Source organism: Myodes glareolus, chromosome 14, assembly GCF_982192425.1.
Source record: "Myodes glareolus chromosome 14, mMyoGla1.1, whole genome shotgun sequence".
NCBI classification, from domain to species: Eukaryota; Metazoa; Chordata; class Mammalia; order Rodentia; family Cricetidae; genus Myodes; species Myodes glareolus.
This window is the reverse complement of record NC_142039.1, coordinates 1,606,693-1,678,781: the sequence shown is the minus strand read 5'-3', so window position 1 is coordinate 1,678,781 and position 72,089 is coordinate 1,606,693. Positions and strand designations below refer to the sequence as shown.

Here is a 72,089-nt window from a genome sequence, read left to right as displayed (position 1 = left end):
CCTTCTAGTCATATAAGAGAAGCTATAGAAAGGAGTCCTCTGCCTCTATTGATTTCAAATGCTTTCAGATCAAACTAATGCTCATGGCAAAGTGCCACATCTTAGCATAGAATACTGTAATTGCCTACGAAAACGCCAAAGAAAAGACCAGATGAACGGTAGATCTACGGAACACAAAATTTGGCATTGTAAACGAACAAAGAGTTAAATCTTTCAACTTATTTAAGCCCCGAAACTTAACCTTGGCTAAAAAATTGCAGAGATTTGACAACATGATGAAATTTAAACTTAAGATACATAAGTAGCAAACAAAACATAACATAGTATATGGATATAACAAACACTGAAAATAATAGCAATTGTATCTGGGTGACAGGCAGGGAGTCAGGGATGATCACCAAGTGTCTCCAAACTGTATTTAGTGTTAAACGTCTTACAGTAAAGCACCTAACATAAGAATGCTTAATCCATTCATAAAACTTGGTTCTTCACATGTTCCTCAGATGTGTATTTTTAAATACTTCACAAATTACTTTCAGAAGGTAATAATATACGGACTCTCTCCTAGAAGCCTCTGTTAGTATCTGACTGAGTCTGGCTTTATCTCGCCGGCTGTTAGGTGCTGGCAGGGGCTTGCTCTCCTCATCTCTTATCTCCCCTCTCTTTTCTCTGGAGTCTTTAGTGACTCAGGTCCTATCTAGTGATAACATAAAGATCTCTTACACCTCCAGGCCTGTCTTAACTTGCTGGCATGCCTTGTAAAAGGAACTTACTGTTTATATATATATATATATATATATATATATATATATATATATATATATACAGCTTCAGTAAGATCTTGAGAATTTCATTCTAGGGAATTGAGTTGAATGCCATTTCTTAGATTAAACCAGTATTTATTAGGGGACTGAATTATCAGCTAGGACTTGGTGATATGTCAATATGTCATTCCCAGATTGGTGAAATAGTAGATAAGCTCACCTCAGATGACATTAAAGGAGAGGTTTTGTAAGAAAAATAGGGTGTTCTAGTTGCAGGAGAGAAGACATACTTTGGATAATAAGAAACAACTGATATCTATAACAAAAAGAAGAAAAATGATTTATTATTGTTATCACCGTTATCTACCATATTGTTACCAAATGCTGTATCATGCTAAAGGAGAGAGCAGATAAATATAAATATGAAACATGAGGCCATTGTTCTACCAAAAAAAAAAAAAAAACCCCACACAACCAGATTTAGTTCAGTTTATGGACAAGGAGAACCTGATCTAAGAAGTACAAGGACAGAGGTTTCTTAGGAACAGGGAAGTGTGAACAGTAAGCACATAGACAAGGCCTTCTAAGAATTATCTCAGAATAAGGAAGAACAAGATACAGCCCCAAGGCAACACGGCTGGCAAGAATAGACCTGGAAGTGGGTTCCAGGCAGCTGGCCTTATCTGTGGAGACTAATACTGCAGTACACTGATGGAAGAAGTTCGGGCATCTGAGTGGAAGAGGTGTTGATAATGGTCCAGTTCCAGAGCCTCCTGGAACACTGAGGTTACATGTGCTCGCCATAACAGTCCATAGAGAGCACCAAGGCAAGAGATGTGATATGGTATCGGGCTGGCGGGCCATTGGTTTGTGGAAAGTCAAGTAGCCTATGTGTGAACAGCTAATTATTCAACAATGTAACTGGGTTGAGACTAGCATGGGCCAGTCCCGACACGGTCATCCACAGGTATCAAAGAATACAAATAGAGGCTGGAGAGATTGCTCAGGTGCTCAGTTCTACCTACCAAAAGGCCATGTAAAACACAGCCACATGAAACAAACCACTTATAAGAGATTTTGATAACTATGGTTCATATAGACACGAGAGCAGAAAAAACACCAAGAATAAAGAGAAATACTGCAGAATGCCAAAAGGGGCAGTAAATCAAGAATACAAAAGATTTTGTACTTCAAATATCTTAAGGAAAACTGATAGAATTTGAAGGAGAATTAGATACTCACAACTGGATATTTTAATCCTCCTCCTTTTATAGCAGGCACAGCATTAGCAAAGCTAGGAAAGAATTGAATAGCACCCACCAACCAGATCAGATGGATGTTTATAGAACTTCAGAACCAGGGTGAGCAGGGTGGTGGTGGCGCATGCCTTTAATCCCAGCACTCGGGAGGCAGAGGCAGGCGGATCTCTGTGAGTTCGAGGCCAGCATGGTCTACAAGAGCAAGTTCCAGGACAGGTTCTAAAATTACAGTGAAACCTTGTCTTGAAATCCCCCCCCCCAAAAAAAGTCTCTCCTCCAGTAGGCAAGATGCCCAAGGGAAAGAAGGCCAAGGGGAAGAAAGTGGCCCAGGCCCCGGCCGTCGTGAAGAAGCAGGAGACTAAGAAGGTGGTGAATCCTTTGTTTGGGAAGAGGCCTAAGAACTTCGGCATTGAGCAGGACATCCAGCCCAAGAGCGATCTCACATGCTTCGTCAAATGGCCTCGTTACATTAGGCTTCAGCGGCAGAGGACCATCCTATAAGTGGTTCAAAGTACCTCCTGCCATTAACCAGTTCACCCAGGCCCTGGACCGGCAAACGGCTACTCAGTTGCTTAAACTTGCACACAAGTACAGGCCAGAGACAAAGCAGGAGAAGAAGCAAAGGCTGCTGGCCCGTGCTGAGAAGAAAGCTGCTGGCAAAGGGGATGTCCCAACTAAGAGACCACCTGTCCTTCAGCGGGCGTCAATACAGTCGCCACTTTGGTAGAGAACAAGAAGGCTCAGCTGGTGATGATTGCCCACGATGTAGACCCCATTGAGCTGGTGGTCTTCCTGCCTGCCCTGTCGGAAGATGGGGGTTCCCTACTACATCATCAAGGGAAAGGCCAGGCTGCGGCGGCTGGTCCATAGGAAAACGTGCACCACTGTTGCCTTCACACAGATTGGAAGACAAGGGTGCTCTGGCCAAGCTGGTGGAAGCTATTAGTACCAATTACAACGACAGGTATGATGAGATCCACCGCCACTGGGGAGGCAACGTCCTGGGTCCTAAATCTATGGCTCGAATTGCCAAGCTGGAAAAGGCAAAGGCCAAAGAACTCACCACTAAACTGGGTTAAATGTACTGCTTAGTTTTCTGTACATAAATATAATTACAAACCTTAAAAAAAAAGGAAAAGAAAGAAAAACCAAAAAAAAAAAAACAAAAAAAAAACTTCAGACCAGTGTATCCTCTGCCTCCAAGTGTTCACAAAGCACTTGCTAACACTGGTGATACACTAACCCACAAGAAAGATTACAGTATGTTTAAAGTAGTTACAATCATAGAAGAGGAATCAAAGCAGAAATCAGCAACAAAAGAGGAAAAACCTCGGAATGTTTGGCGATTAAAGTGTTTTTATGTAATGCAATTCACAGGTCAAAACTGAAATCCTAGGAGAAATAAGAAAAGGTTTTGAAATAAAGCAAATGAAAATATACCTCTTTGAATTCCTGGAGTATAGCTTCATCAGTGGGTAGGGTGAATTTTTCTGGCCTTTAGTGCTTATATTAGAAGAAAGTTGCCAAACCAGCACCAATAATTTCCTTATATAAAACTATAAAAACAAGCATAAAATAATCTCAAAGCAAACAGAAGGCAGGAAATAGTAAAGATAAGAGGTATCAGTGTAAGGGACAATCACAAAACCAAAGAAAACCAATAATGCAAAAGATAATTTATTGAAAAGTTCAATAAATTTGATGAGCCTGTAGCAAATAAAAAGAGAAGGAGGGAGAGAGGGATGAAGAGAGGGATGGATGGATGGAAGGAGGGAGAAAGAAAGGGGGAAGGAGCATGAGGGAATGGGGAGGAAGAGGAAGGGAGATCTGTAATCCCAGTACGCAAGAAACCGAGGTAGGAAGACTACAAGCTCTAGATCAAAGGGATAAAAATTAAATTCATAATTTACTAATATCAGAAAAGATATGGAGAAAGCACTATACATGTTTCAAACAATGGGAGGATAATTTTTACACAATGTGACAACTTGCATGAACTGGGTAATTCTGTAGAAAGCAGCAACTACCAAACTGACTCCAGTTGAAATACACATCAACCCAAACAGTCACATCACAATATTAAATAATTCACTAGTAACTGGTACAAAATGTTGGCAACTTGGAGTACATCTTTCCAGGAGTGCTCAGCTCTAAATAAGATATCTATATCACACCTTTTCCCGCAAAGCTCAAAGGTCATCATAGGAAGGGCAGAAAGATTGTAGGAGCCAGAGGTAATGGATGGCTTCAGCAAAACCTTTACTGGGCACGAGGGCGCCATTTGCACATATGAACTGACATTGTTTGGGACCACATGCACAAGATGAAGTCAGCACAGGGGAGGGACTCATAAGATTCACTCTAGCAAGAATATATTGGCAACTGACAGTTGCTGGGCTGGGGGCAGGGGATACATTTTCTTCAGGGGTGCATGCTCCCATGGGAAGCCCTTCACTCATGCACATATAAGCACTAAGTTCTTTTTTTGGTTTTGTTTTGTTTTTAGGAGAGAACATGTCAAATTGGTAGGTAAAGGGAGATGGGGAAAAGTTGGGGAAGAAAGAAGGGTTCATTTTATCAAAACACAGTGGATATATGTATGGAATTCTCAATAAGAAATTTTTAGAAATTTCTAGGTTGAAATAGTTTTACTGATAAATTCTATGAGCCCACCAGGAAGTAATAACTCCAGTTCTACTAAATTTCTAAAGAGCAACATGTGTAACAACTTTACCCAAATTTATAGATACACTGGTAGATTTTATGAACGTTTAATAAAGAATTAAGAATAATGGGTGTAGGCCATTTTTCTAGAGAACTTTTCAGAAAATAGAAGAAAGACACTCTATAATTTGGTTTATTCTGTCATGCAATAACCTGATACTAAAACTAAAAAAAATACAAAGAAGGTTAGAATCAATATTCTTTAAAAATGTATATGATATCATCAAGAAAACATTAGTAAATTGAATTTACTAAGAATAAACAAACAAATGACTAAATAAAAGAATAGGAACTCATCGCTAACTGTGCCTATCTAGGAATGTAAGAATGGACCACTGGGGAAAATCAGCCCATGTAATCCACTGTATTAGCAAGGACGTCATACCTACTGAAAAAGAAGCATTTGACAAATACAACAGTCATTCAAAGTAAAAAGTTAGTTGTAAATATAGAAACATCCTAAATTTTATCAAAACCATCTAAAACATATTCCCTTCAATCATGTATTGTGAAATACTGTATGTCATATCCTGTATGACAATGTACTGTGTGTGCTGTTTACTTATGTATTTGTCTATGCCTTTAACCTCTATAGCTATCCTACAAATTAAAAGTAGAAGTTTACCAAACAGTGTCAATGCACAATTTATAGACATGATCAGTTTTGGAGTATCTTCAGATTTCAGTGTATAAATAAAACATAAAATCAGATTTTTACTATGGAAACAGTGAAGTCTTTGTAGAGACAGAATTTGATAAGTAGCCATCAAGGCTAAGGACTGATTTTCATCACTAGAATCTACATGGTTGTTGGAGAGAACCTATTCTTTAAAGTTTTCATTTGACCTCCACATGCTTGCATAGGTGTACACACACACACACACACACACACACACACACACACACACACTAAATACATTTAAAAGATAGAAGCATTGACATAATGGAAGGCAGGGAATGAAAGCATTCGTCATATTAGACTGTAGTATAAAATGTAAATCCTGCTCTCTGGATTTATTCTGAGTGTTATAAAAATATCCAAATAGTTCAAGAATTTAGGAGAAGTAAAAATCTTCCTTAAAAGTTGAGATGTGCACTTTTCCTGTTCTGTTGTCTACAAAGTACTTGTTATTAATGCTTCAGAAACTAAAATAGGGAAGAATTACAATAGACAGGAAAATGTTGGTAAGTATTTATCTCTATAAATTATCTGGGACTGAAGCTTTCATTCCACTTTGTTTTCACTGAGAGTGCCATTGTTTGTCCATATAGAAGGGTTGGTGATATGCTTGGTTTCTTGTAATATTTCTAAATATAACCTAAAAAATATAAATTGATATCCAATTATCTTCATGTTCTTTAGGTCCTGTATAAATGAGCAGAATCTGTATCCTTTCCCAAGTATTTTTCAGTTATTTATTATCCTTCCTTAATAGAGTGTCTTGTTCACCATTAAAAAATGATGCTATTTCTTGGGACACAGAAAAATTGAAAGGTACAGAGATTTTTCCATAACTCCCCACAATACACACACACACACACACACACACACACACACACACACACACACTCAGAGAGAGAGAGAGATAATTTATTATCACTGTCTCTTGCCCAAATGATACATTTGTTATAACGGATGATCCTACATAAGCACATCATTATCACTCAAAGGCCATAGTTTATTTAGGGTTCATTCATGTACAATCTATGGGTTTGGAGAGATTAAGAGATACATGCCACTGTTTTAGTAACATGTAAAAATATTTTCACTGCCCCCAAATACTCTGTACTATGCTCATTTGATTCCCTTCCTCCTCTGGACTCCTAATCTTTGAAATCAATTTTATTTATTTTTACATGTGTGTATGTGTGTTTATCTGAGAGAGAGAGAAAGAGAGAGAGAGAGAGAGAGAGAGAGAGAGAGAGAAAGAGAAAGAGAGAGAGAGAGAGATTGTGCATGTCCAGAGTCCAGAAGAGGGCATTAGATTACTTGGAGCTCCAGTTACAGAAAGTTCTGAGCCATTGGTTATGGTCTGGGATCCAAACTCTGGCCCTCATGATTGAGCAGCAGGCATTCTTAATTGCTGAGCCAGCTTTCCGATCTCTCACAATCTTTTTTGATGTCTTAATAGTGTGTCTTCTGTAGAATGTCATATATTACACTTGGAATCACATGGCATGAAGAATAATTCCTATTGTTACAGTGCTTCACTAGTGTCCATAAGGTTCTGGGTTTGAGTCTCATCCCAATGGGAGGAGGAAGAAGGGAAGAAAGAAGAAAAGAGCAGAACAGAAAGAGCAAGGGATCGGGAAAAAAGAAGAGGGAAGGAATACTGGTGCAGCTATCACATTGTCAGCAGACAACAGCTTCAGAATGTAGTGGGAAACATTAGTGCTAGGGTTCATAACCATCAGTCATGCCCGAAGGATGCATATGAACCTGACTCTTCTCCAGTCGTTCAAAGACAATGGAGTGTCACAGAGACACAGAAAAGCAAACCATCAAGGAAATATACCTTGATTTTTTTTTTGTCTGTGTGTGTGTCTTCCTTCCAGCCATGAAAGAACAAAAATCACAACTTTGTCTAAACTTTTAACTGGGCTTATTTTCAGTGTTAGAATAGATAACTTTTGCTTCCATGGAGTAATACTGTATGTGGATAGACTAAGAAATCTGGGTTGCAAAGAACAGAACTAAGAAGAAGAGGCAACTACTGACTTCAGAGTTATCTGACCCGTGAAGTGGAGACAGAGACACAAGATAATGGAAAGATAACAGACTCTGGGCCGCTTTGGGCTAAGTTTTTATGTAAGGATGAAGGCAAAGCAATGTCCTGATCATGCTGAATCAAGTTGGCCTGCTGGGAAAGCTGGTTGTCTTCTGGACTCCCCACACTGTCGAATACTTACTTGTTTCTGGTTAAGGCATGCAATTTCAGCAGAAATGACTCCATCTTGATTTCTATTGGATCCATTGGGACCTAAAGCATACCCTGTCATTTAAGGAGGAGCTATTGGCCTTATGACTGCTGGGTGAGAAATGATCACTTTTTTTCAGGGATGTCACTGACACATTGCCCATGTCCTAGGGGAAGGCCCCACCTCTGCACACAAATGAGCAACAGTAACTGGACTCAGTGGGTTATAAAAACACATTTTATCAGGTGTAAAAATTTCAAAGAAAACATATGATATTATTCAAACAAAAACAAAAAATTCAAAAACAAAAAACAAAGCAAAAAATGCTACCCTGAATTTTAGAACCACGGCTCTAAAGAAAGTCCTAAAATCTTTTTCTCCAAAGCTATATTTCACATAAACTTTAATAATGTAAACCTAACACATTTGCCATTGACTTCTTTATTTGATTCTCTTTTTTATCTGGGACACTGAGGTAGGAATATTGGGAAAACATTTGCTATCTCAGTCTTCCTTTTCCTTCTCTCTCCTTCACTGGCCATGGAGTAATACTGTAATATTCTCATTTTTTTTGGTAAGCATCCTTTTATTGCCAGCAGCCCCACTCCACTCTCCCTACAATTGGTTTTTTTTTAAAGGTAATTTCCTATTAGGTCTGTACGCTTTTATTCCTCTATCTCACTGTTCAGTGTGTGCATGCCCTTTTTCCATCAAAAAGATTATATTTTACTTGTCCCTCTGATGTCTAAAACTTTTGATACTTAACACTATCCAAAACATAAAACACCAGCCCCTTAGATTAGGAGTCAATGTTGTACTCAGCCAGCCTCTCCTTATCGTTTTCATTTCTTGATTAGATACTATCCACTGGTGGGTCTTTCCTATCAGTAGTAGGACAAGATCCTGTCCATCATGCTTATGTAAACTGGACTTTTTTCCTCCTTTCATGAATCTTTTTCTGGTCACTGTAAGCTTCAGTGACCAAGTGTCATGTCAGTTCTCTGTTTTCTTCAGGTTTTAGGTTCTCAAATTCAAATACAGATAGAAAATTGTGTGTGTGTGTGTGTCCACATGTTTTTGCATGCAGAGACCAGAGATCACCACAGATGTTTTTTGTGATGTGCTTCATTTTACTTGTTTATTTTGCAGTTTTCTGTGTCAGTCTTTCTACTGACTCTGGAGCTCATCGAATGGCTACAGGGCTCTAGCTCTTATGTCTCCCTAGTCATGCTGATGCTCCTGACTCCGTCCTGACTCCGGCTCATGTCTGGCTTTTACACGACGGCGGCTGCACCAAGTGTGGGTCTTTATGCTCACACAGGGCTCTTTAGCAACTGAGCCATGTTCTGATTTCCTGAAAGAATATTTTTAAGTTCCACCTATGTTGGGCATATGTATTTCTCTTACATTATTTCCTCAAAGACTCAATTGACTTATAAGTGCACAACAGCGTATTTCTATTCAGCAGTATCTGGTAATGAGTGTGTGCCAGATGTTATTGAGGGGCCTTTTCCCAACTGAAATGTTCAGGATAGCAGTTTTTTGTTTGAAGACAGGGTTTCTCTGTGTGTTTCTGATTGTCCTGGAATTCACTCTGTAGACCAGGCTGGCCTCAAACTCAGAGATTCACCTGCATCTGCTCCCAAGGTTAAAGGATTAAAGGATTAAAGGCTTTGCAACCACCATTGTCTAGCTCAGGATAGTGTTTTAGGAGATATTCCAATCTATTCTAATAACAGGTAAGCAAATTATATTGTCCCAAATTCCTGAGGGTGCTTTGAGATTTTTTTTAAAATCAACAAATAGTTTTAAACACAAAAGAGGCCCTAGGTCTCATCCCAAGAACTGCAAAATGAAGGAAGGGAGGGAGCGAGGGAAGGAGGGAGGAAGGAAGAAAATTTTTAAAAGCAAGTTCTCCAGAGCAATGATTGCATTGAGAGCTGGAGACAAAAATAATGAGTGGATATTATGTAACTCTGTTTTTAAGAAGCAAATACTGTGTGGCTGGAGAGATGACGTATAGACTAAAGGACCTTGCTGTTCCTCCAGAGCATCCAAGTTCAGTTCCCAGTACCCATGCTGGTTGGCTCTAAACTGTCTGTAACTCCAGCTTCAGGAGAGCTGAAGAGCTGAACCTTCTTTTGCCTTCTTTGACCAGCTGCACTTATGTTCTCTCTCTCTCTCTCTCTCTCTCTCTCTCTCTCTCTCTCTCTCTCTCTCTCTCTCCTGCCTCACGTACACATTCTCTTTCTCACACATACAGATAAGAAGCACAGATAATCAAAACACAATTGCAATACAGTGGGATACATATTGCCATAGGAACACAGGGCACTGGTAGAATTTCTGAGAGAAGTGGGTAACACAGGCCTAGGAAAGGAGGAGGCAACCCAGAGAAAGAGATTGAAGAGCTGGAATATGAAGGACTGCCTTGGCAAAGATGTATGACTACGTGGAGGGGAAGGAGGCCAGGACAAGCACTCCTCCAGGCAGAAGAACTTTGTTCAAGGTTCCTGATCACTGAAAATATGTTTACTTTGACTGGACTAGAAAACGCAAGGCATAAAGTATCAAGAAATGAAGCTGGAGCCATAACAACAGAATGTCTTAAGTCAGCACTTAAAAGATTTCATTTTGGCTGTGGTATTATAATGAGGTGAGAAGAGACCAGAGGCAGGATTCCTGTGTGCTGCTGACATGGTGTCGCACTCACAGATGATGATGTCGTGGTAACACTGAGAAACATGGAATCCGTGATTTTAGGCTTGAATTGTGAGAGCTAAGAGCATGTGGAGTGAGGGAAGAAAATTAGATGGCTGTTAATGTTACGCACTAGGAAGGAATCGAGATAAAAACACACATTGAGGAGAAGATAATGAGTTCAGTGTCAACCTTGGTCCAAGGCAGTTTTTCTTGGCACACATCTAGGACATACATGGAGTTGTGTATGTGAGCCTGAACTTGAGGAGAAATATCTAAGTCAGAAATATAACTGTAAGACTCATCAAAGTAAATTGAAGAGGCAGTGTTGATCCAAGAGATATCAAGGGGCAGTACACACACACACACACACACACACACACACACACACACACACACACATTTAGAAGATGAAACTAGATTAGCAGACAAGCAGCAAAAAGTCTCCAAATGATAAATAGCTTTGCACAAAAAAATCTAGAAATGGCCACAAGGTAGGAACAAATAGAAAACAGCTCAATTCTTAACCCTTTTCTATTAGATATTAAGAAACTTAATGATAATGATAGCAAGACATCTCTGTGGAAGACTAGTGAATAAATGAAGTAACTATACATGTAGTATTTCAGAAGGTGTTATATAGAAAAAATAATAAAAGGATGTATAGCGAATGCTGGCGATATCTGCAAATTTTATAAGTATAGACAAGGACTTGACCTCACTAAAAGTACATTTGGGAAAAGACCTAAAGGGACTGTTTAGTTGTCCTAAGAACTTTACAAGGCATTTAACAAATTTTTTGTTTTGTTTTTGAGATATGGTCTATGTCTGGAATTCGATATGTAAAGTAGGCTGGTTTAAAACTCACAGAAACCCACCAGCCTCTGCCTCCTGAGTGCTGGGACTAAGGACATGCGCCACCCTGCATGGCTAAAAATTAATTTCTTAACTGATTCAGAATTTTACCTATGTTTTTTTTTAACCAAATGTTTGCCACACATGATGTTAGCTACAACCACAAGGAAGCAAGACAGAATTAATGTTGAGCATCCACCAGACACTTTGCTAGGTAATTTAGAGGGTTCTGGTAATTTCATCAAGATTTGCAGTTTAGTGGATAGATGGGCATACACATGTAATTCTTGGAGTAGTTTAATCAGCAGAAACAGCTAAAGTTGAACCAAAGATCTACATGCACTGGATCTACCTTTAGTTCCTTACAAGATAAATGAACATTCTTAAACCTGACAGAGGGAAACCACGAAGTTACCGCCTATTCACAACTCCCCTTGAACACTTTACTGGACTCAGTCTACCCAACAATTCTAAGAGCTGTTACTTAAAAAATGTTGGCCCCAATGTGGGGAGAGAGTGGAGGAGGCTCAGCAATGCGGCAAGGCTGTGCCTCCATCTAAGACAGTTCATCTCAAAGCACCAAGTTATGCCCACCGCAAAACAGCTGTCCTGAGGACGCTGATGTAATATCCAGTCATCCGTGTACAAAACCGGAAGCGGGAGGAGTTAGGGCTGGGCGGAGCCAGTTCCCGGAAGAAGGTAGGCGGACCTACACGCAGCCCTGCCCATCTGCTCCTGCACAACGCAGGAGCTGCCCGGAAAAACGCCTGCGCTCCACGGAGCGCGCAGACGCAGAGCTGCCTCTGGGCGGAACCGGGCGATCTGTGGCACCGCCGCCCAAACATCCTGTGGGAGAGGGAGGCCGTGGGCACGGCGGTGCGCATGCGCAGGCCGTCTTCGCCGACGCTGGGGAACGCTGACGGGGACGGAGGCTGTGTCCGAGCAGAGTGGGCGCAGGATGGACGAGGACGTGCTGACCACTCTGAAGATCCTCATCATCGGCGAGAGTGGGGTGGGCAAGTCCAGGTGAGGCGGTGCGCGGCGGGCCTTCGGCCTCTGGACTGCGGGCTGCTCTCCGGAACGGTCGCTGCGGCCCTATTGGCGTCGCCCCGGCCCGGCCCAGCCCGGCGCCCGGTTCAGGCCTCACAGGCCGGGTTCCTCACAGCTCGGCGGCCGGGCTTGGGCCTGATCCCGCCGAGACGATCCGTACCCCGCCGGCCTATTAACCCTCTCGAGTCCAGCCTGCATGTCAGCCCTACAGTCTGGTCAGCCTGTCAGCCCTAGAGTCCAGCTGACCTTTAACGGTAGCGTTCAGTCAGTCGTAGTCGTCACCCCCGGAGCTGAGATCAATAGTAACTTTATCACTTTGCAATTTCATTAGCACTGTTCTTCAAATACTTAATGTTCTACCCAGAAACTTTGGTGACTTAGGTCACATTCGTGGCTCATTTTAGCGCAATCTTTGTTACATCATTTATTTGTTTGATTGTTTGCAGTGAAAGAACTCTTTCGGTAACTGCTTGAGCCTCTTAAGGCACAGGGTTCTTAAGCAGTGAGCCACCTTTAAGAGAGATTATTCTTGTTTTGCCACATCATATAAGACATGAAAGGAAAAATACTGTATTGTCTTTTTTGCTTTGAGTCTTTGGGAAGGGTTATATTAACAGTAGAGTTGTGTATTAGGTCAGAGGTGGGTGTTGCCATAAGGTTATGATTTCATCCAGGTCTGAACAAAGTTCTCCAGGTGAAGTCATCCTTGCCCTCTGATTATGAATAAATGTTTTTTGAGCTTCTCTTGATCTTTAAGCAGTATTTAAATCCCAGAGAGCTAGTAGCAATTTCATATTTGACTTTAGCTTGAGATCTTTCAAACAACTTTAAAGCATTTCACAAAGACTTAGATTTTTTTAGGTACTTAAGTATTAGCAAGCTTACTAAATAAATTCAAATCAATTACTAAATAAATCATTCTGTATTTTTAAAAGTTTGTTCCCCTTTAATGTGCACTTTTAGTGTCCCATAGTGACATGCTTCTGAATACCAAGGAGCAAATTAAAGGAGCATCCTATAGCAATAGAACGGTGTGTGCTAAAGTAACGAATAAGTCTTTATCATTACTCTTCTGCACATGGATGTTAAACAGTTTATATATAAAATATAGTTTTACTAGGAATCATACACCTTCATGATCTTTCTTTTCTCCATTTTAATTTGAGAAAGAACCTACATCATGTTTGTTTTGTTTTGTTTTCTGTCTTTTGTCATAGAGTCTCTCTATGTGATCAAGGCTGACCTGGAAATTTTTGTCACATAGTTGGCCTCAAACTGGGAATTCTCCTCCTCCTCTATCCTCCAAAACACAAAGATTACAGGCACTGCCTATATAGAGCTTGTTTTTGAAATCAAGAATAGCAGGTTGTCATCTCAACCCAGTATGTGGTTGGCTGAGACAATGTATTGAATGGACAAAATTGAGTATGTTTGAATTTTCTAGAGGGTTACCTGGAGGTACAGTTAACTACATAACTGAAGTTCCTTTGTATTGCTGTTTTTATTTTATTTAGTTTCTTGAAATAGGGTGGGGTTACATAGACTGTAGGCCTGGGACTTGTTTTGTAAACAGCAGTTGGCCTGGTTTACAATCCTCCTACTTCAGCCTCTCAAGTACTAGGATTTTTTTTTTTTAAATTCTGAACTGGTGTGGGAAAGTACTACTAGGATTATAGCCATACTATACCAGGCTTGGTTCTGATCACACTTTCAAAGTGTGGTGAGTGGATTTCTCTCCTCATCCATTCTCCTATACAGTCTTAATTTGGGTCAAATGTACATTAAACTCTTTTTAGTACATAATAATGAGCTACAAATTGCTCACTAAAATTTTTTCCTAAAATATTTTTGCCCATTTAAAACAGTATTGGGCCAACATGGTGCTGCATGCCTTTAATACTAGCATTTGGGAGGCAGAGGCAGACGGATCTTGAGTTTAAGACCTCCCTGGTCTATAGAGACTTCCAGAACAACTAGCACTATGCAGAGAAACTCTTTAAAAACCAAACAACAACAACAACAACAACAAATCAGTATTTTATTTAGGGAACTAAAATATTGGTCTGTGATATGTTGTGGAAAATAGTCTTGACTATCTTTGTGGATATAACAAGAATAAATGACTATAGTAATAGAAGTTTCTGCCTTTTAAGGCAGATTAGTACAGAAACATTTGTCTTAGACATGATCTTGAAGGGTTGTTGTAACCAACAGTTGTTTATTTTTTTTTTTCTACAGAGCTAGACCAAGTGAGGTGGCAGTGTTAAAAATTACTGTATAGCAGAGGATAACCTTAGTCTGAACAAGCAGATTTTTTTCCTCCTTGCTTTCAGCTGTTAGAAAGTTGCAGTAGACATGAGGTGAGGATTGGTTTGTAGCCTTGTGTTTGATACTTGAACAGTATAGTACTCTATTGGAGAATCAGGCTGGAATAGAAACCCTTCAGATACTTAAATGTACAGCTCAAGGCTATGATTCTGTGGCTCAGCTTGGTGAAGTAAAAATGTAGCAAAGTAAGTGTATCAAGTGCTGGAATGAAATAGAGAAATGTACCATGTAAATTACAATTCATTCTACACTTCTTTACCTTCCATTTTCTAAGTGGATTTTATTTTTACAGTAAGAAATATAGATGAGCTGTTTTTAAAATATTTTTGTTTATGTGTTTGTGACTGTAGGTCCCCTCAAAGACCATAAGAGGCACTTGCTTCCCTGAAGCTGGAGTTATAGGGGCTTAACTACGGGAATGGAATGGGCCCTAAGAATAGCAAGTGCTCTTAACTGCTAAACTATCTCCATAGCCCTCCTACTCCCCCTTTAATTTTTAATGTTTTAGACAGACTCTTCAGGCTCACCTGGAATTCACTGTGTAACCCAGGCTGGCCTCAAGCCTCAAACTTGGAGCAGTCCTTTTTTTTTTTTTTTTCTTTAGCCTTCCAAGTTCTGACATTTCAGGCACCCTCCTCTCCCCCCCAAAAAAAGACAAACCCTAGCTTCTTCACATTATTATAAATTTAGTATTGTCTACATGGCGTACTCCTACCATCTGTAGTTCTACCTGCAAAATATTTTCCTCTTTTAGCTTTGAAAGAAGGAATGTTTTGTGTAAGTATACTATATAAGACAGTGAATTCTTAATTATTTGTAGGGGTTTATGGATTCCTCTCATAATCTTATAGAGAAATAGACAATACCTACATAGAGTTTAGAATACATTTGGGGTGCTGATGTACCCCAGGCTATACTCAGGGTTTGTTTGTATTAAAATGTTTTGCTTCATATGGTGCCAATTCCCTGTCTTTGCTAAGTACCTCTAGTGACAAAGTACTATTTATAAGGACTAGCAAGTACAGAAAAAACATTTCTGGCTCAGTGTCTGGCATATTGTCTTTTTGTTCAGTTAAAATCCTCAATACTATTCTGATTGCCTGCATTTTTTATGGTAATTACAAGGTAATATTAGCCTGCATTTTTATGGTAATTTCAAGGTAATATTAGCCTGCAGTTTTTTTTTGTTTGTTTGTTTTATTTTTTCAGAGAGGGTTTTTCTATGTAGCCCTGCCTGTCCTAGAACTCTACTTTGTAGATTAGGCTGATCTGCATATATTTGCCTGCCTCTGTCTCCAGTGTGCTGGAACTAAAGGTGTGCACCATCAAACTTGGACTAAAGGTGTGCACCATCAAACCTGACTAGCCTGCATTTTTGTGACAGTGTTTTTTGTTGTTTTTTTTTTTTTTGTGTGTGATGACCAAGTATAGAGGTATGTCTTTTCTATTCTTAAATTCTAGGTAGCTGGGTGTGTCGTGATAGGATGCTTTGAACAGTATTAAGAGTCATAAGTTGTTACATATTTTTGTTTTTTTGTTTTTGTGTTTTTGGGACAGGGTTTCTCTGTGTAGACCAGACTGCCCTGGAACTAGCTCTATAAACCAGGCTGATTTTGAACTCAGAGACCCACCTGCCTCTGTCTCCAAGTGCTGGAATTAAAGGCATGTACCACCTTGCCGCACAATATTTTTTATTGAAAATATTTTTTAAACATATTCTCCTCATGGTGCCCCTCCTGTGTCTTTTCCCAGATCTTCCCTACCTCCCCCCAATCCAACTTAGTACCTACTTTCTCTCTTTAGAAAACAAACAAGCCAAACACATCAGAGTTAAAAAAAAAAAGCATGTATACACACATATACAGACCATAAACATACAAAATCAAAAATCCTAATGCATAAGCAAATAATCAATAAGATTTAAAAAATTAAGCAAACAAAGCAATCTGGGTCAAAAAACCAAATCTCCCCAAATGCCCTTGAGTTCATTTTGTTTTGGCTGTCCACTTCTGGGTGTGTGTCCTGGCCTTAAGATATGGTGTCACTTAACTTTATGTTGGAAGTAAAGAAAAGTTCATGTCCAGATACTAAGTAGGTATCTCTAGATTTTTACTGTTCTTTGTTCCTTTGACTATATTGTGTCTGTTTTGTGTGAAATAAACATAGCAGAACCAGGAAAAAAGTTTTTCCTATAATTGATAGTGCTGTTTTTGGCACTACCAGGAGGCTGTTGTGGTCCATGGACACATCACTAGTAGCAGTAATCACAGCTTGTAGGGTGTTCCTCAAGGCTCTCACTCAGACTCAACCTGGTGGAATGATGTACTTCAGGAGGTTGTGTGCAGGAGGCGATTAAATCAGCTTTGTAAATGTGGGGCTTTAATGAAAAACTATAGAGTTTATTCTCAAGGAGCCTCTAGTAGAGGACAGCTAACAGTCAGTAAAACAGTGTGGGTCACACAGAGCCTCAGTGGACCTTTCTAGTCTGCCATTGTTCCCATTCTGTAATATTTTTACCATACACTTTAACCATCCCAGGTATCTCCTGTTGGTTTTCCTCCATTTTGGTTGGCGTTAACTTTTCAAACTGTAGACCAGTCCTTGTCATACTGCCCTTAAAAGCCCTTTGTAGTTGCAGTTGTCTTTCTGGTTTCTGCACCTTCCCCAGCATTTTCCTGGCTTTCATCATCTTTCTCCCTGTTGTTTGACTGTACATCTTTATGTTTTATTACTTGTTATAATTTGCTGTGTTTTTACATCTTTCAGTCTTTCTTTAACACAGAGTGAAATAGTGAGCTCTTTTGATTCCAAGAGGCTATTGTTCCCCTGCCATCTGTACCAGTGTGAGTTACTACTTTCTTTTTTTCAGAAGAGTACTAATACAGATTTCAACAAAAAGCAAACTGTTGACTCTTGAGAAATTTTGGGTAGAGAGCATAAGGCATGTTTGTTTGTGGATTCCTTTAGTCTTGGGAGTCTTAGGAATTTACAATTTAGTTACTGCCTTTTCAATACGCTAATTCCCCTGCAGAGCTGCATCAGCTCTTCTATCTGTATCTGAGTAATCATTGTGATAAAATGTAACATATGTGTTAAATGATTAGAAATAAGCAGTTAAGGTCCTGACCTGTCTTTAACTCTCTTTTAGCCTGCTCCTGAGGTTCACAGATGACACCTTTGATCCAGAACTTGCTGCAACAATAGGTGAGCTAAGTTTAAAAGTACAGTAGAAATGCCATATATTTTTATGCCTTTGGACTCTGTTTGTCTTCATCCCTTCCCTTCTTCTCAGCACCTGCACCTGTGGAGTCCTTGTCTGTGAGACTTAGCTTTGGTGTCTATAAAGCCAAGCACTACTGATATTATGGTTTGCACACACATTTTATTCCCGTACTATGGATTATTTTTATTCTGCATCAGATAATAGTAATGTAAATATTTACTGCATACCACCCACTATCATTATAGTGATGAATATAACAAACTTGGTCAAAGTCTGTTAATTGTGTACTTTTAATATTTGCTACAGTATTTATTGTGTATTATAAATTTATATCCTTGATACCATTAGAATTAGGAGCAGTGATACCAAAATCAATTGTGTTATCTGTTCATTTGCAAGTATATAGATGATTAGAGGCCAGAGATTGACATTGGGTTTTCTCCTCTATCACCTTCCATCTTAATCTTTGAGTTAGGGCTTCTCACTGAACCTAGAGTTCTCCAGTCTGGCTAGACTGACTGGTTAGCAAGTCCTAGGTGTTATGGTAAAAGTAAAAAGGTGCTGTTCAGCAAGTGGCTGCAACTGACAGTGGGCCACAAGAAGCTGTGGCGGTAAAATGCTGTGGTTCCCCGAGTGGCCCATGGGCCACGTGGTCAGCAGATCACAGGCAGGGAGCTGCATGGCAGGTGAGAGACAGAGAAGGATAGACACGCCCTGCAGAGTGAGGTTGGATATTTGTTTAGTGGGTTACGGAAGGGACGGGGAAAGGGGAGAGGGAGGGAGAAGGGGGATGAGGAGAGAGAGGCAGAGAGAGAGAGAGAAAGAGAAACAGAGAAATAGAGGGGGGAAGGGGAGAAGTGGAGAGACGGGAGAGAGGCAGAAGCTACTTCTTCAGGAAAGAGATGGAAAAGGAGGGGCTCAGACTGAAAGCAGAAGGAAGATCCACCTGCCTCAGCAGTGGAGGTGGATGGGAGAGGGAGTGGGTGGGGCTTGTCTCTTAAAGGAACAGGATAGACTATTACACTGGGACCCTTCTGTCTCTGCCTCCCCAAAGCTGAGATAACAGATACAAACTACCCTGCCCAGCTTTTACGTGGGTGCTAGAGTGTAGACTCATGTCTTCATGATTGTGCAGCAAGCACTTACTGAATGAATCATTTCCCTACAGCCCTAAAAGCATTTTAGAAATAAAATTTGGAGTTCTTGAAAGTGACTCTTTATTTAGTCTATTAAAGAATCTTAATGCCATTGTTAGTGAAGGTAGGAAGTTCCTTTTAACTGGCTTTGTTTTTATTTATTGTGGAATAATTTCAGGTTTAGTGAGAAAATGGAAAATACTAAATATTCTATTCATATTCTCTAAGTGCTGATATTTATCACTTTTGCTTTATTCTTTGTGTATGAGCATGTACACATGAAGGTTATAGTACAATTATTCCTCAGGCACTTTATTTTTTTGAGACATGGTCTTTCCTTGATCAGTAAATTGCCAAAGAGCCTAGGCTGGCTGGCCAGCAAGCACCTCTATCTTAGGGTTACTTTTGCTGCGATGAAATACCATGATCAAAATCCATTTAGGGAGGAAAGCCACCTTTTTGGGGTGACTTCTGCCATTCTCTTAGCCACGGTGGGTTTGTATATTCCAGGGTAGGAATGTGAGTATTAGAATTATTAGGCAAAAGAAACATAGATAAAGGAGAAATAAGAGACAGAACTATAGGATAGTATTAGAGGGACATCCAGTGAATACTGAAAGTCGCCTGCGGTTAATTTCCATTTGCTTACATACCCTAACCCCAAAAGGTAGGAGTAAAATTTAAAAAAAAACCAAACTGTATTCCCTTGATACAAGGAATGAACAGACCAGCTGAAGGATTATGGGCTGCATTCTTAGTTAAATGTTCTGTTGCTAAAATAAGATAAGCAGTGCTCACACCCTAGACCAAACCACCCCCTGGGTGGAGTCCATAGTTATCTCCCTAAGGGAGTAGAACCTAGTTGGATCCTTAGACTTTTGTTTGAGGTAGAAACAGATCTAGTTTTTAATACCTGAAATACCAGGTCTGAATATTAGACACACCTGTTGACAATAACCTTGAGAGAGCAGAACTCTGACTTGTTCTTTGAACCCTTGACAATAACCTTGAAAGAACAGAAATAAGTTCCAACTCTCTGACCTTTAGTCAAGGTAGAATGGACCCATATCTATGAGCCCTATTAGGGTTTATTTTGCTTTATCTTTTCACATCACAGTCATGATCTAGGGAAGTTGGGGCAGGAAGGCAAACAGAGCAGAAACTTGGAGTCAGGAGCTGATGCAGTGGCTGTGGAGGAGTGTTACTTACTGGCTTGCTACTTGTTCCTCATGGCTTGCTCAGCTTGCTTTCTTAATACTGCAGTATCACCTTCCCAGGGATGGCACAGCTCACAGTAAGCTGGGCCTTCCCACATCAACTTTAATAAAGAAAAATTCCCACAGACCTGCCCACATGTCATTCTGGCAGGGTATTTTCTCAGTTGAACTTCCCATTTCCCAAATGACTTGTGTCTTAGTTGGACTTGACATAAAACTAGCCAGCAGAATCTTCCAAGTGCTGAGATGACAGGTATGTGCTACCATTTCTGGCTTTTCTTCTCTAGGTTCTAGGGATGAAACTCAGGTCCTAAGTCATCTCCCTCTATCCTGCCTTATTCTTTTCTGTTTTTGGTTTTTCGTGACAGGGTTTCTCTGTAGCTTTGGAGCCTGTCCTGGAACTAGCTCTTGTAGACCAGGTTAACCTCGAACTCACAGGGTTCTGCCTGCCTCTGCCTCTCAAGTGCTGGGATTAAAGGCTTGAAGGCTTGAAGGCATGCACTGCGCCATATTCTTACTATTCTTGTTCTAACGCTTACTGCCTTATTCTTATGCTTCATCGCACACACAGGATTATTTTTAAATGAATTGCTTAAGAATATGTTGCAGACATTTTTCTTTAATATCTAAGTGATTTAATGTATACTTTCCTAAATAAAGATAAAGTTTTGCCCATTGTATAGATTTCATCAACTGCTTATCAATACCCTATACAGCAAAAGTAAAGTTAGGACTAAATTACGTTTTGGTTCAAGCAAATTTAGTCATCTCCAGTTCCTGACCCTTCACTCTGCTTTAGGCAGGTTCTCACACTAGTTCAGATTGTCCCGGAACTCACTCTGTAGTGTGGGGTGGTTTGAAACTAGTGATAACCCCCCTGTCCCAGCCTCCCAGTTGTTGGGATTAGAGGCTTCAGCTACCATGCCCACATCTCTTCAGTTTCTTTGAACAGTTCACTGGTCTTTGGTTGTCTGTCCATGTCTGACAGTTTTGAAGAGTACAGGCCAGTTGCTCTGTAGACTGTCCTCATTTTGCTTGTCCGGTGTCTTCCAAGGTAGAGTCTAGTTAGGAATTTCTTTTGGTAGAAATTCCACAAAAATCTTCTTAGAATATTATAGCAAGAGGTTCCTTGTGTGTATTGTTCTGGTGTTGTTGGGGGCTTTTAGTCACATAAGATGCCCAATTTTGTCATTGTAATGTTTTTATTTTTCATTTTGTAGCTTTCCTGTAGAAAGATTCTTTTGAGAGTATATATATGTCCTGTTTCATTCTCTTGGTTTTGTGCTCTTGTTTTAACCTGAAACAGATAGGAAAGATAATACCTGATTCTGTCATCCCAGCTTTGGTTGTCAAATCACTTTTCAAATGACTTCTGTTGTCCACATTTAATACTTAGATTTCTGTTTATTTAAAAGTGTCTCTAAATTTTTAATAAATTTTATTAGGTATTACTTATCATCTGTGTGGCATAGCTGTTACTTCCTGTGTGTGACATAAGAAAGGGAATCATTTAAGATACTAGAAAGTCAAACTCCATTTTGTTCTGGTTTTGATGTATTTGCTCATTTTAAACTATGTAATAAAATCTGCTCTTTCAAAGCATGAGTTGTTTTGCTCAGTAATAGATAGTGAGGCATAAATGAGTGGCAGCTGACAGGAGGGGAAACTTGACTGAAATGGAATGTTTAGTGAAGAAATAAATCATATTTAATATAAAAGTGTCATTGTAAATGGAAATAACATAAGGACTCACAGAATGGCAGCCACCATGGATTGTCTATATTACTAAAAAGACGTTGCCTTTTACCAAAACAAATACCAAAATACTTGCATACTAATAAAAATATCTATAATTTGTTCCCTAACTAGGCCCTGAGGTTTTTAAAATCTTTACAGTTGGATATGAGATTACATTCTGATTTCTGTTGCAGCCAATACACAAATAGGTTTTAAAGATAAAAACAATTGATTCAGTTGTTTTTGTCTGTTTTTTTCAGTTGTGAAAATTAATGTTTTATACAAAATCAATATTTTACCTCACAGTAGACTATGAACATGTATCTTTGTATATCAGTACTATAATTAGAGATTAAAATGTCTATCATGTATAAAGCAAAATTTTAGATAATTGTTACATATAGTGTTTCACAGTGGTACTTAAGTTATATTGGCATTTTTTCTTACTCTATAGTAATAGCTAACATAACAGAGAGGGAAATACTAAAACACAGTCCCAATATCCCACTATAGAAGATAGCTAAAAAAACTTCAAGCCACAAAGTAGATGAACTCAATACTTAAAGCTGTAGCAAGTTTTTCTCTGTCCCACTAACTAGCTCCCAAATAATGACTTATAATTAATATGAAAGCTTGACCAATAGCTTAGTCTTGTTTCTGACAAACTCTTATAACTTAAAATAACTCATTTCTATTAATTTCCTTTTTGCCTTGTGGCTTTACTGCCTCACCTCTGTACCTTCTTCCCAGAGTCCTCTCTGCCCTGAAAATCCTGCCTAGCTATTGGCTGTTCAGCTTTTTATTAAATCAGTCTATGTGACACATCTTTATAGTGTACAAAAAGATTATTCCACAACATTTACCCCTTTTTGTCTAAGTAAAAAGAAAATGTTTTAACTCTAATATAGTAAAATTATATACAATAAGAACAATTATCAGGTATTGTCTAAATAGAAAGAAAAGATATTAACTTTAACAAATGAAAGTATCTACAATAAGAAAAATCATCAACTAAGAATTACATTCACAATGTCCAGTCCATTCATATCTGGCATATTTAAAGAAAACACTTTCTTATTTATCTTATCTTGATGAAGTTTTGTACATAAACCATTTTTGTTATAACTTATTTTACTGTCTTAAAACTTTTTAGACCTCAAAACTTTTTTTCAATTTAAACTTGTATGTCTCTCAATCTTATAAACTTTATATCTCTTATGTGTCTTTTTTGAATTTGGTAGCAAGAAAAACTGTAAAATTATAATTATCTAGGTTTCAGTCGCTATCAGAGACCTAAGAAGGATAAACTATTACTTGAGTAAATAGGAAGTGCAGAATAGGTAACTTCCAAAACTAAAAAAAATGACAGAGACATCTGACTGCCTGGACAGTCACCACAAGGTTCCTCTGGAATGTGAGGCGTCCATCTTTGACCTACAGGCCTAAATTATCTGGCAGACTTTTATATAAAGAAGGAACTTTGGAGGACTGTTGTACCTTGTCTAGGCAAAGCTCAGTCCTGCTTGTCCAATTTGGACAGCATACTATCAGCAATTGAGGCAAGGGCAGTTTCTTGCCCAGTGGCTAACTTTGTCACAAAGAATGCAAACTCCATATGGAGGTTCTTTGATACTGATCATCCTCTCTGAAGTAGATTGGTGCTATCAGAAACAGACATGTCTCATTGTCATGAAAAGCATTATTCTATTAAAACCTCTTAAATGCTATATTCTGTAGATCTCTGAAGTTTTGAACACCACCTGCCTATCTAAAATATATCTCTTTTTGACCTTGAAAACATACTTACTTACAAGTTTGATTGTTTTAGATGGCTAACTGCTAACCTGCATTTCTTTATTATCCTAATTAGTTTGTAATAACATTCAAGGTTTAGAAATTTACATTGTTAAATGAGCTGCATAGGTACAATACCCTAAACAATAGTAGAAATGTATATACAGTATGTTCAAACAGAAATAACCTTAAATTTATATCAATATACAAGAATATCTTAAGGTAGAAACATGTACAGTATAACAAACATAACCTTAAATTTGTATTAATATTACAAAAATCCATACTAATGTAAATTATTTAAGACTAGTAATTGCTTTTTTATTTTAAAATTAGGATAAAAAAATCTACCCTTTTATCCTATTATTTCTATATTTCCCCTTTTTCTTTCAGAATGACATTCCTAAATCTAATCTTTTTTGTTCAGTGCTTTCCTGACCATTACCAATAACAACTTGTAAGCAACCTCTCTAAATGATCAAATACCCATTGAATAACTAAAAACCACCCATCCCACCTCTTTGGAATGTGGGCATTGTATTCTTTAGACTGCTTTCTGTTGTCTGGAGCAATGGCATCTTTGGGGGGACCCTGAAAAAATTAGAATGATGGCCAAGTCCTGGGAGAGCTGGCTGTAACATTCGTTGTCTCAGTGCATTGGGAAAACACAAAGCTTTTCCCAATATAGTACTGGCTAGAATAGTCTGTGAGGCTGGACCAGTTCAGCCAGCAGCCTTGAAGCAGCAGAAGCACTCTGAGAGGCTGGATCACCTGGGACACCCATTTTCATTGGTATCTGGTCCCTTTGCTCGGAAAACACAGGCTTTCAAAGGTCGCATACATTTCCGTGTTAACAACGTATGGACTGTGTGTTGTACACAAGCCAGCCAAAGATGATTTTTTAAAATTATGTTTGAACAGGTAAATTATGTGTTACCTGTCATGTAGTTTTTCTGAGTTTCTTTTATGTTTGTAGCCAAGATTTTCAGTGTCTTTCCCAATCAAACCTGATCTCTGTCAACCTTGAAGGAATCCATAGCCTTTTGTTTTTTTGTGGAAATATAAGCATAACCTCTTTTCTAAATCAATACATTTTTGACTTCCATTTTAAAATTAAGACATTTTTAAAAAAATAATTACGTTGAATTTAGCTGTCCCTTCCACAATCCAATATCTCTTAGCACCTGTTATTTGTTCATTAGTATTCAAAAAATTCAAACTTAACAAAGCACCATATTAGGTCCCAACTCTGTTTTCTAATTTTTTCCATCCTCAGTTGACTTATTATTTTCTTACTTTTCTCTTTAAAGACTATTATTTTAAAACTATTTTTATAAATGTCTATATCCTTTTCCTTTTTTTCTTAAGCCTACTTACATTGTTAAATATACTGAAACTATTTTTCTTCTGTCTGAACCTGCTTTACTGTGTATCTATAACCTTTTCTGTCTTCATGAACAAAACTTAAACTGCTGTACATCTTAGCTTATGGTGAGTGGTGGCTCAAGCCTGCTGGCAGCAGATGATGCAGTCCTGTACGGCGGCCCACCTGAGAGGCTATGGGACTTAGAAACTGCCTTCAGTTCTGTCAGGTCTTATGTGGAAACACGTGGATCTCACATTAGATGTCGTTTGTATTTGGACTTTGTTGTTTGGGACCGTGGGCTCCCCAATAATGGGACAGAGACTTATCATTATGAAAACTCAACTGACAGCTTAGGCTTCTTTTTAATTAGCTCCTAACCTATTTCTGTTACTTTACTTTCTGCCTTGTGGCTTTATTATCGCATCTCTGTATTTCCCATTCTGCTTGATTTGAGTCTCCTGGTATTGCTGCCTTCTTTTTCCCAAGTCCTCTCTGCCCTGAAAATCCTGCATAATTATTGGCCATTGAGCTTTTTATTAAACCAATCCAAGTGACACATCTTCACCATGTACAAAAATATTATTCCTCAACCTAAAGCAGTGGAGTGTAAAGCTACTACAAATGGGAAGAAGTAGAGAAGGTGCCACATTGAAGAATTCAGAGCCAGTATGAAAGGCTTCATAAGACAAGGCCCTGCAAAGTATAAAATCTAGACCTCTTGTTGATGAAAACATCATGTTTGGAGTGATGAAGCTGAGGAGCTACACAAACAAGCCATGTCAACAGAAAATGTTGTCTTCTATCAGTGAAGGAGATGACTTCATTTCTAACTCCAGTGACTGTTGAGAAGTGATACATTTAACTGTCTTTCAGATTGTAACTGTTTTTGTAGTTGTGTGGAGTTTGGTTATGGTTTAATTTGGATTTCTCTTATAGCTACTGATGTTGATCATATTAAGTTCTTATTTGTTGCCCTGTCCATGTATGTGTAAAGTTTCTAAATCTTAAGTTTTTTGTTTGTTGGTTTGTTTTCTTTTTTAAAATTCATTTTTGTTGTATGTGTGCTTGTGTTTTGTCTGTACATCACTTGTTTGTAGTGTTGGCAGAGGCCAGATATGAGAGTACTGGGAACAATCCCAGATCTTCTTAAAAGGGAACATGTGCTCTTACCCATGAAGCCATCTTTCCAGCCCTTGTATTGTTTTCTTAATGTTGAAATTTGAGAGCATTTTTTTAAATATTCACCATGTAAATTTTTGGTAGATGCTATTTTCTTTGTAGATATTTTAGACTCACTCTTAGCATTTTTCTAATAGTACATTTCTAAGTACACGAATTTATTGCAGTGAAATTCAGTGTATCAACTTTTCCATTTATGTATAATGACTTTGTTGAACCTTAGAGTCCAATTACCGAGGAGGAGTTGCCCCAAGAAAACACACTCACACCACAGTTGATGAAAAAGCAAAAGGATTTTAGTTCTGTCTTGACAGGGTCACTCAGCATTCAAACCAAGGACCCCACGTAGCTGGTACAGGCTACTTTTAAAGCAAAAAGCCACAGAAACAAGGGGAGAGTCTGGGAGTTGTTTTTTATCCAAACTGTATCCGAGGAACTAAGTCAGTATCCCCTGACCAAGGCCGAGGAACTGAGCCAACATCTAAGGGTTATCTTGCCCCAATTCCACTAACAGAGTTCTATCTGGAGAACACTCACAAGGACATAGGGAGATGGAAAATCCCCAACATTCCAGTACGTACACGTGAAGTTGGTAGGTCCTTGGTTTCTCCTTCCCAGGAGAAGGGGGGAGCACTACTGTTGAGAGGCCTCAGAGTTGTCAGAAATGGCTTCAGAGTTATCCTAGAGTTTTACATCTTCAGTATTGTTTTTCTGCTAGCAGAAGGCCACGTGCTTTTCTTTCTTTCTTTCTTTTTTTTTTTTTTTTTTTTTTTGGGTATGGGTATCTAGTTGTTCCAAAACCACTGGCTGACAAGAATCCACACTAAATAGCTTTCCTGTCCTTATAAAAATTTCAGTTGTCTTTAGGTATCTCAGTATATTTCTGAATTGTATACATCTGTCCTTATGTTAGTATTTCACTGTCTTCCTTTATGTAGTTTTATAATAAATCTGTAAATTAACTGTTCTTAATCTTCTAATTTTTTTTTTGCTTCTTCTAAAAGTGTTTGAGCTGTTTTGGTTCTTGTAATGGAAAAATAAAATATTGCTGTGGATCCCCGGCGGGCAGGCAGTGGGCAGGGGGTCCCCACAGCCCCCAGTCCCAGGCAGGGATGGCACATGAGATGACACGACAGGTCTCAGAAGGTGGCTGGTCCGCAGCGGCGAGCCATGTGGGCGGCAGGTGAGAGACAGATAGGCATACCATGCAGAGTGAGGTTGGATATTTATTTAGTGGTTATGGAAGGGAAGGGAGAAGGGCAGAGTTGGGGGAGGAGAGAGAGAAGTAGAGAAAGGAGAGGCAGAAGCTGCCTCTCTGAGAGGGAGATGGAACTCAGGCTGGAAGCTGAAGATCAGCTTGACTCAGCAGATGGGAGAGGAAGTAGGCGTGACTTTTCTTTTAAAGAGACAGAACAACCATTGCAGTTCTTAGTGGACTTTAGAATTGGTTTGTTGATTTTAAGTAGAAACCTGCTGGGATTTTGATAGGGATTGTGTTGTGTCTGCAGGACATTTTTTGAGAAGGATTGATATTTAAAGAATGTTCATTTCATGAGCATTAAGTGGTGACACAGATTTATACTCACAACTGTCGGGGGCCAGCCTCAAAAAAAAAATACCTTTCTCCAGAGTGCAGGTGTGGGAATTTAGAAATATAGTAAAGAATACGAAGATGCAAATGAAAATAAAAAATGCAGAAATATGTAGGATAGTATCAGGAGGAAATTCTTCAGTGAGTACTGAAAATTCACCCTTGTTTAATTTCCAACTGGTTAATATATCCCTGACCCCAAAAGATAAAAGACTGCATTAACATACAGATTGAAAGTATTTCTCGCTCATTCCTCGCTCATGCCCTAGACCAAACACTCTGTAGGCAAACCACTCCCTGGCTGGAATCCCAAATTATTTCCATAAAGGGAACTGGAACTTAGATGGATCCTTAGACTTTTGTTTTAGGTAGGAACCAGCTACTTCCCTATTTGAGGAACATCTGTTGACAGTAGCAGCAGAACTCTGATTGACAACTAGGTGGGACCTTTGTTAGAAACACAATAACCTTGAATGTACTAGAAACTTTAGTCCCAAACTCTGACTTTTGGCCTCTTTGAACCTCCACGCACAGCACTCTGGAGGCTGAGGCAAAATATTCTTGTATCCTAGATGGTATAATAATATTGATGCCAGACTAGGTTACCTGGTATTGCTCTCTAAAAAGATCATCAAAAAGGTTACATCACAGAACAGCAGAATGTTTTGTGATTTTTGGTGTACATACCTATATTAATTATTATCATTATTTGCTGTGATAAAATGCCCTGACAAAAGTCTCTTAGGGGAAAACAGGTTTAGCTTATGACTCCATAGGGAACAGAGTTCATAATGGTGGGGAATGCATGGCAGTAGGAACTGGAAGCTGGAGTAGGGGGGGGGTGGGGCGGAAAGCACTGCTCCACCTCCTAAAGGTTCTGTAACCTCCCAGATCGTGCCACCAACTGGGGTCCAAGTGTTTAAATAAATGAGGCTATTGAGGACATTTCTTATTTACATCACAAGGTTTTTCACACCTTTGGTCAGATTTAAGTCTAGGTGTTCCATGGACTTTCATTCTAAATAATAGTAGTTTATTTTTGTTTTTCCATAATTACTAACTTACAGAAGTATTCTTAGCAGGTGTAGTCACACCTGTCATCTTAGCATGTGAGAGGCTAAGACAAAAGAATTACTGCAAGTTTTAGGGCACTCTAGGCTGAGGCAGGATACAGATATAAGAAATATTCTTGATATTTCAAATATTAATTTTATATCTTCCAGCCTGTTATGTCATTTTTTAGGACAGTATGTTGATTAGTTTTATGTCAACTTGACTCAAGCTTAGAGATATTGGAAAAAAGGGAGCCTCAATTGAGAAAATGCTTCCTAAGATCTGCTGTAGGCAAGCCAGTAGGCATTTTCTTAGTTATTGATGTGGGTGGGCTCAATCCATTGTGGGTATAGCCACCCCTAGGCTATTGATCCTAGGATATATTAGAAAGCAGGCTGAGCAAGCCCTGTGGAGCAAGCCAGTAAGCAGCACCCTGGCTTCTGTGATAGTTCCTCCCTCCTTCCAGTTCTGCCCTGCTTGAGTTAGTGCCCTTACTGCTTTGATGATGAACTGTTATCTAGACCTGGTGAAATAAACTCTTTCCTCCCCATCTTTAATTATTTCTACATTTTGGCAGTTGTAGATGATAACATCATGACTGTATTGACCAAGTATGTGCTTGAGTGCCTGCTGGCACTTCTTTTGGGTCTATACTTAGGTGTGGTTCTGCTGCCTTTATCCATATGATAACTATTAATATTGGGGGAATGCTGATCTGTTTTTCACAACAGCAACTGTGCACAGTCCTTGTTCTATCAGCAGTTCTCAACCTTTGGGTGGTGATCTCTTTGGGTCTTCTAAGACCATCATACCTGTTAGATATTTACATTACAATTCATAGCAGTAGCAAAATTACAGTTACAAAGCAGAATGAAAATAAATTTATGGTTGGGGGTCACCACAACATGAGGAATTGTATTAAAGGGTCACAGCATTTGGAAGGTTGTGAATCACTGCTACATATTTGTCTATACTTAATTATTTTCTATTTTTAAAAAAATGAAATAACCATGGAAATAGGTATGAAGTTCTAGCTCATTGTGGTTTTTAATAAGCATGCCACTAATAGCCAGATTAAATTAAGCATATTTTAAATATGGTTATTGGCTATTTATGTTCTTTGCAGACATTGAAATATTGTGGTGATGAAGTGTTTTGTTGTCTTATTGTAGAGGTTCTTAGACTTGTGCTGGATTTTCATCTCTTATCAGATATATGATTTGCAAATCTTTTTCTCTATTGTGGGGATTATCTTCTGCATCTTGGTAATATTCTTTGTTGTCATTCCTTTATGGGATTAGTTTTAACAGCTGTGTGCGTTCTCCAGGATTTTCTGCAGATATAGTACTGTCCACAGACAATTAGATTTAACATCCCTTCTCCAATTTGGATACCTTTTGCTTATGATATTCTTTCTAAGTGACTCTGGCAATAATTTTTTATTACTTTGTATAATAATGAAAGTGGTAGAAGTTGGTGACATTGTGTTTTTACCTTTGGAGAAAAAAGTTACATCTTTTACCATTGAGTATGTTAGTAGCTGTGGATTTGCTTCAAAGATATAAAATGCTGTTTTGGTTTGAATTGAGAATGCCCTGGAAAGTCATGTGGTTAAGACATGGTTTCAGCAGATGAGCTGTTGGGAGATATTTAGATCATAAGGATTCTGACCTGATCAGTAGACCTATATATACTGATAGAGTCACACTTCGATGATGTTGTGAGATGATGGGAACTTGGAAAAGTAGGAAAGCAGGCCACTAGAGTACTATATCTAGTCCTTGTCTTCTTTGACTTTCCCTCTGCTTCCTGATTGTCTTGAGCTGAAGAGCTGTGTTCTACTACATGCCCCCTAGCATGATGTGCCTCTTCAGTGGCTGACTTCTATGAGGCTAAGTAACTTGACCCACCAGAACTGTGAGCCATATGGAATCTTTTTTTAACTTTAAGTTGTTATGGTGGGTATGTTATCACAGCAATAGAAATCTGACTAACAGAAAGACCTTTGTCATTTTGAGGAAATTTCCTTCTATTCCTAGTTTGTTGATTTTTTTTTAAATTATGAAAGTGTATTGACTTTGTCCAATGCCTTTTCTGTGTCAATTAAAATGATCATGCGCTTCTTCTTTGCTAATGTAGTATTATTTTTATTCAGTCATCCTTGCATTCTGTGAGTAAACTTGATTGATTACTGTTTTTATGTTTGAAGATTTTCTATTTCTTGAACTCAATTTTGGGGAACTGGGTTTCTAAGAATTTGTTCAGTCATCTGGATTATCCGACTTGTTTTCCAGCTTTTATTCAGTAATTTTTTCATTCTATAAAATTAGTAGAAGTTGAGCATCACTACTCCAAAAATGTGAAATTTGAGTCTGTAGCTGAGCACCAATGTGATGATTATGGAGGTGCCCTGAAGTCCAGGAATCTAGGAATCTAAAGCAAGTCTGTCCCAAGTGTTTCAGATAAGGGTTACCCAACTTGTAATACTCAGAACTTACTTTTTTTTTCCCCCCAAGACAAGGTTTCTCTGTGTAGTTTTGGCCGTCCTGGACCTTGCTCTGTAGGCCAGGTAGGTTGGTCTCAAACTCACAGAGATCTGCCTGCTTCTGCCTCCTGAGTGCTGGAAATAAAAGCGTGTGCCACCACCACTTAGCATCAGAACTTTCATATTGGATCTTTTTTTTTTTAAAATTTGAGTTTTTCTCTTTGTTAGTCTGGTTCATAGCCTTGTTGGATCTTTTTTTTTTTTTAAGCCATAAAGCTCAGCACCTTTATGGAGGAGAGCAGTCAGAATGGCCTGCCTTATGAAATTAATAGGTGCAGAGGTCAGCCACATGGTGGCAGGCAGCCGCATGTCAGGGAAGGACACTTTAGAGAAAGAGTAGGTCCAGAGTTTTAGCGAAGGCCATGTTTATTTGAAGAAACAGAAGGAAGAAAAGGAGAAGTTCTGCCTTCCTGGATAATTGAGAAAATGGGCATAGTTACAGAGTTGTCCTGTTATGACCCTGAAAGCTGTAATGGGGGCAGGCATTCTGGGAAGGAGAGGCACATTGTCCTATTAAAGGGATAATTAATTATTCTGCTTATGTCTTAAGATGACTCTGTTTTCTTAGAGTGGTCTCTTGATCAGGTGATTGACATACCCAGTTAAAATGTTAGGTCTTGACCCAGGCCAGAGATTCCATTGTCTTGATATAGTATTTTCACTAAATGGGCCTTTATTGCCAATCCAACATTTTACCCTTTTAAGAGATAACCCTAATATTTTTAGGAATCAGATCAGAGGGCCAGAACATGTCTGGCTTTTTTGATCTCCCGTCAGAACAGGACCAAGTACATTTTTGACTTTTAGTCAAGAAACTAGTCACTCTCTTTGGGGTCTTTTTACCCTAACTGTCTAGTCGTTTTCTACCTCCTCTTGTTTTTATTCCCTCTGAAGAGGTAACCCTAACTTCTATTAGCTTTCCTAGAGCTGGATGGGGGTGGTAGTTGAGATACACCCCTAATGATCCTATCTAAAAGGTTCCAGAAGTTCATCAGTTGTTTTATTTATATAGCTGCCAGTTGTAGGGAGTAAAGGAAATTTTTGGCTGATGACTGGTAAGAGATGCAAAGGGAAAATAAAGGCAAAAGTTATTAGCTTTATAAGTCCTAAGCCAGTAATCAGGAGATTCTAGAACAGAGGGTTTAAAGCGATGAACTCTCATTAAAGGACTCCTCTGGGAGCATCTGATTCTCCTTCTCTCAGCAATCATCACTTGTCTGTAGTTAGTTTTTGTCTCTAGATATGTGATCCCCCCAAACTTCCCCTTTCCATATTGACTTGTCCATTGATGTGGCCATTGTTCAGGTCTTGTTTATGCAGCCATTTCTAGGAGAGCAGAAGACTTCCTGGTATTCTGGTTCTTACACTCTTTCTGCTCCCTCTTTCACCATATTCCCTGAGTCATAAATGCAGTAGCCATGGCACAGATGTTTCCTCTGGGGCTGGACTTGCTGTGATCTGTTGATTTCTGCATTGTGTCCAGTTGTGCCTTTTTGTGATGGTCTCCATTATCTGTAAAGAGAGGTTTCAATGATGGTGGATGATAGCTACACTTATCTGTGGGTATAAGGATAGGCTTTAGAATATGGTAAGTGAATGAAAAAAAGAAATAAAAGGAGGAGGGCTTGACTACTCCTAAAGTATGGAGAAGATTTTTATTGTAGATATAAAAAAGAAAGCAGGCAGAGGGAAGAGTCCTGGAAGAACATGGCTGGCAGACTAAACCGGACCATGAGAGGCCAAATGGGAAAGAAGAGCAAGAAAGCAGCTGCTGACCAAGAGAGATGTAGGCCAAGACCATGTGGCCAAAATGACTGGAGGAAGGGAAGTGGAAGCCAGCCCCTGGGAGGGAGAGGTTTAGGACAGTGGGTGGGGTGAGAAGTGCTGGGAGGAGTCACAGGTAATGAGTGAGATTTATCTTTTTTTGAGACCTAACAGGGATTGTGCTGACCTGGCAAAATGGAGGTGTTAGATTCTTTTCAAACATCTATTACCTCTCCAGGCTTGGGAAGCTGGTTAGGTTTCCAGTATGTAGCATGATTTTCCTCCTGTTGGTGGTTTTATTTATTTATTTTGTTTGCCATGCTTAGTCCTATGGCTGTGGAGCTTGTACTAGAGCATGGGAATATAACCAGTGGCCACTTCCTTGAAGAAGAGTGATTCTCCCTTGTGGGTGGATCCACTAGAGACAGTTTTAAGGGCTATCAAAGGTTTATTAGGATCACTCGGGGATGCACAACAAGGCAGATAAATGCGGAGGTGGGGGGGGCGGGGAGGCGTATGTGTGAATGGAAGCAGCAGTCTCCAGGAGAGAGAGAGAGAGAGAGAGAGAGAGAGGGAGGGAGAGAGAGAGAGACAGAGAGACTGCCCCTTCTCTTTCCTGTAAGGTGTCACTAGACCAGAAGTACTGCCACTATGGGGTCAAATAACCCAAAGTTATGGGCAAAGCCAATACCCACTATGCTCCCTCCTCCATCAACTATTTACTGCTTGTAAGGGGTGGGGCCTGGGAATTCCTGCATAGATTGGCTAGAAGAAATTTTATACTTTTGTTTTTCTTGGACTTTTTAATCAGCACTGTCCTTTTATTTATTATTGTTTGTTGTTCTAAGCATAATTTGATCAATCCCTTTATTACTCAAGCTCAGCACACCAATTTGTGTGTATGTGTGAGTTCATGTGCATGTATATCTTTGGATCTTTATGATATAGAAGACTATAATGCATATTTTTACATAAGTTGTATATGTAATGGATTACCAGAAGACCTCCAAAGATTACAAATATTCTAGTGTATTATGACATTTTTTAAATAAACATAAAGATTTTTAGAAAACATTTAGTATGCTGGGTGTGGTTGCTCACACATTTAATCCCAACACTTGGGAAGTAGGCAGATCTGACTTTGAGGCCAGCCTGGTCTTCAGAGTGAGTTCTTGGACAGCCAGGGCTACACAGAAAAACCCAGTCTTAGAAAACAACAATAACGAAAACATAAAAAGAAACCATTTAGTATGAGAGGATGCTGCTTATTTTAGTTGGCTTTGTTGTGAATTAGTTGTGACTAGCTCATAGGATCTTGTTTTGAGCTAGTATTTCCTTCTGACCAGTAGAGTAGCCTACACTGATGATATTTTAAAGACACATGGGCAGTTACTGTTCATTTGGGCCAGATGGCCTGTATCAATTCCCTTTCCTTGAAAGGAGAGAATGTTTTGTGGCCTCATTTGATTTCTTATGAAGCCCTCCTTAGTATTCATAGCAGATTTTCAGAGAACTTGGGGCCAAAGTTCTTTTCACTTAGGAACACTAATAGAGGGATTGGTTTAAGTGTTTTTATACACATTAAAAAAAATAATACAGTTGCAGGTGATCATTCACTAAGTTATATAATACTTTCCCTACCCAGGGGAAAAAGCTTTGAGTTCATAATACAAGGAGAAGTTGACCCTTTTACGTGTTTAGTAGTTCCCTCGCCTCTTACAGCTAAGATTGTGTTAGTGTTCGAGTTTGGTAGACAACACTTTTTTTTAAATTAATTTTAAGTTTTTGAGAATTTCATACATAAGTGTATTTACGTCATTCTACCTTTTCCTCCCCAGTTTATCCCATACCCTTCCCATATCCCCTCCTGAATTCATGACTTCTATACTTATTATTGTTACATGCCCCCCCCCCCCGCCTACTGAGTCCAGTCTGTGATACCTGTATGTGTGTGTGTTTAGGGCTGACCATGTAGGATTGGGAACCTATCAGAGAACTGTTCTCTGAAATAAACTGATTCTCCCTCTCAGCAACCACTGACTACGTATAATCTTCAATTAGGGATAGGGGCTTATAAAATCTTACCTGCTCTGTGTTGGTCTGTCTGTGTAGTCTTGTACAGGAGCCATATTGCTGACAGTTGATGGGTGTGGTATCCTTATCATGGGTTAGACAATGCTCTGAACGAAGGTTCATAGAGTCTTTGAAAATAGCAGTGATCCATAATCAGCAAATAGCACTCTTCTTTGGATTAGCTACAACTTCAGTTGCAGCTGCTGGTTGTCAGTATGTACTATGATCATCTCAGCTGAATTTGAGTTTTCCTTTTCTGGAGTACAGGTAGGTATCTTGACTCCTAAAGCCCTTTCCATTTATACTATAAATCCTGAACTGTCCTTATTGATGACCTTCAGCTTTCAGGTCTAAAATTTTCAGAATTTAGGTATTTGAAAAGTATTTTTCCTTTTTTCTGGTTTTCTTTATAATTTAAAAATTACATATATTTTATTGGCTGACTTACTAAAATTTTCATTTCTTCAAGGTGTTGACTTTAAGGTGAAAACGATTTCAGTGGATGGAAATAAGGCTAAACTTGCAATATGGGTAAGAATTTTCAAAATATACCTTTTAAAATTTTATTTTGTTTATGTTTATGTCTATATGCCATGTTGTACAGGAGATATAGAAGGTTATAAGTTGCCAGCTATGGATGTTGGCAGCCCAATTTGAGTCCTCTAGAAGATCTGTGTTTTAGTTAGATTTTTTTTATTGCTGTGAAGAGAGGCCATGAAGGCAATTCTTATAAAGGAAAACATTTAATTGGGGCTGGCTTACAATTCAGAGGTTTAGTCTACTGTCATCATGGCAGGAAGCATGGCAGCACATAGGCAGACGTGGTACTGGAGAAGGAGCTAAGAATTCTACATCCAGATCAATAGGCAACAGGAAAAGAGAGACTCGCTGGGTTTGTTTTGAGCATCTGAAACTTCAGAGCCACCTCCCGGGACACACTTCCTCCAATAAGGCCACACCTTATTGGAATAAGTGCCATTGGAATAAGTGCCATTCCCTGTGAACCTATGGGGGGCCATTTTAATTCACACCACTACAAGCAGCTAATGCTCTTAACAGCTGAACCATCTTTCACGCCCACTAACATATATTTTATTTATTTAATTTCTATTTTAATTTTATGTATATGGGTGTTTTGCCCGCATGTGGAGTTACAGATAGTTGTGAGGCACGATCTCTCCAGCTAGCCTTTTGTAACAAAGCAGAACCTGATTTTGTTTAGTGTTCTAGAGGTGAATGGACATTTTGTATTAAATAACTTTTCTTGGGGATTTGATACTACCTAAAGTTTGTACAGTAATAATAATTGCATCTTATAACTAATTTGACAGAGGCTTTTAAAAATTTTTTGAAACATATAATGCCTTCAGAATTTATTTGAGTTTTTAAAAGTTTTGAAATGTATAGCACCTTCAAAAATAGAACATTTTTCTGTAGTGTGCCAGGAAGGTGGTTGTTGTCAAATATGTCCCATCACAGTGTGTAAAAGAGAACTGCTGTCCTGGATGCTAGTAGCAGGCTGAGCAGCAAGTGCTCCTGGTTGTGGGATGTAACTCATCCTCCTGAGGTTTTCTGAACTTTAGTCTACTTGCCTCTTTCCCAAGTGTATTTAGTATCAATAAGAACAGTAATGTCTAACAGAAAACATTCTCAAAAATGTCATTTTGACATCTTAAGATATTTTGAACAATTTACAAATCCTGGCTTTCCATGTTTTTGTGGTTGGGTTATTACTTCTTTCTGCCATTGCTGCTTACTGCTTTGAGGGGTAAACTCTGGAGAAGATTCTGACCCGTGGTTGCAGGGAGGTTTTTTTCTCCTGAGGAGGATTGTTTTTGTTTTGTCTGTATCTATTTTCTAGTTCCTGAGTTATGAAAAGGCAAATGGTATTGTTGAAGGAGCATCTTTGCCATGGGCTTATCTTTATTTTTTAAATATTGGTTTCCCTGTGACCAGAACAATAACCCTGGACTATCCTAAAGTGTGAACTATTCTATCCAGTGTAAAATCAGTGTATAAAAAGTTTAGTTTATCTTTAATTACTGTTCTTATAAATACCTAGGCATGTGATGATACATTATGCTTATACAATATTCCATCTTGCAAAGGAAAGAGTGTTTTATGTTTTTAACCTGTTTGTTTTCCTCTTTGTTCTACTCACCCATTTGCATGTGAACTTATTTCCGTATCAGTAAAGATAGAGGTGCATCAGTTTGAGTGGCCTCCTAATGTTCCAACCCATTGCATGCTCTAGTTTAGTTCTATCAATTTCCAGTCAAAGGTATTTGATTTGATAACAGTTGTCCACAAAGATAACCATTGTTTCCGTAAGCATCCCACTTTCTGCATCTGTGTGTGCTCATCTAGTTATTAGGGTTGTAAGGCTAGCAGCAGAAATGGTGGCTGAAAGAGTGTGAAGACCCAATACTGTGTTTCATTCCCACGATCATATTGCCATATTCTCTCTGAGATTTTGTGTTAAGCATTGCCATTCTTCCTCATTTTTGTCTCTCTAATAACTTTTTTACTTACTTTATTTCTGAGTTTTTTTCTGATTGTGATCATATTTGCAAATGGGTTTACTTCTGTTCATAGTCCATTTTATATTAACCTTTGTTTTTTCCATGATTTAAAGTCTTTAAAGAGTTATGTAACTATATTCTGTATTATTGTAATTGTATTCTGTCACTTAAGGACTGGGAATTTCTTCCATGCTAGTTTTTTTTTTAATCTTCATAATGTAAGCAGTCATATCAGATAGATAAATTATAAAGTTTTCTAGGCATAATAAAGAGATTTTATGATTTCTGTTTTTTTTTTTTGATGCTTAAACAACTTATTTTCTGTCTGTTCTGTTTACTTTCAACTGAATTCTCACTTGCAGTAGTAAAGGACCATTTTGGAAAAATAAAGTGTTCACATAGTAAAAGTATTAGCTCTTTGCTTGCTGTGTTTTCTACTCTGTCATTTATAAGGTAAATGTGTGCTTATGTTCTTATGTATGTGTGTAGCCCTGACTTTCTTGCCCTAGAGGGTTTTTGTAGTTTGTCACACCACTGCAGTAATGTGGAGTAGGAAGGAAACGTATGGGATACTCTTATCTTAAGCTTTGTAGTAACATATGAGTCTCATGTCATATTTGGGGGAGAGGTGCTTTCAGACAATATTAGAAATGTCTGAGTCCATAGTTTATCCTAATTTCTGCTAGGATATATATATATATATATATATATATATATATATATATATATACGCACACACACACACACACACACACATACAGTGAGTGAATTCCTCTCTTCATTAGCTGCATAGCCCTGCCCCCACTGCCTCCAAAGTGCACACTCATTATGACACATATGGCCTCTGGGAACTTGTTTCCTCCTCTTTTCTACACCCTTGCCTCACTTGGACGCTCTGAATTCTGTTATTTAGCCTTTCTAGGGCTTTTTCAGCCCTTGGGTTTAATCCATATTTGTTTTTAGTAATCTCTAATTTCCTTACCTTTCTCCATTAGAAAAATATAACCCTAGAATACAAAAGGACTGGCCTCTTTCATCTGAACAAAGATGTCAATGTACTCTACATTTATTTCTGGTTTTAAAGATAAACAGAAGCAAAAGCTTATTAATGTTTGACTATTAAGTTCACAGTTATTATAAATTCTAGTCTAATGCTGTGGTGCAAGAAATTATCATACTAAAATGTTTGTATAAATGAATCAAAAAATGCCAAAGTTTTAACATCTGGTCTTAGTTACATTTTCACATACAAATTGTCAAAATTACTCTTACATACAAATTATGAAAATTACATGGTGTGTGTGTGTGTGTGTGTGTGTGTGTGTGTGTGTGTGAGATTGCCAATGAGTGAGGGCACGCAAGTGCCACAGCATGCTTGTAGGTCAGGAATTAACTTTCCAGAATCTGTTACCTCCTTCCACCATGGAATCCCAGGACCAAACACAGCCAACTTTTACCTCCTTAGCCATCTCAGCCCAAAGGCAATTTTTGAAGTTGTTTTTAGAGTTCACACTAGAATGCCCTATGCTAGATCTAGAAATTAATTTACTGGAATTTTCTGTTTCATAACTAATAACTAACAGTTTTTGAATGGTGAAACAGTGTTGCTAGTGGTAGCTTTTTCATCTGTTCCCTTTCTCTTTCAAAACAAAGACAAAACAACAATAAAAATTAAAAAAGAAAATCTGGAGTATTAAAATGCTTCTCATGGTGGAATTCTGAGAGTTTTAGTATTAATGGATATTGAGTATTTGAATGCTGTTATTTCTTTGTATGTAGGTAAATTGCTAGAATATGATTCTTATAATAACTTTTTTTTACAGTATAATATTTTTATGTCATATGAATGTTTGCCTGCATGTATTCTGTGTACCAGGTGCATACTTAAGTGTCCCCAGAGTCCATGAAAGGGTGTTGAATTCCCTTGGAACTGGAGTTACAGACTAGTGATTGACTGTATGGGTACTAGAAACAAAACCCAGGTCCTCTACAAGGGCAGCAAGTGGTCTTAACTGCTGAGCCATCTTTCTAGCCTCTATTTTCCTGGGTTGGAATGTCTCAAATAGCTGTAGATTTAAATTTTTGACTATTGGAATATATATTTTCTTGTCTTTCAATGAAGTAGATTTCATATGTGATTAAGAAATCTTAAGCCTAACATGGCAGAAAACTTTTCTTTAGTTGCATTCTGTAGGGGTGTATTAAAACCAGTTGCATTCTACTGTGGTGACAGAATTAGACACATAATTGTTCTATCACTTAAAAATTGTATCAGGGCTTCCAGTTGACTTCTTTTACAAATTTCAGTCTTGATCACTCAATGATAGCTGTGTCATGATTATTAAAATAGTTACCTGTATCATTACCAATTATAAATCTGCTTTTGGTAGTATGTCTGCTTGATGAAGCTTTAGTTTATAAAATTGTTTTTAAAAACTTAAACATGTATGCAAATTGAGGATTGTGAGAAGGAGGTTTTGTAAGAAACTTTGAAGCCTGAGGAATTTGAAGAGAGAAATGGGGTTTTCACTACAATTTTGTAATCAGAAAGTTTAAACATGTATTTATCTGAAATGAAGCAGAGCTAGGGGTAGTGTTCTTGCTGCTGTGAATCTGGGAGCAACGATGGGATATTTCAAAGCTTTTTATGTTGGAAGTGGTTCTCCTCTTAAGTGTCTCTTGTGAGACGACAAATTTTCTCAGATACTCTCTGTTGTCTTACAGCTTTCTCTTCTTTGGCCAGACCGAAAAAAAAAAAATTCCAACTTGTGCTTGTCCTATGGCAAAAGTTGCTTTTGCACAGTGATTCTAGCAGGAAGATGGGGTTTGATGTATATCTTTACGTTCATTCAGGTTACCTTACCTCTATCTTTACTATCTGGGGCAGATAGTAAATATTTAATCCAACCTTAACCTGGGCCATGTAGTGATATGTATATGAATGGGCCTGGAAATATTAAGACTTTATTTAGTAAACTTTCATTATAGTAAGAATAGGTTATAGTAGGCTGAAGCAGCAGTTTGCCAGATGCAGCTCTGTAAGATCCTAAATACGTTGAAACACAATGCAGAGATGCCGGAGCAACTAGGAAGGAGGCCTGGAAGAAGATGAAATTTGTTTCTTTCCCTTCCTTCCTCCTCCTCCTCCTTTCTCTCTCCTTCCCTGCTTTCTTCTTTCTCTCACTATAATACATTTTGTTTTATATATTTTATACCTTTTTTAAAAAGTATATCTTTAAAATCTCTTCTCTGAAATATGATACTCCTGTATCTCTCACATCATAATAACCTGGGAAGATTGGGTTTTACTGTCCCCAACCTAGATTGCCTAGATGGATTCAGTCAGAATCTTCAGGGATTAGACATAAATATTCCCAGGTAATTTGATTGTGTAGCTGAAGTTAAGAATCATGACTTTCAAAGAAATGTGTTTCATGTGTGATAAAATTCTTAAGGCTGTAATGGCAGAGAACCTTCACTTGTGTTTCTGTAGAGATGACCTAGTGTTAATTGATTTTATTTGGGTAACACTTACTAGTAAGTGTACATCATATTAATTTCTGAGTGCTTTTAGTAAGTTTTTTTTTTACTTTCTTAAATATATTCAATAACATTGAAGATATGCTATTTAGAGTTTGCTTTACGTAGTAATAATTTATTGTCATTTCCAGGATACAGCTGGTCAAGAGAGGTTCAGAACATTAACTCCCAGCTACTACAGAGGTGCACAGGGAGTTATATTAGGTAAGTGTTTTACTTTAATATATTATATAAAATATTGTCCATTGTAATTTCTAATCTAGGAAGATCAGTATTTTAATTTCTTTAGGACTACTTTTTTATGTGTATGTGTTCATGTGTATGCGCTTGTAAATTATAGAGAATTTATTTGATATTACTAAACATTAAAGTTAGCTTTTTTCAATTATTTGTGTGGAAATTTACAAAAGAGAAGATCATTATCTTTGGTTTTAAAAAATATGTTGATGAGGACATAAATTGAAAATTAACCCACATCTGTTCTAGAGTATTACTGAAACTAGTCTTCATTTATCAGTAAATTAACACTTTCTTCAGACTGTAAACAGAGTATTTGTTATTAAGTAGAATTTTTTAAATCAAAAATAGCTCTAAACACCATTAAGAATTCATAATAAATCAAAATTTAAAATCAGAATATTTGGTTTTTAGATAATCTGCTGAGAAGTTCATAGTCATTCTCTATTTGGGTATGTTATTTTTTAAGAGTAGCAAACAGTTTGAAATCAAACTCTTAATGATACAAGATGACACAAAACAAAAATAACAACAGAGGAAGCTACACAGGATCACTTTCACTCAATTTCTGTCCTAGTTAGGGTTCCTGTTACTGTACTCAAACACCATGACCAAAAGCAAGTTGGCGAGGAAAGGTTTCTTTGGTTTACTCCTCCACATCATAGCTCATCATCGAAGGAAGTCAGGGCAGGAGCTCAAACAGGGCAGGAACCTGGAGGCAGGAGTTGATGTTGAGGCCGTGGAGAGGAGCTGCTTACTAGCTTGCTCCTCGTGACTTGCCAGCCTACTCTCCTATAGAACTCAGGACCATCGGCCCAGGTTTGGCACTACCCACAGTGGATAGGGTCATTCCCCGCCCCCCACAAATCACTAAGTAAGAAAGTGACCTACAGCTGAACCTTTTATTTTATTTTATTTTGTTTTTTTGAGGCAGGTTTTACTGTAGCTTTGGCACTTGTCTTGAAACTAGCTCTTGTAGACCAGGCTGGTGTTCAACTCACAGAGAACTGCCTGCCTCTGCCTGCCAAGTGCTGGGATTAAAGGCATGTGCCAGCATCGCTCAGCTACAATTGAATCTTATGAAGTCATTTTCTTAATTGAGATTCCTTCCTTTCAGATAATTGTAAATTGTATTAAGTTGATATAATACTAGCCAACACAAGAACTACACTTACATTTTTTTAAAGTTGCAAATTCTGATCCTTGTTAAAAAAAAAAGAGGTTCATAGATGTTTAAAGTCATGTAATATTTTGATATCTTGTTAAGATTTAGATTAAAATGCTTTGCTTAGATAGACCTCAGCATTATCAAGCTGTAGCTTTGTTGTAACTGATGTGTTAGTGATTTAATTTGTTATAAGTGTTCACTAGTAAGCAGTGAAGAATTAACAAAAACCAGACTTGCTTGTACACTGTTAGCTTTTAGTGAGTATCAGAAATAATCATTGCTCATATTTTGTGTGATTTTTAAATTAGTGGCTTTGCTTTTATTTCAGTTTATGATGTCACAAGAAGAGACACCTTTGTTAAACTGGATAATTGGTTAAATGAATTGGAAACATACTGTACAAGAAATGACATAGTAAACATGCTAGTTGGAAATAAAATTGATAAGGTAAAAAGCAGACACTTGACATTTGGGTAGCTCTTTTTGGGGAGGGGTGAGGAGGAGAAATGAGATTGAAATACAGCACTTACTGCATGCTAAACACATATTCTACCATGGAGCTTCATCCCAACTCATTTTAATTTTGTCGTGCTAACTTGTCCAGGCTGGTCCCAGAATTAAAATCTTCTTGGCCTTTGTCTTTGTTAGGGTTTCTATTGTTGCGAAAAGACACCATGTCCACAGCAACTGTTACAAAGGAAAACATTTAATGGGACTGTCTTACAGTTGAGAGGTTTAGTCTATTATTATGGTGGGAAGCATGGCAGCATGCACGCAGACATCATGCTGGAGAGGCAGCTAAGAGTTCTACATCTTGATCCACAAGCAACAGAAAGTGAACTGTCTTACCACACTGGGTGTAACTTGAGCATATGAGCCCTACGAGACCACCCTCACAGTGACACACTTCCCTCAACCAGGGCACACTTACTTCAACAAGGCCATAAACTAATAGTGCCATTCACTATGGGCCAAGTATTCAAACAAGTGAGTCTATGGGGGCTATACCTATTTAAACCACTACATTTTACTCCCTGACCACCATAGGCTTGTAGCCATTACGTAATACAAAATGCATTTAGTTCAATTTCAAAAGTTCCCATAGTCTGTCACAATCTCAACAATCTTTAAAAGTTCAGAGTCTCTTCTGAGATTCATGTAATCTCTTTAACTATAATCCCCTACAAAATCAAAATAAGAAAAACAGATCACATACTTCCAACCCAGGATATACATTACCATTCCAAACAGGAGGGTAATGAGGAAATACTGGACCAAAGCAAGACTGAAAACCAGCTGGGCAAACTCTAAACTGCATCTCCACGTCTGATGTCAGAATGTCAGGACATCCAGCTCCTATCAGTGTGTTGACTGCATCTTGGGCTGCTTCCACTGTGTTAGCAGTTCTCCTCAGCCAGTGTCCCATGACTCTGAACCGTCAACATCTTGGGAACTCCAAGGCAATCCAAACTTCACCTTCACAGCTCCATGTAGGACATCCTTGCCATGTGCCTGGCCTCAGCAACTTTCTTTAGTTACTGAAGGTTCCATAGCCTCTTCTGTCCATGACTCTAAAGCCAGGACCTCTAGACTGAAGCTACCCGGTTCTGCTGTTTGCGGGGGCTGGAACATGGCACGCTCATTCATTTACATCTTGGTCAACTTTCTGGGTTTGATGGTTTCCTTCACTGCCTAAGCTTGACTGTCCTGGAACTTGCTCTGTAGACTAGACTGGCTTTTGTCTCCTAAGTGCTAGGATAAAAGGCATGTACTACCATGCCTTGACCCAAGTTGTTCTTTAATTCCTTTTCACAGTTTGTCGTCTTAGCTAGATGAGGTCTTGCCCTGAGGTCTCCAGTCCCTTTATTCCATTTAACATCAGGCTTTCATTTAATCTGTTCATCTCCTTGAACACTTCTTGGTACTCCTTAAGTTGTACATTTTGTAATTTTCCTTTCTCAGCTTGCTTCTTTTCACTATAGCTCTTCATAGAGTGAACACCAATGACCACATGACAGAGTCTATACTAACCCGTGTTGAGATTTCCTCTGCCAATGGAATTAATCCAAAACTTTACCCTCAGGCAGACTTTTCGGACAAGGGCAAAAACCAGCCAGATTCTTCACCTAAATATCATAAGACTAGTTTCTAAGCCATATACTAACATTCTTTTCCTCTGAAACCTCTTGAGCCAGACCCCCACAGTTCAGATCACCCTCAACATCACTGTCTTCCATGTTCCTACTAGGAAGGCTCATTTAAACCTCACTTAAAAGTGTTCAACTGCTCTTCTAATCTATAATTCTAAAGTCCACATTCTCTCAAACAAAACATGCTCTGGCCTATCACGACAATACTCCAGTCCCTGGTACCAACTTCTTAGTTAGTGTTTTTGTTGCTGTGAAGACACCATGACAGTGGCAACTGCTACAAGGAAAACATTTAGTTGGGGCTGGCTTACAATTTAGAGGTTCAGTCCATTATCATCATAGGAGGAAGTGTGGCAGCATGCAGACAAACATGGTGCTGGAGAGGTAGCTGAGAGTTCTACGTCTTGTTCTGTAAGCAACAGGAAATGAACTGTCTACCACACTGGGCATAACTTGAGCATATGAGATTTCCAGGACCACCCCCACAGTGACACACTTCCTTTAGCCAGGCCACACTTCCTTCAACAAGGCCATATCTACTCCAACAAGGCTACACCTTTTAATGCTACTCTTTATGGGTCAAGCATTCAAACACATGAGTCCATGGGTGCCATCTCTATTCAAACCACCACAGTCTTCTAAGTAGTTGGGAATACAGTCACACCCCACCACCCACACAGATGACTGGCATCTTTTAAAATTTGTTGCTTTTATCTTTTAGGAAAATCGTGAAGTTGATAGAAATGAAGGCCTGAAATTTGCACGCAAACATTCTATGTTGTTCATAGGTGAGTATATAAGTGGATCTTTTCAGTCTTAAGGAAAAATTTTGAAATGGTAGTTTTGTTGATTTCCTGAAAGAACCATAAAATATATGCAGTTCATTGTTGTCTAATGATACAAAATCTAACTGTAGGATTAGATTCCTTTCCTTTTGGTTGAAATCATAGAATATAATTGAATTGTTCCCACTGGTATACAGGGCATTAGCACCATCTAGGAGCTTGGTACTAATAGAAATGCATCGTCCCAGGCTGTAACCCAGTTTTTGAATTGGAATCTGAATTTTAGTGGTATCCTTGTATAGTTTTAAGCATATTAATGTTTGAGGCACAAGGTTGGCAAGCTAAAGCATGAATCATTCCCCTGTATATTAAGTGCAGGCATGCTTATTAATTTGTTTACTGCCTTTGACTGCTTTTGTAATACTTGAATGTCTGTAGTTCCTATCAAGCTATATTGCTCACAAAGCCAAAAATACTTAATCTTTGGCTGCCTGCAGAAGTTTCTCAACCCTTTCACTAGAAGAGTGGCCTGACTATACCTTAATTACCTCTGAACTTTTTCTCTCTGCTGTCATGGGACTAAAAGTTTCTTAACAGTCTCAAGCTCAGGCCGGAGAGTTAACTCAGCAGTTAAGAGTGCTTATTACTCTTAAAACAGACCCACATTTGATTTCCAGCACCTATATAGGTGACTGACAGATCCAGGGAGATCCTTTGGCTTCTGAAGGCACACAAGTTTACATGTGTGAACACAGGCACACACACAGTCATGTTTAAAAAAAAAATTATCCACACTGATTCTGATGTGTCAGCAACTTTAGGAATTAGTGATCTAGTTATCCTGTGTTATTCAAATACTAGGAACTTGAAGGTGAACTTAAACATTTACATAGCCTGAAGCAGTATGGTGTAAGTGGCTGGTGAGTTGCTGTTCTGAAGGGAATTGGATGCCACCTTTATTGTTGAATTGCTGCATGTCCCACATCTTCATGTATCAGTTTTCCCCACTTTTCCGAGGAGCATATAGAATTGAACTAAAGAATGCTTTAGCTTGCATTCTAGTGTGGAAAAGCAGGTTTAACAAGGAAGCAATGCTGTGAAGGAAAGAAAGGAAGAGAGAATACTGGCATGGTGACATAGTTGATCAGAAATATCAGTGTACTCATCTCGATGCTGAGGAAGTAGCAAGTATTTCTTTTTTTAAATTGATATTTATTGAGCTCTACATTTTTCTCTGCTCCCCCCCCACCTCAACCCTCCTCCAAGGTCCCCATGCTCCCAATTTACTCAGGAGATCTTGTCTTTTTCTACTTTCTACTTCCCATGTAGATTAGATCTATGTGCGTCTCTCTTAGTGTCCTCATTGTTTAAGTTCTCTGGGATTGTGGTTTGTAGGCTGGCTTTCTTTGCTTTGTGTTTAAAAACCACCTATGCATGAGTACAGGTGATAATTGTCTTTCTGTGTGAGTTACCACACTCAAAATGATGATTTTTTTTCTAGTTCCACCCATTTTCCTGCAAAATTCAAGATGTTGTTATTTTTTTCTGCTGTGTAGTACTCCATTGTATAAATGTACCACATTTTTCTTATCCATTCTTCAGCTGAGGGGCATTTAGGTTGTTTCCAGGTTCTGACTATGACAAACAATGCTGCTATGAACACAGTTGAGCACATGTCCTAGTGGTATGATTGAGCATCCTTTGGGTATATACCCAAAAGTGGTATTACAGGGTCTTGAGGAAAGTTGTTTCCTAATTTTCTGAGAAATCGCCACACTGATATCCAAAGGGGTTGTATCAGCTTGCATTCCCACCAGCAATGCAGAAGTGTTCCCTTTTTCCCACAACCTCTCCAGCATAAGTTGTCATTAGTGTTTTTGATCTTGGCCATTCTTACAGGTGTTAGATGGAATCTCAGAGTTGTTTTGATTTGCATTTCTCTGATGACTAAAGATGTTGAACATTTCCTTAAGTGTCTTTCAGCCATTTTAGATTCCTCTGTTGAGAGTTCTCTGTTTAGGTCTGTACTCCATTTTTTTTTATTGGATTATGTGTTCTTTTGGTGTCCAATTTCTTGAGTTCTTTGTATATTTTGGAGGTCAGACCTCTGTCTGATGTGGGGTGAGTGTAGATCTTTTCCCATTCTGTAGGCTGTCGTTTTGTCCTGTTGACCATGTCCTTTGCTTTACAGAAGCTTTTCAGTTTCAGGAGTAATGGCGAATCAATCCCACACCAGTTAGGTTTTAAAGTGGTATTTATTTTGGGGGGTAAAACTTACATACACACAAACCGTCAGGAAAGGAGCCTAGTCGCTGGAGCAGGAGCCGGAACCAAGCACCGGAACCAAGAGGCCGAGCCGAGACTTGCCGCTCTTTTTTAAAGAGAAATATACCATGCCTCATTGGGCTGGTATTTCAGCGGCTCTTGGCTGAAGGAGCGGAAGGTACTCCCACAGCACAGGAGGTCCCGTTTATTGTTTTTTCTCAGTGTTTGTGCTGCGGGGGTTCTATTTAGGAAGTGGTCTCCTGTGCCAGTGCGTTTAAGCGTACTTCCCACTTTCTCTTCTATAAGGTTCGATGTGGCTGGCTTTATGTTGAAGTCTTTGATCCATTTGGACTTGAGTTTTGTTCATGGTGATAGATAATGGGTCTATTTTCATTCTTCTACATGTTGATATTCAGTTATGCCAGCACCATTTGTTAAATATGCTTTCTTTTTCCCTTTTGATGTTTTTTGCTTCTTTATCAAAAATCAGGTGTTCGAAGATGTGTGGATTGATATCCAGGTCTTCTATTCAGTTCCATTGGTCCTCCTGTCTGTTCTTATGCCAATACCAGACTGTTTTCAGTACTGTAGCTCTGTAGTAGAGTTTGAAGTCAGGGATTGTGATGCCTCCAGAAGTTCTATTATTGTACAGGATTGCTTTGGGTATCCTGGGTTTTTTGCTTTTCCATATGAAGATGAGTACTGTTCTTTCAAAGTCTTTGAAGAATTTTGCTGGGATTTTGATGGGCATTGCGTTTAATCTGTTTAACAATATTCCTAGAGGTAAGGGCAGCATAGTGTGCTTAAGAACAGGAAGGAAGCTTGTGGGTGGAGCTTAGCATGCATTTAGGATAAATAAGCTGGTAGAATATGGGATTAGACTTTAGAGTATGGTAACAAGATAAAATGCATTCTTTGTGCCATGGAATAGTTGCTACACTTCTAGAATTCCTTACATGTAGAGTATGGTCTATGAAGCGAAAGCAGGAAGTTGATGTGGCGCAGAGAAATAAAGCTGGTGGTATACTTAGTTCTGTGGGTCTTGGGAAGTTGATAGCTGCAGGAGATACTCTGAATGTTAAAACTGACAGTATATGTGGAAAAATTGTATGAGGAGGCCAAGGAAAGAGAACAGTTAAAGACAGGTACAGATTTTTAGCTTGACCAAGTGGGTTATATGTCTGTTACTTGGTGTGGAGGATTGAAGTAAAGCAGATTTGGTGTGGGGAAGTAGGAATCAAGGATTTTACTTAAGACACAGGATGGCACAGTGTTCAGATATCCAGTAGACGTGCCAGTTGTTTAGGTGGCGTTTAAATGCTGTTATTGGTAAAATTGTTCTAAGAATGTGGATCCAAAAGGACTGGGGATTGACCTCTAGTATACTCTAATGAAGGGCCAGCAACAAGACCATGATTGACGTGCCATTGAGACAGGAGGATTGCTAGGCATGTTGACTGTTCTGGGAGTCACAGGAGTGAGAGGAGGGAAGTGATACCAAATGCCAAGGATGTCAGGTGAGGTTAGTGTGCTCAACCTGACCAGAGGAGCCATGTTGATGGCTGTGAAAGGAATGCCATTAATGGTGTAATGGGAACAAAAGCCATAGTAGACTGTGCTGCTGTCACATGCAGCACACCTTTTCATAGTTTCAGTTACCATGATCAGTCTTGTTCTGCAAACATGAAGAGCGAGATTTTATTGTGCTCCATTTTAATAATTGCTTAATTTTATTAATAGTTATTGTTTATTATTTATTACTGTGCCCAATTTAAAATTTAAAGTTTACTAAAGACTTGTACATGTAGGCTCATAGAGGTACCCTGGTACATGTGCCGCTTGGATGGAATTGGCAGCTACTAGTTGAGGAAAGCTTGTGTGGTTAGTTAGTGAAAGCAGCATATGCAGACAACACTCTGGGATGATTTCCCTGGAGAATAAAGACACTGAGTGGCTTCATGAAAGATATATAGACTCTAGAACAAGTCTGTCTTGTTAATAAGATGGAAAATATTAGCAGACATTTAGATTGAATGATAACATTAGAAAAAAAGTGTGTGTGAACCTTCAGTAAATGAGAAGTAGGGTCTCTGGAGCTGGAGAAGGGGTAGTTTAGGCAGTGACATGGGCAGCTCACCTTTTCAGAGAGTAACAGGCCAGACAGAAAGCTTATAAAACTTTTTATTGGGATGACCAGACAATCCTTGCCAAATTGTTTCTGTTGCCCCACTTTCAAACATCCTTTTCATGCCAGATCAGTAGCTGGAGGTTTAGCTGAATGGTAGAGCATACATGCCTATCATGCACAAAGCAGTAGATCCAATCCTCATTATTAAAAAACTGAAACAGACTCTAGAGCATCATCTGAGATAAAATAGTGAAGAAGGAGTGTAAGGAATCCTCAGATAGTGAGAAAGACAGAGAAGCGCTCAGCTTAGAGGGCCCTGTGAGCACACATAAACTGCCCCAGTATGCTTGACTATTGGCATTTCATCTAGCTATGTGTCACTACATAGCTGCACATTCAGAAAAATCAAGCCAACCATTTTGGTTGAGCATGGGTTTCCTTCTTTTAAAATAGTAATGCCATCTGCTTTGGGGGCTTATTTGAAGAATTAACTGAAAACTTAAGAAAAAACTTAGACTGCTGTTTGATTAGTGGCTTACAAGGTGCAGTTGCTTACAGATCTCAGGGCTAAGCTGATACATTAGTGGGTAGAGTCTAAGTAGCTCTGTGTGTAGAGTGGAAGAAATTATCAATTCTAAACCTGTGACAAATGCTGATTTGATTGTTTATATCTTGTAGACTTCTATTTATGCCATATTAATTCTCCAGAAACACATGAGAATATGTCCAACAAAAATTATACTGTAATCCTTTTCCTTGAATTTTAGAGGCAAGTGCAAAAACCTGTGATGGTGTTCAGTGTGCCTTTGAGGAGCTTGTTGAAAAGATCATTCAGACACCTGGACTGTGGGAAAGTGAGAACCAGAACAAAGGAGTCAAGCTGTCACACAGGGAAGAGAGCCATGGAGGAGGAGCCTGTGGTGGTTACTGTTCTGTGCTATGAACTCTGGGGATCCGTTCTCTTGCGTATGATCAGATAGTGACATCTTTCTGTATATAAACTGTTAACTGCTATTAGGGACCTTGCAGTTTGCACATAATTGTTTTTATCATGGCAATGAGTATTTACAAGAAACCCCCTCATCGGCTTTCCCAGATGAAATGTTATGGTAAGCATGCACAGTTTGCAGTCTATAGGATTTTTTTTTAATGTAACGTAAAATAGGTGTACCTTCATGAGTACATTTGATTTTATGATTTACATTTATCATGTCGTTTTTTTAAAAAAAAATATCATCTAGGATGTGTTGCTGTAAGTCTGCTTTTGTTCTCCTTTTTGCTTAAATGCTCTGATCAATTACTGGATTACTTGGTATGCAAAACTAGAACCGTGGGAAGGTAAGCAGGTATCATCAAACCTATCCAGTTTCCCTTGAGGAATAATGAAGCATGATTTACAGCTTTTCTAGGATGTTTGAGAGTCTTAATACTAAGTAAAATTCTCAGTTCAGAATGGAGCCCAGGTCAATTCATAATTAAATCTCTTTTTGTTCTGATGGAGCTTCCAAAATAGTATTGATAAGTTAAAGCCATTTGGTATTTTAATTTACTACAGTAGTTAGCTCAGTTACCTGGAACTTTAATCCATTGCACACATTGGGTTCCTGATCCTTGGAGTCATGTTTTAGTTACATGGCGTTTGGCAGGACGGCAGCAAGGCTTTCCCTCGTTTGGGATTCAGAAGGACATCAACTTTATACTGTAACTTCTTTAATACTTCCTTCCACTTCTAAAACCCAACATCTTTTCCCACACCTGCTGGCAGTGTTTATCCAGATGCCTTAACTGTAGTTTGTGTAATGACTATCTGTATCTTATGGCTTCCATAAATGGCTAATTAATATTCAAAAACCTATTTCTGTGTTTTGAAGGTGGGAGAGAAAATACTAAGTAATAATTTAAGAAAGGCCTCTTGCTTCCAGATTCTGAATGTTGGGGAAATGCTATTGCAATGAGATTGTTGATAATTTACTGTAACAAGTAGCCAATAGTTTATTAAAAACCAACCTGTACAGAATAAACCTTTTCCACAGTATTCAGTTTTCTAAATCCTTGTTATAGTACAATGTTTGTTTTTTCACTCATACACTATTTAATTTACGTTGACCTATGCTATTTATGCTCCATAAGTAACGATGTACTTAGGCTGGTCACTGTATTATTTCTCATTAAGATTCTGATATTCATTTTTGCAGTTTATTCTCTATGTACAATGATAAATGATAAACATTTTTGTGTACCTTTGCAATATGTGTGTTAGTGGGTTTACTTCAGATTGGCTTTTTTCTGAACAGGGTGTTTCCATATGTGGAAACCACCTTACATTCTACGTCATTTATACTTGGCAGTCTACATGTGGTTAGAGCTTTTATACATTCTGTATATTTTTATTAAATATGAGACTTTTGCTTCTATAATGTTAGAGAAAAGTAGCTCACAATACATTTATAATTTGGTCATGTTATTAAATTTTTGATTTATGTACATTTTGAATATGTCTTGACAAGACTTCTGCTTATTCTTACTCCTTGAGTTGTGTCATCTTTATTACCATTGGTTTGTCATTTTGATTTGATCAGAACTTGAGTATGAGTCACTTGAGTGTATCTTTTAACAGTTGATTATGGTGTGTGGAGAGGTGGTTCATTGGACAGAGTACTTGCTGTACAAGCTTGAGGACTGGAGTTTGTTTTTCCAGAACTCACCTAAAATGCCAGGTGAGTACTAACAACTGTAGCTCCAGCTTTCAGAAGGTGGAGACAGAGCCTCCAGAATCCAGCCGGTGAGCTAGAGTCCTTACATTGGCAAGCTTCAGGTTCAATTGAGAGAGACTTTGCTTCAATGGTTAAAGTGGAGAGCAACTCAGGAAGCCTCAGCGTCAACCTCAGCCCTGTATATACATACGGACACACATGTGCACTCCAATACATTCAAATAAATTACTTTTGATAGGTTTGTTTTATAACTTTATATTGTTTGCTGTCTAGATGAATTAGTACAGGAACTACATTTCCCCTTATGATCATCAGCAAGAGGACATGTGAATATAGTACTCAAATTCTTTAATGTGGCTTTCATTTAACTGTATGGTTGAAAGATTAGTGTTTCATAGTGAAGGTTTTTGTGTTGTTTTTCATGGTTTTTCTGTAGCATTGGAGCCTGTCCTGGAACTTGCTCTGTAGACCAGGCTGTCCTTGAACTTACACAGAGATCCACCTGCCTCTGCCTCCCAAGTGCTGGAATCAAAGGTGTGTTCCACCATCGCCCAGCAATAGGAAAGATTTTGTAAGTGACCACTTTAACACCTAAAATCAGTCACCTATATAATAGTTTTGTTGGTTTGTTTTTATAATTATTGGAAGTAATCTCAAGCTCTTTGCAGATGCTATTAGAACATGGTCTTTTAAGTTTTAGGAGAACCAACATGGACTTAAAGAATTGAATTCTTTTAGTTAGTGAGTAGTAGTGAGCATTTGCTGAAGCTTTCTTGGTGTTTGGTGTCTTACGTACTGAACTATCTTTTAAGGCCTTAGAGTAACTTCATGGTATTTATATTTCTATTGTGCCCATTTTATCCTTTATTTAAAAAAAGTTTGTTGTGTAGTTTGGTTTTTTAGATCATCTCACTATGTGTCCCAGAGAGACCTCATACCCTTAATCCCCTTGCTCTAGAGGTGTGGATTGTGTGTGTCAGTCATATCTGGCTGTGTCTATTTTAATGAGGAAGGTGATCAAACAGGTATTTGAAACAACTTCTTTAAGGTCCCTGATACTCAGTGATGCAGCTGGACTCCTGTCCAGGAGTTTTTACTACTGCACCTGAACTCTTGGTCTCCTCATTGGTGAATTACTAGCAGCTTAACACAGTGGAGCTGGTGTGCCCATATTTCTTCACATTCCATGTGGCTATATATCATAGAAATATTTCAGTTCTGTTATCTGTAGAATAAATCCCATAGATAGAACCCTATCCCTGGAGTCATTGGTCTAAAGATCCAGGCAACAAAGAATGCAAAATAAAGGTTCAAGACTTAGGAAAGGTACAAAAACTTATGGCACCAGCACTCTTTATTGGACATAAAAAAGAAATTCAGTCTGGAAGTGGTCTTTTGCTTAAAATCAAAACTGGGATGGGTGGGTGGGGATATTTCAAGAATGAGTTGCTGTGCATAGATTAATTCTAGTTAAATGCAACAAAGTTAAATTTGATTGTGGACTGCACATTCAAGAGTCATAGTTATCTCCTTGGTGTGAGACTGAAGTATTCCTTTGCACCAGTGGTTGACTGTCTGGTGCTAGCTCAGACTCATTCAGATCCACAATATATTTGAAGTATGGTTTGGGTGCTTGTTTTTTTTTTTTTTCTGAGTATTTACTTGGGGTCTTAAGAAAAAAATAGGTATTATGGTTTAGAAGTCTTTTTAGTATTCAGGTATCAGGCTTCTACTGTTATTTCTTGACTCTACTTTCCTAGCGATAGTTAAGTTTTTGGTTTGTTTTTTGTCCACATAGTTCTACAGTCCTGCTGTTCCATTGCTGGGATAAGGCCCCATGACCAAGGCAGCTCATAGCAAAAGATAACATTTAATTGTGCACAATTTTAGAGGGTTAGTTTACGATTATCATGGCAGAAGCAGTCAAGCATGGCACTGGAGAAGTAGCGGAGAGCTTTACATACTGATCCGCAGGCATAGAAAGTGACAGTTGACCTGGTATAGGCTTTTGAAACCTCAAAGTTCACCCTGAGTGACACATCTCCTCTAACAAGACCACTCCTAATCATTCCCAAGGATAGTTCCACCAGCTAGGGACTAAGCCATTCAAGTATATGAGCCTGTGAAGGCTATTCTCATTCAAACCACCATTTTTCTTTCTTATTTAGCCTGATAAATGATAACATCTTTATATGAATTTCTTTGATTACGAGGGAGGTTGAATACTGTCTAATTGGGTATTTCTGTTATGTTAAGCTCTTGTTCATGTATTTTGTGGTTACTAATCAGCATACTTCTTTCTCTCCCCAGCATATACCACCATCACCTACCTTTTCTCTGACTAACTAACTCACCTTGCAAATAATTATGCCTGTGTTTGGAAGGCATCCCTGTACCGTTGGCCATCTGGATTGGCCCTATTACTCTTCAACTTTGTCTTCTTCTCCAGTAGTAAATAACATAGGATGGATCTGAATTCCATGACTGCCAAGATACAGGAGATATGTAAGCTAGGTTGGCCTGAAACTCAGAAGTGTATGTATGTCTGCCTCCACCTCCTTAGTGCTAGGATTAAAGGTATGTACCTCTCCCTACTGAGTACTGCATAAAATTTTATACCCAAAATGGATTTTAATACATGTTTAAAGATGAATTCAAATTGGAATGTGTACTTTTATACTAATGATGAGGAAACTTACAATTTATTTTTGTGTATGCTATATGCATGTGTTCATATGTGCATGCATGTGTGTCTAGAGGCCAGAGATTGAAAGCAGGTGTCTTTCTCAATCTCTTTCCATGTTATTTTTTTCGAGGCAGCATCTCTCATTGAATCTGATGGTCATTAATTCACCGGATTCCACATTAAATTGTAAAGTGTCCAGTCTATTCAGTATCGCTGCCTGGGGGGCCAGCCTCCAGCAACACAGGGCTTAAAGGGAACACAGTATTGGAGCACACTAGACTTTTCTCTCCATCAAGAGTCACCTTTTTGGGGTGACTTCTGAGATTCTAGCCGCGGCGGGTTCATACATTCCAGGGTAGGGACGTGAGGATTAGAAATGTTAGGTAGGAGGAACAGATTAGAAAGAAACACAGACATAGGATAGTATTGAGAGGGCAACTCAGCGATTACTGAATGCCGATTCTTTGTTCTGAGGCCTGAGTTTGCCCATCCGTGTTTAGTTTTCCATACACTTTTATACCCCAATACAAAAGGGGGAAAGGAGGCAAAACTGCTTTAGCATGATACAAAAGACAACCAGAACAGTGTTTGCTCTAATACTTAAGACACCAGGCCATTAATTCCTGAGTAAAATATTTGATGATTGAAGTAGTGAAAACACCCTAGAGCAAGTATCCTGCAGGCAGCCACTCCCTATAGGTCAAACCTCCTATTTCAAAAGAAGGAGCAGAAGTATGCATGAATTCTCTGACCTTTGTTCAGGGTAGAGTGGATGTACCTCTATGGGCCATCCCAATATCCAAAACATCAAACAGCCACACTCTAGGGCAGGGTATGTAGCCACACTTGTCAACAACCTCCAGAGCAAAATAAGCTCAGACTCTCTTATTCACCTTCAGGCAAGGTGGAATAGGCTCACTTTTTTGGGCCTTTATATCTAGCTGAGGGGATTGGGGGAAAAGACTCTCTCTTGATTTCCTTCTTTATTGGCTATTCTTAGACTATACTTTTTTCTACAGTTTATATACCCCAACAAAATTTTTCAGGCAAGATAAAAATTGCAGTCTGGTTGCACTCTAATTTTCAAGTGAATGATTATAATGAGTACAGGTAAAAACATGTTTTTCATCTCCCTTACATGATTAAAAGCAAAGTCATCCCAACAGCTCACACACATTGACATCTAAGTAACTTGTTACAGATGAACAGAACATGAGCAAGCAGAGAGCATTTTTTTTTTCTCAGCCAACTCTTGTTGGCAGGCTGCATACGATGGTTGCAAAGAAAGAATCATTTTATTTATTTATCTTGAAAGGTAATTCTATAAGGAGTCTTAAAGGGATCACAAACCTAAATTTTTCTACATAAAAAACAGCCAGCTGTACTTTAAATTTATAGGATGCATACCCATTCATCAATAGTTTCCTATAGCAGGAGATTGAGGGCAGGAATGGGTACAAAAATCACATTTGATCATCAATCAACCCTAGCAAGAAAGTATGTCAGTAACAATTGGGTTGCTTTGTATATTTTACCTCAGCTCTGTGTTCTTGTGAACTTTATATTGATTCCTGGGGTTTTTCATTTCAAAGCTATTATCAAAACATCTGATCTAACCTGAATTTATGTTAAGACTTTGTTTCAGCTAATGATGCACACTGAAACCTGGGACTGTGCCGTTCAGCATTAAGATTAAAGGAATTTGAGCCAGCCTGGCCCCTGGGACTCAGTTGTTTTTCTTAATAATTAACTTGAGTTATGATCATTCATCTCTTTAGGTGAAACTCAGGCTCCAGCTGTGTAACATTCACATTTGTTTGTTTGTTTGTTTTGTTTTTTCAAGTCAGGGTTTCTCAGTGTTACAGTCGTGCTGTCCTGGAACTAGCTCTTGTAGATCAGATTGGCCTCAAACTCACAGAGGTCCGCCTGCCTCTGCCTCCTGAGTGCTGGGATTAAAGGTGTGCACCTCCACCACCACCCTGCAAGATTAAAGGAATTTGAGCCAGCCTCGTTCCTGGGACTTAATTGTTTTTCTTAATCATTAACTTGAGCTATGATCTATGCAGCTCTTTAGGTGAAACTCGTAGGCCCCAGCTGTGTAACTAAATGTTACACATTTACTTGTATTTATTTTTATTCATCAAAACTCTGTATATGCTAACATTGTTATTATTAACATTATATTATTAGACAGTACAGCTTAGGGAGGAATCATCTTCATAACAATACACAGATAAAAATGCCCAGAAGATCAGGGATGTTTTCTAAGATAAACACATCACATAGTGGGCATCTCCCCACACCCATTTACACTATACCAGATATCAGAGAAAGATAGCAGCAGCAAACATGTTAAGGCACAATAGGAGCAAAAGACATTCTGGGATATGGGGCCTCCGGCCTTGCCTAACTGACATCCATCCATTAGGGAGTTTCCTCCTGGTGGGCTGACACCTTGAACTTCAATTCCCACCTGCTGCTCCTCTGCCACTGCCACTGGCAGTTACTTAACCATAAATAAATACTTAATCATGAATAAATACTGTCACTGTTTTTCATATAAAGGGATATTCATTTTCAAATAAAGGGATAAAGAGTATCTTGTGTCTGCAAAGGATAAGATTCTAAGGTAGTTAAAAAAAACTTGATTGAGATATATTTTAAAGACACTTGAATGTGTTTTAACATGTGATGTGTACTTCTAAGTGCTCTCAAAATCAATGTCTATGACATTCCTAGTATCAAACATTGCTTTTTCATTTTTGTTTGATTTCTCTTTCCTCCTGCCTCCACTCTACCTGACCTGACCAGAGCTTTCTATCTAGGTTTTGTCTTTATGGAACTGTGGTGTGGTTTGATTTTTTTTTTTTTTTTTGAGACAGGATCTTGCCTGAAGAGATGATGCCCACGGTGGTCCTCCTGCCTCGGGTCTCCAGTGTGCTGAGATTTCAGAAATGTTCTGCTTTACCTGGCCATTTTCTGCATTTTTTACCAGTGTATTTTCAGCTTCCTTTTTCTTTTTCATTATCCTTTTCCAATTTGCATAACCTGTATAAATATTAGAGCATGTTTATGTTCTTCATGGACTTCACTAGTATAATTTCTTCTTCAAGCCCTTTGACTTTTTTTTGTTGCATGTGTATGCCTACTCGTGTATGTTAGTTGTCCTGTGTGCATGTACTTGTGGGAGTCAAAGGACAGTCTTTGTTGTCGGTTTTCAGCTGCTTTCCTTCTCTTTGAGGCAGAATCTCATTGACTTAGAACTTTGACAAGTAGATTCTGTCTCCACATCTTTGAGATTACAAGTGTCTGCAGGTTTTTGTATGGGTTTTGGAGAGCTTGCAAAGTATTTTACTAACTGAGGCATTAATGCAATGCCCTTTAATGTGTGTTTGACATGTGCTTGGGAAAGCCTTGTGCCTGGTTGTGCTTTCTATTATACATCTGTAATTAAAGAAAAACCCCAACACAAAAAATATTTCCTCTTTTTTTTTTTTTTGTGGACAGAGGTAGTCACCTTTATAGTTTCTCAATTTCTTTTAAGAAGGCAACTCTGGGCTGGAGAAATAGGGGGTAAAGGTTCTTACCACTAAGCATGCAACCCAAGTTCAGTTCTCAGGACCTACAGAGTGGGAGAACCAACTCCCCCAGCTTGCCTTCTGTCCTCTATACAAGCACCATGTTATACTCACACATAAATAAAGTTTTAAAAGGGCAGTCCCATCCCAGAAGTATACAAATACTAATTTGCTTCTATTATTTCATAGCTGTTTATTGGTTTTTGTGTCTATTTCAAAGGTATTAATGTACTTGTAATTTGTGTTGTTTTTATGTTTTTGTCCAAGCTGATAACAAACCATGCCATAAAATATATTATCTTGAAATACCATAATGCATTGATTTATTCAGCAAAAGTTTATTTCATTCTTTTAGTTTGCCAGGCTTAGTGAAAACAAATTGTATTATCTGGAAACAACAATGGGTAGGAGAAAATACCACATAGAGTCTCAAGCAAGCTTTCTCTGAGCAAATGGCATTTGAGCTTAGGCTGTAATAACAGGAAAGGCCTACTATTCATAAATCTGGGAGAGAAGCATTTGGGAAAGAGGAACTGAATTAAGAAACTGTCAGGACAGGTCCAGCTTGAGATCCCAGGGAATAACAAGGCTGTGTATGAAGCTTGGAAGTGAACAGGAATTAGACCATATGGACTTCATAAACCAAGTAGAGTTTGGTTCCCATCCAGAAGGGTTTTGACACAATTTGGGATGATCAGTTGAACATTTGAGACTTTATCCTATAAGAGAAGGTCAAAATGGTGATTAGGTGATGTGTGGCAGCCATCTCCATCCTTGGCTTTTTATTCTCAAGAAGACTCTATGTCTTTTATTGCTGCAGGGCAATGGAACTGTATTTCTTATATCTGATTCTACAGTATGAGAAATATTTTGCAGGAAGGAGAGACCAGCATGTTGCCTTTTAGAGAGATGAAGCTTCCTATTCATAGGACTACCTGGAGCATAGCCACCTAGCCACATTTAATTATAAAGGAGGCCAGGGAATATAGGTTGAGCATATTGCTACCTCTAGTGACCTCTAAGTTATCATTGAGGGGCCAATGAGATGACTGTGGGTAAAAACACTTGCTGCCTGGCCTAGTGACCTAGGATTTACATAGAAAGAATTGACTGCTAAAAGTTGTCCTCTGTCTTCTCCATGGGTGTGGTGACGTGCATACACAATAAGTGTAAAGGCATTCTGTAAGAATAGATGACTGAGAAGATGCTTAGCCAGCTTTGTCATAGAAGTAATATGATCTGGTACTTGTTTCCAAAATTGCTTAAGTGATGTGTGGTTGCAGGAGTGGAGGCAAAGACCTGAAAGTTTCTCAGGGGTGACTGAAGAGTTGCCTCTGTAATCCAGTAGAAGAGAATGGTTGAAGGGCAACCAGAGGTGAAAGTAGCCAACAGTAGAGGAAGGTTAACAACTTGGCAGATATTTCCAAAGTACTGTCCATAAGATATTATGGAATTCTAAAAAACAAAAAACACCTTTGTCATTACACTAGAATGACATTTTTCTTGTTATACTCACACACACACACACTCACACACACACACACACACACACACACACACGCAAAACCCACAACTCACAGAGAAGCCCTGACACCAGGAAGTTAGTAACTCACGCACATTTTCACAGGTGACTCACAACCAGCTCTGTGGCTCTAGAACCTGCTGGTCCCTGGCTCCTGAAAGGGGAGACACAAGAGCAGAAGGGTTTGAATTAGCAGAAGGGTTTGAATTTAGAAATAATCAAATCATTTGTGGAAGACAGGGAATTGTAGATGGAAATATTTCAGAAAATATTGAGATGGCTAGTGTGTTGATGGGAAGGCTCTGGTAGAGTGAGAAAATGAAGCTAAGAAGGCACGTGTGTAGAAACAAAGATTGCTGGTTGCTGGGTCCAGGGCTGAGGGCCTGTAATGAATAAATCTTTAGAAAGCTTTAAAAATCTTTAGCAGATGGAAGATATTGGTGAGTGGTAGAGTAGGTAGCCTGTGCTAAGAGCTAGGTTCAGTCTCCAGTACTGAAAGAGTAGATAGATGGAATCACATGGCATATGATTGTTGAGGCATGATATGAATTACCTCCCACAAGCTTGTGTGTTTGCATATGTGGTTGACCCTAGCAGTTGGTGCAGGTTATGAAATCCTCTTGGGTTAGGGCCTGACTGGTGAAGCTGGGTTACTGGAGTTGGTCTTTGAGGATTACAATCCAGCACAACTTCAGTCTGGTTCTCTGGGACTTGTTCATCAAGATCTGAGAACCTGCTGCTATACACACATCCATGGAGCTGGTCCTGTCACCACACTTTCTCTGGGGTGATGTTCTCTACCCTCTAACTACAGGTCAAAGTTCATTCTGCTTCCTTACCTTGCTTCTGTCATGGAACTTTGTTGCAGTGACAAAAAAGGTAATGAACACAGTAACATTTTAAGATAAGTCCTTATTACTTAGCACAAGCCCTTGAGAACCATCCAAGATGTATCAATAGTACTGTTTCACTGGCCAGAAGCAGCATTTTGCGGTAGTGCTGTACCAGAGTTGGGTTTAGTCATTCACTTATTATAAGGCATGTTTGTTTCTGGTAATAGAAATTAATCTACTGTGAATATTTTTCTCTAGATGCTGTGTGACCACAAACATCAAAGTGTGGTTTTGAGCCATTACCTGGGATTCTCCATGACTCATTTTGACATATTTATTTCAAGTTATTCAGTTGCTTATATAACTTGTTTATTAACATATCTTTTAAATAGTAGAAGCATCTAAACAATATTTTCCTTAGTTTAGTTTACCTCTGAAACAGGTCTTGTAAGGTCCAGACTATCCTTGTGCTTACTGCCCCCAAGGCTCTGGGATTATAGGCACACCTCTCTGCACCCCGTCCTAAACATTTTAGTGTCTAATATTTTTTTAATCATAGTATCAGTTTTAATTACATTTATGAGTGGGAACTGTTTTGAAGAGTGAATCTAATTTCATGTTTAAGAAACTTATTTTCCCTGGAGTTGTTTTTCATACTGTAAATTTACAGTTTATAATTGTTATAGTTACAGAATATGAAACATAAAACATGCATACTTTTTGGTAACTATTAAGGATTTCTTGGCTAAGAACTTGATTTGGTTTCTGGTTTTTGGCTAACTTGTTTATTTTTTGTGTCATTATTTACTTTGCATAGAGCAGCCAAGGTCAAGAGTAGTTCATTTAGCATGCTTGTGTATGTGTGTCTAATTACAGTTTCTGTTGCTATGATAAATACCATGACCAAAAGCAGCTTAAGGAGGACAGGGCTTTTTTTTTTTTTCCTTTAGCTTACAGCTAATAGCTTTGTGTTACTAAAGGATTGGAAAAATACACCAACTCTTATTGTTTATATCTTCATCATTGTCTAGTTTAGATACTTAGGTTGTGTACATGTGTGATCTAATGGTAATACTGAAACTGTTCTGTTTTATTACATTTTACTATAATTTTCATCTTTATAAAATGTATAACTAATATAAAAATAAAGTGCAATATGAAAACCAACTATTGAAGTCCTGCGTGGAGTGTGGGGATGTGTACATGTGTATGACACATGTGTGTGCCATGACTCCCTTTGAAAGCTTCTTAAATTCCTGTGGAAACTAGCCTTGATAATTAAATTTAAAATAAATATTGATTTTTCTCTCCCACCTTTTGAAACATTTGTGGAGGAGAAGCAAAATATGAACCCAGGCAGTTAGATTTGTTTTCAAGCTCTACTGCGTTTCTTATGTTAAGTTGAAGCAAAGGCAGGGAAGAAAATTACAACTCAGATTTATAATGGAGTTGACAGGGGAGTGGACCTGGGTGCAGTATTCAAAGAGAAGACAGAGCGGCTGGTAAAAGCCCCGCTCGGCTCTCCACTGATAATGTCATCAGTGAAAAGCACATCTTTTCCTTTGATATTGCAGTGGATCCCACCCCACAGTTTGGCACTTCTGCAGGGAAAGACAAGCTTTCTGCTGTCAGAATGTTGTAGAGAAGATGGTCAGGAAGCCTCAGAATCAGTTTTAATTTGCTGTTCTCCAACAGGGAAGCTTAGCTACGAGCTACGATCTTTGTAAAGTGCATTATGGCAAACTGCAGCATGTCCTGTCAGGATATTTTTCTGTGCAGTCAGGAGCAGGGTTTGGCTGACGTTATGTCTAAATATAGGTAATGATCCCTAACCTCAGTTATCCAAGAGGAAACTATGTTTTATTTCTTTCTCATGCATGTATTATATGGCTATCGAGAGTAGAGTGTATGTTTAAACTTAAGTAGCTATACACAGAAACAAAGATTGACTTTGTGACTTTAAAGGGAAATCATATACCAAGAAGTGTTGGTTTTTCTAGAGTGTCATGCTCATGAACTCTATTTTCCCAATAAAAGAAAGGGGCAAGGGCTAGCTAGGGCTGTCACGTAGGAGCATGAAGGCCTGAGTTGGACATGATTCCAACTCATAATTCCAGCATTGGTGACAGAGACAGGCCCACTGGGGCCCACTGGCCGGCCAGCCAGCCTAATCACCAGATTAGGTCTGCCAATGAGAGACCCTGTAGCAAAGGCAAGGGTGACTGACTTCTGGCCTCCATATCCACACATGTGTTCGGGAACATGTACTACCTTGCACCCACGTACACTCACAGGAGGAAAAAGGAAGAGTTAGTGTGAGGCAGAATTCTTTTTAAAGGACCTCTTTTTGTCCAGGAGGTGGCAGCAGCTGTCCATAACCCGAGTGAGCCCAAGGTGAAGGCCAAGTTCAAAGCAGCCCAAGATGCTGTTTAACTGAGAATTTTTACAAGTGCATGCTTGCTTTTGCCAGATTTCTTCTGTGACTCTGTTGTTTTTCTTTTTGGTGAAGTCCATCTATGAATCACCTTTCTGTTAGCACTGGGCCTTTCTGTTCAACAGTGGCTTGTTTATGCTGAAGTCAGTAGACAGGCATCTAAAGAGATCATTCACTTGGAGGAAGCACATTAACCTTGCGTTTTGGAGGAGGGACTGACTCACTTTCTGTGGTGCGTGATTAGTGTTTCTCTGTTTGTTTAGGGTTTGAGTTTTGGTTTGGTGAGCCACTGAGTTTATTTAGGATTGCTTATAGAAGCACAGACAACTTAGAGGTTTTGGAGGACTCAATAGAAGCATCCCCAGGAAAATGAGGGTTCCACCAGGGTTTTTTAAAACAGAGTTACTTTAAGAGTTTAAATTATTTCACTTGTCCATTAAATCCATTTTTAAAGATTAAAAATGAGATTATACCAGACTTCTTTTTGTGAGAGGAGACAAACTTTTCTGGATACACTTAAAGCATTTTAAAAATTGTGTTATTTCATATTCCACCAAATTTTTAAATGAATTGTTAGATGATTTTGATGCCAGTGTATTGAATATATTTCATTCTAACAAGCTTCCTTCTCCAAATGTTTCAGACTCTGAGACAGTTCTGCTTTGTGTGCCTCATCAGAGTTTGACAGCATCTTCATTCCTCTTCCTTTCTTTGCTATTGACTGCTTCTGGGCAGTGATGGCGTCCTTAGTGTGAGCATGTTTCTATGTTAGTATCTGTCTAGAAAACCCAGAAGTAAGTTTTAGCTAACATTCTACACCTACCCTTCTTTTTATGTTTTTGAGACAGGGTCTCACTATATAGCTCTGGCTAGTCTGGAACTTACTATGTAGATCAGGCTAATCCAGATAGCCTACCTGCAGATAAGTCTGCTTCTGCAGTGACTAAAGGTGTATACCACCAAGTCTGATGCTCCACTAGCATCCTTTATCACCTTGCCAAAGAATATGATTAAACTATCTTGTATGAAAAAAAAACTAAATAGAAAAAAATCTTGGTTTTGTTGATAAAGTTTACATTATATTGCTGATACTTCCGCCCTTTAATTTTTCTTCAGCAGTGATTAGTTACAAAACCCACTCCTCACTTGGTTTTTTTTTAATCACAAAAAGAAAAATAAGGCTACAAGAGCAGTTTCCTAGCCCCCAGCAGTGTGATGCTTTTGTTATAATTGGGGTGAGCACCACCACACTCTGGCACATCCTTATCTATCAAGTTCACAGTTTCCAGTAGGCTTTGATTTCAATGATGCATTTCTGTGGGCTTTGGGAAGTGTTTAATGGTACCTGGCTGTCACTGTAGCAATCATACAGGACAATCGCACTATCCTGAATGTTCTCCATTCCACCCTCTGCCTCTACAGCTGGCAGCCACGGGTGTTGTTAATGTATGCTGAGATAGTGGCAGTATTGTGCTTTCTTTCATATTGGCCTCTTTTGCTCGGTAATCTGTCTTTAAGTTTGCTGTTTCTTTTCTCAGCGTGTCATATTCCATCCTCCAGCTATACCACATTTTATGTATCTGCTTACCTGCAAAAGAGTGTCTCTGGTGCTTCCAGATTCTAACATACATGAATGAAGCCATTTGCATAGTCATGCTTTTAATTCATTTGGAGAAACACTAGACATGATCAAACTGTCATCCTACTTGCTGGGCATTTTGTTTTCTCATGAAATGAAGGAGACTAGAATTCTTGCTCTTCATTCTTGCCAGACTATAGTACTGTCAGTGCTTCACCTAATGGCCATTTTAGTGGGTGTGTAGTGCTGTCTTATTGTTGTTTAAATTTATAGTTTTCCAAAGCCTGAGGTGTGCTCAAGCACATTCCCTGGAGAATGTCTTCTCTGTTCACAGCACACCCAAGAGGAATCTGGGCCATCATAAGGAGAGCACAGCACTGGGTCCTCTCTGTGACTTGATGCCCTACATGTGAAAGAAGAAAAAACCCACTTCTGTTACCATGTTTTTATTTGCCTATTATCTTTGTGTATACTACTGTCTTTGAGCCATTTTTTTTCAGTTTTATTGTTTGCTTATTATTATCGAGTTGTGACAGTTCTTGGCAGATTTTTATTAACACTTCTTTATCTGAGTATTTTTCATGCAATTTTTCTCCCATTGTGGGGCTTGTCTTTCCATTTTCTTGACTGTTTCTTTGGCAGAAAGAAAAATTTAACTTTAACAAAGTTTAGAATATTCTTTTTTCATGAGCTATCATTTGTGTTCTATCAAAAGTCATTTGGATTTCTCCCATGATTTCTGTAGAAGTTTCATATGTTTTAGGTCTGTAATTCATTTTTAGTTAACTTTTCTTAAGATATCAGGTCTGTGGTCTTATCGTAGCATATTATACTGTGTTCAGTTGCTGTCCTTGGAAGGCTTGCTCTTTTCTGAGGGGAGATAGAGGGGCCATGGGTCTGGGAGAGAGGAGAGATGCAAGGGAAGACGGAGAGTAAGTAGGGGAGGGAACGGAAACTGTGGTCATGTTGTAATATATAAGAAAGTAATACTTTTTTAAAAAGATATCAGGTCTATGTCTACAACCACCGTTTCACATGAATGTCCAATTGTTGCCATTTTTATTAAGATATTTTTTAAATTGCATATCATTCATTTAAAACTAGTCAGCTATACTTATGTAGGTTTTCTTTTTCTTTTTTTTTTTTTTTTTTTTTTGAGACAAGATCTTTCTTCTTAGCCCTGGCTGTTCTGGCACTTGATATGTAGACCAGGTTCGTTTCGAACTCACAGAGGTTTGACTGCTGGTAATAAAAGTGTACACCACCATACCTGACCTAAGTTTATTTCTAACTTCTCTGTTCTGGTCCTTTGATGTAATCTTACACTGATATTGCTCCATCTTCGTTGCAATGTAGCTTAAGATTTTAGAAAGTATTTGTTTCCATTGCGTGTGTGCTGCAGCATATATGTGGAGACCAGAGGACAGCTTGTGAATGTCAGTTTTCTCCTTCCCTTTTTGTGTGTGTTTGAGAGGCTGACTTCACATCACCAGGTTTGTACATCAAACTCCTTTGCCCATCGAGACATGTTGCCTACCGTGTAATGTCTTCAAGTGAGGTAGTGTCAGTCCTCTGACTTTGTTTTCTTGAACACAGATGCTTCTGTTGTTTGTTTGGTTTGCCTAGCCACACAAACTTTACAGTTGAAAAATGTCTACAAAATATCTTTCTGAGACAGGGTTTGGGATGATATTGATTCTCTAATCTGGGATAAACTGATAGCTGGGTGGTACAGCGGATTTTATGTTCACAGAAATGAAGTATCTCTTGCTTGATTTAGTCCTTTGCTTTCTTTCGTCAGAGTTGTGTGCTTTCCTCACATGGATATTATGCACATTTTTAGATTCATTTCCAAAGTTTTTAGAGGGCTCTGAGTAAATGATGATATATTAAATTGAATTTTAACAGCTTCATTGCTGGTATAGAGGGACGTGATTGACACTTGTGTGTAAATCTTGTTTTCAATAATCAATTCTTTTTTGATGTTCTACATAGATGATTATGTCATCTACCTATCTCCATCCATCCATTTATCTATCTACCTACCTACCTCTGTCTGTCTGTCTGTCTGTCTGTCTCTCTCTCTCTCTCTCTCTCTCTCCCTATCTATATCTATCTACCTACCTACCTATCTACTTCTATTTACCTATCTATCTGTCTGTCTGTCTACCTACCCACCTATCTATTGTCATCTAATTTCTTTTTCTCTTCTTACTGAGTTTGCTAGGACTTCTAGTCTGATGTTGAGTGTTTTGAGACTATGTCTTAACATTATTCCTGGTCATTGGGGATCATATTGGTCATATGTTTTTGGAGATGGTTTTTATTAAGTCAAGGTATTTTCTTTATATTCCTAGTTGTAGTAAAGCTCATTATGAGTGTTGGATTTTATAAAATGTTTTCCTGTGCCTATTACTGTGATCATGTGATTTTTTGTCTTTAGCCTCCTGACATTGTAAGTTACATTTATTTATTTTTTAATCAGCCTTTATGTTGAACCTACCTGTACACCTTTGATAAATTCCACTTGGAAATGATGTCTAATTTATAATAGAATACCACATTTTGGATAATTTATAGTGAATAGAAATTGATTAGGTCTTGGTTCTGGAGGCTGGGAGGTCCATTAATCTAGCAAGAGCCTTCTTTTGCCTCATAACATGGGGTAGGAGTGAAGGGGAGAGACAAAGAGAAACAGAGAAGAAGTGACTCGCAAGTGGAACCCCAGATCACCATTTTATAGGAAACCCATGGTTGTATGAACAATGTCTGTTCTGTGATAATGGCCCTGTGCCACTCCTTAGTGCTAAGCCCACATGAGCTAAACACCTTTTGAAGGTCTCACTTCCCAACACTGCTTTTATACAATTGAAATATACTAGGAAAGTGAGTACTCAGAAGATGTATCTGTAATCAAGAGAACCCTACCCTGAGAAGACAGCAGTGTTAGCAGGCAAGAATACAAACATGCTATTGTGAATATACTCAAAGACTTAAAGGCAAAGTCCATAGTGAATACACAGATGATCACTACATGAGAGGTTTCTGATGATAAAAGAAATCAAATTAGGCTTCAGAAATAAAGAGTGTAAAATAAGATGTTTTCTGAACATGGATTAGATGAAGAATAAGAAACAATGATGCACTGAAGGTAAGCTAGTAGGAACAACTGTTCAACCTGAGGAACAGTAAAATCAAAATCCCAAAATGGTCAAAATGGCAGAGACATATAGGATAAACCATGTGTAACATATGTGGGATCTGAGTCCTAACTGAGGAGACTAGGATGGAGAAAGGTAAACAGTGCAATGACTGAGCAAGGCCAGACATAGTGCAATTACCTCCTTTGTGTTCATAAACAAAAGCCCAACAGAGCTTTATCAAGGTAAAATGCAAAGAAAACCACACATAGATGTATAATAATCAACTCTAAAATCTAAATCTGAAGAGAAAATCTTGAAAAACCGCAATAGGAATAAGATCTTATTTCTCATCAAAATGATAAATGTCAGAGGTAAGGAAAGAGCTACTAAATAAAACTTGAACATCATACCCCACATCATATAGCCATCTAGAGTGGGTACATTGCATAGCCGTCTAGAGTGACATCCAAATGAGCTGAAAAAAGGAGCTCTGATATAAATGGAGGCAGGGACTTTTTTGTTAGCACACCTACACTGAGGCCCTAAAGGAAGTTCCTGAGGCCAGGTGATGACAGGTGGGAGCCTGGAGTTAGGGGAGGAATGCAGGCCACTCAAGTGGTAGGTATGTGAGAGGTACAGAAAAATCTCTTCTTCCTCATTTAAAAAAAGCATGTATTTTTAATTATGCCTAATTATATGCCTTGTATTCACAAAAGCAATTAATATATATTCCTATAAAAAAAACCCTTAGAGCCAGATAATTTCAGTGATTTCTATGAAATATTTAAAGAATAATTTCTTAAACTAAACTTAAATATTTTTAGAAGGGTGAGGACAATCCATTGCTTTCCAAAAACCTGAGAAAGACAAGATTACAAATCAGTTTCCTTTATGCATATGGAGGTGATAGATTTTGCCCCTACTTCCCTCAGTGATTGACTAGTACCTATACGCCGAAATAAAGTCTACCCTATCAGGTCACTTTTGGCTGTGATGTTTATCACAGCACTATAAAACAAAGTAGGACATAATGAAAACTTAAATTTTTGTTTAGCTTGAGACAGGGTCTCACCATATAGGTTTTGTTGGCCTGGAGTTTATTATGCAGAACAGACTGGCATAGAACTCAAAGAGATTTACCAGCCTCTCTGCCTCCTGAGTACTGGAAGTAAAGGTGTGCACTACCATACTTGGCAAATGGGAACTTCTTAATTTTGTAAAACTCACATCATAGTGTGGATAGCCAGGTGTGGTAGGCACACCTGTAATCCCGGTTCTGAGGAGGCCAAGGCAGTAAGGAAAGTTCAAGAGCTACATCCTCCTAAAACCAGCAGTGGGGCGAGGCCGTTCTGTCATCATTTATGCTCTCATTATTACACTGAAGATCTTGATGGGGAAAGGACATAAAAATGGTGTGGGAAGCACTAAAACTGCTTTTATTTATAGATAGTATTTATGTAGATTATTCACAAAGCTGGACCCAATATAAGATCCCATCTGTGTGTAGAACTCAAACGTATTTTACTTCATTACAATTGAGCAATGAAGTGATTATTGCATCTCCAACAGACCACAGCCATAAGCATTAGTGATAAATGTTGTAGAAGACGTGCAAGTCCTTCACACTGTGCACTGCAAGGTGTTGCTGAGGAAAATGGAAGGCAGCCTCATAAGCAGAGAGGAAGTGACTGTGGGAAGCTCAGGATGAACAAGATGCCAGTTCTCCCCAGTTGGCCTAGACAGCTAACAGCTACAGCCGTCCAAACAAAAGTCCCAACAGGCTTTATTTTTTTCTAACATTTTCAAGATGATTATAAAATTTATATTAAATACACTGAATACATAGCAGAAGAAAATGCCTAGATTTGTAAAAAACAAAACAAACAAACTACCTACCAAGCAAGAGGACTCCTAGTGATGGAAAATAAGCTGTGCCATGGAGTCTCAAAGTCAAGGGAACGTAATGTTGGTGTAAGGAGAGAAAACGCTCTTTTGTGGCAAGATGAAAGGCCTAGGGAAGCCACTGAACTGGCTTGTGGAAAGAAAGGCTCTGAGACCATCTAATGAACAGAAGAAGACCTTCCACAATCGCTTGTGAGATGCACTTTTGTTATTGTTGTTGTTTTTTGGTTTTTGAGACAGGGTTTCTCTGTATCTTTGGAGCCTGTCCTGGAACTTGCTCTGTAGCCGAGTCTGGCCTCGAACTCACAGAGATCTGCCTGCCTCCCAAGTGCTGAGATTAAAGACATGTGCTACCACTGCCTGGCTGTAAAATGCACTTTTATACTTACCTTGAGACAGATTAACCAAAAACAAGAGCAAAAACCAAGGCTTTTTGAAAATGTGGAATGCTGTTGTAACCTCTGAGTTATCCAAGACTTCTGAGAAAGGATCCAAAAAATAGTCACCAGGGCTGGAGAGATGGCTTAGTTGGTAAAGTACTTGCAGCCCTGAGTTTATTCCCAGAACTGAGAGAGAGAGAGAGAGAGAGAGAGAGAGAGAGAGAGAGAGAGAGAGAGAGAGAGAGAAACATGCCTAGTAATACACACTTATAATCACAGTACTGGGAAAGCTGAGGCAGGCAGAGTCCTGGCTCTCAAGTGCCAGTCAGTGTCACCTAATTGGTAAGCTCAAGAAAACAATGAGAGACTGTCTCAAAAAGCAAAGTGAATAGCTCTTGAGGAACAACACCTGTGATTGTCCTCTGCCATCCACGCGTCCAAACACCCATGTGTGCCTATCCACGGGTGCACCCACACACTAAACAAACAAATAGTACCAGACATCCAAATTAAAACCTCTTTACTTAAAAAAGACATGGATATACAAACATGGGATTGAAAAATAGCTCAGTTAGACTTGTGTTTTGATCCCCAGTTCCCATTCACTGACAGCCAGGAATCTGGAGACAGAGACAGCAGGAGTCTGGGGCTCACTGACCAAAAGTAATCAGTTCTAGGTTCATTGAGAGAACCTGTCTCAAAAAGTAAGGTGGAGAGTGAAGAACAGAGAGAGAAACATATATATATATATATATATATATATATATATATATATATATATATATAGAGAGAGAGAGAGAGAGAGAGAGAGAGAGAGAGAGAGCAATTAATTCCCAGCCATTGAAATAGATGAGAAAGTTGGAAAGAGAATCAGTGCTTGATAAGCACATGGAAGCATCATTGAGTTAAGGAGGGTGAAAATTAAAACCACAATAAAATTCTCTTTGAAACTTACCAGAATATCTAAACTTAATGCAGAAAGCTCTTAGACTGTGGAGAAAATAGCTTACATTTTGCTTGGGTGTATGTAGGGAGCTGAGGAAGTCTTGAGTGACTGTTTGAATCCCTGAGCGAATATATCTTGTTGACATAGGCAATGTCATGTCAAAGATCCTATGCCTCAGAGCCATTGGAGAGGCAAAACCAGTCAGAACCAGCATGACAAAGCCTTTCTTTGGTCCAAGTAGGACTTTTAAAATGCAAAGCCAGTGTGTGTAAAAACTAGAACTGTACTTTCTTCCCAGAT

The 72,089-nt window shown here is 38.7% G+C and overlaps 1 protein-coding gene, 1 non-coding gene and 1 pseudogene across 2 annotated transcripts; all 3 read left to right on the top strand.

Annotated features, from left to right (window-relative positions):
* Positions 1-2,311: 2,311 nt before the first annotated feature.
* LOC125404311 (large ribosomal subunit protein eL8 pseudogene) lies at positions 2,312-3,149 on the top strand (annotated as a pseudogene).
* Positions 3,150-12,042: 8,893 nt separating this feature from the next.
* Rab18 (RAB18, member RAS oncogene family) lies at positions 12,043-52,565 on the top strand. The gene is made up of 7 exons (XM_085699662.2): positions 12,043-12,247; positions 17,748-17,803; positions 35,747-35,808; positions 41,471-41,543; positions 43,073-43,191; positions 45,616-45,682; positions 50,840-52,565. The coding sequence occupies exons 1-7, from the start codon at positions 12,180-12,182 to the stop codon at positions 51,013-51,015; spliced, it is 621 nt and encodes a 206-aa protein (XP_085555788.2). The 5' UTR covers positions 12,043-12,179; the 3' UTR covers positions 51,016-52,565.
* A 13,139-nt stretch (positions 52,566-65,704) lies between these two features.
* LOC125417716 (small nucleolar RNA SNORA11) lies at positions 65,705-65,829 on the top strand. The gene has a single exon (XR_007237237.3). It is a non-coding gene; the product is annotated as a small nucleolar RNA SNORA11 (small nucleolar RNA).
* The last annotated feature ends 6,260 nt before the right edge of the window (positions 65,830-72,089 follow it).

Excerpts from the sequence above, each read along its gene's own strand:
- Rab18 (XM_085699662.2), top strand. The coding sequence starts at position 12,180 with ATGGACGAGGACGTGCTGACCACTCTGAAGATCCTCATCATCGGCGAG. Across the intron at positions 17,804-35,746 it reads AGAACTTGCTGCAACAATAG|GTGTTGACTTTAAGGTGAAA; the intron begins GTGAGCTAAGTT and ends CATTTCTTCAAG. Across the intron at positions 45,683-50,839 it reads ACATTCTATGTTGTTCATAG|AGGCAAGTGCAAAAACCTGT; the intron begins GTGAGTATATAA and ends CTTGAATTTTAG.